A 67,990-nucleotide genomic window follows, 5' to 3' on the forward strand; every position below is an offset into this window, starting at 1 on the left:
TGGAGGGCAAGGGGGCAACCCTGAGGCCTTTACTGCAAGTCCAGGGAGAGAGGTGGACCCCTGGGTAGCTTGCTGGGGTCATCGGCCCCTAGGTTGAGGGCCAGGGGGCACCCTGGAGCATATACTGCAAGTCCAGGGAGAGAGTTGGACCCGTGGGTAGCTTGCTGGGGTCTGAGGCCCCTAGGTGGAGGGCCAGGGGGCACCTTATAACCTATAGTGCAAGTCCAGAGAGAGAGGTGGACCGCTGGGTAGCTTTCTGGGGTCAGTGGCCCTTAGGTGGAGGGCTAGGGGCACCCTGGGGCCTATACTGCTAGCCAAAGTAGAGAGGTGGACCCCTGGGTAGCTTGCTGGAGTCAGCGGCCCCAAGGTGGAGGGCCAGAGGTCACCCTGGGGCCTATATTGCAAGTCCAGGGAGAGAGGTGGATCCCTGGGTAGCTTGCTGCTGTCAAAGGCCCCTAGGTGGAAGGCCAGGGGGCACCTTGGGGTCTATACTGAAAGTCCAGGGAGAGAGGTGGACCCCTGGGTAGCTTGCTCGGGTCAGTGGCCCTTAGGTGGAGGGCTAGGGGCACCCTGGGGCCTATACTGCTAGTCCAAGTAGAGAGCTGGACACCTGGGTAGCTTGCTGGAGTCAGCGGCCCCTAGGTGGAGGGCCAGAGGGCACCTTGGGGCCTATACTGCAAGTCCAGGGAGAGAGGTGGATCCTTTGGTAGCTTGCTGCGGTCAAAGGCCCCTAGGTGGAAGGCCAGGGGGCACCCTGGGGAATATATTGCAAGTCCAGGGAGAGAGGTGGACCCCTGGGTAGCTTGCTGCGGTCAAAGACCCCTAGGTGGAAGGCCAGGGGGCACCTTGGGGTCTATTCTGCAAGTCCAGGGAGAGAGGTGGACACCTGGGTATCTTGCTGGGGTCAGAGGCCCCTAGGTGGAGGGCCATGGGGCACCCTGGGGCCTATATTGCAAGTCCAGGGAGAGAGGTGGACCCCTGGGTAGCTTGCTGGGGTGTTAGGCTTCTACATGGGGGGCCAGGGGGCACCCTGTGGCCTATACTGCAAGTCCAGGGAGTGAGGTGGACCCCTGGGTAGCTTGCTGGGGTCAGAGGCCCCTAGGTGGAGGGCAACAGGGGAACCCTGGGGCCTATAGTGCAAGTCCAGGCAGAGTGGTGGACCCCTGGGTAGCTTGCTGGGGTCAGAGGCCCTTAGGTGGAGGGCTGGGGGCACTCTGGAGCCTATACTGCAAGTCCACAAAGAGAGGTGGACCCCTGGATAGCTTGCTGGTGTCAAAGGCCCCTAGGTGCAGGGCCTGAAGGCACCCTGGGGCCTTAATTGCAAGTCCAGGGAGAGAGGTGGACCCCTGGGTAGCTTGCTGGGGTCAGAGACCCCTTGTTGGAGCGCAAGGGGAAACCCTTGGGCCTACACTGCAAGTCCAGGGAGAGAGGTGGACCCCTGGGTAGCTTGCTGGGGTCAGAGGCCCCTTGTTGGAAGGCCAGAAGGCACCCTGGGGCCTATACTGCAAGTCCACAAAGAGAGGTGGACCCCTGGGTAGCTTGCTGGGGTCAGAGGCCCCTAGGTTGAGGGCCAGGGTTCACCCTGCGGCCTCTTCTGCAAGTCCATGGAGAGAGGTGGACCCCTGGGTAGATTGCTGGGGTCAGAGGCCCCTAGGTGGAGGGCCAGGGGGCACTCTGGGGCCTATACTGCAAGTCCAGGGAGAGAGGTGGTCCCCTGGTTAGCTTTCTGGGGTCAGAGGTGCCTGGGATGAGGGCCAGGGGGCACCCTGGGGCCTATACTGCAAATCCAGGGAGAGAGGTGGACCCCTGGGTAGCTTGCTAGGGTCAGAGGCCCCTAGGTGGAGGGCCGGGGGGCACCCTGGGGCCTATACTGCAAGTCCAGGGAGAGAGGTGGTCCCCTGGGTAGCTTGCTGGGGTCAGAGGCCCCTAGGTTGAGGGCCAGAGGGCACCCTGGAGCCTATACTGCAAGTCCAGGGAGAGAGGTGGATCCCTTGGTAGCTTGCTGCGGTCAAAGGCCCCTAGGTGGAAGGCCAGGGGGCACCCTGGGGAATATATTGCAAGTCCAGGGAGAGAGGTGGTCCCCTGGTTAGCTTTCTGGGGTCAGAGGTGCCTGGGTTGAGGGCCAGGGGGCACCCTGGGGCCTATACTGCAAATCCAGGGTGAGAGGTGGACCCCTGGGTAGCTTGCTGGGGTCAGAGATCCCTAGGTGGAGGGCAAGGGGGCAACCCTGGGGCCTATACTGCAAATCCAGGGAGAGAGGTGGACCCCTGGGTAGCTTGCTGTGGTCAGAGACCACTAGGTGGAGGGCCAGTGGCACCCAGGGGCCTATACTGCAAGTCCAGGGAGAGAGGTGGTCCCCTGGTTAGCTTGCTGGGGTCAGAGGTGCCTGGGTTGAGGGCCAGGGGGCACCCTGGGGCCTATACTGCAAATCCAGGGAGAGAGGTGGACCCCTGGGTAGCTTGCTGGGGTCAGAGGTGCCTGGGTTGAGGGCCAGGGAAACCCTGGGGCCTATACTGCAAATCCAGGGAGAGAGGTGGACCCCTGGGTAGCTTGCTGGGGTCAGAGGCCCCTAGGTTGAGGGCCAGGGTGCACCCTGGGGCCTATTCTGCAAGTCCATGGAGAGAGGTGGACCCCTGGGTAGATTGCTGGGGTCAGAGGCCCCTAGGTGGAGGGCCAGGGGGCACTCTGGGGCCTATACTGCAAGTCCAGGGAGAGAGGTGGACCCCTGGGTAGCTTGCTGGGGTCAGAGGCCCCTTGTTGGAAGGCCAGAAGGCACCTTGGGGCCTATACTGCAAGTCCACAAAGAGAGGTGGACCCCTGGGTAGCTTGCTGGGGTCAGAGGCCCGTTGGTGGAGAACCAGGGGGCACTCTGGGGCCTATACTACAAGTCCAGGGAGAGAGGTGGAACCCTGGGTCGCTTGCTGGGGTCAGAAGCCACTAGGTGGAGGGAAAGGGGGCACCCTGGGGCCTATACTGCAAATCCAGGGAGAGAGGTGGACCCCTGGGTAGCTTGCTGGAGTCAGAGGCCCCTAGGTGGAGGGCTAGGGAGCACCCTGGGTTCTATACTGCAAGTCCAGGTAGAGAGGTGGACCCCTGCGTGGCTTTCTTGGGTCAGAGGCCCCTAGGTTGAGGGCCAGGGGGCACCCTGGGGCATATACTGCAAGTCCAGGGAGAGAGATGGACCCCTGGGTTGCTTGCTGGGGTCAGAGGCCCCTAGGTGGAGGGCCAGGGGGCACCCTGGGGCCTATACTGCAAGTCCAGGGACAGACGTGGTCCCCTGGGTAGCTTGCTGGGGTCAGAGGCCCCTAGGTTGAGGGCCAGGGGGCACCCTGGAGCATATACTGCAAGTCCAGGGAGAGAGTTGGACCCGTTGGTAGCTTGCTGGGGTCAGCGGCCCCTAGGTGGAGGGCAAGAGGGCACCCTATAACCTATAGTGCAAGTCCAGGGAGAGAGGTGGACCCATGGGTAGCTTTCTGGGGTCAGTGGCCCTTAGGTGGAGGGCATTGGCACCCTGGGGCCTATACTGCTAGTCCATGTAGAGAGGTGGACCCCTGGGTAGCTTGCTGGAGTCAGCGGCCCCTAGGTGGAGGGCCAGAGGGCACCCTGGGGCCTATACTGCAAGTCCAGGGAGAGAGGTGGGGTCAGAGGCCCCTAGGTGGAGGGCCAGGGTGCACCCTGGGGCCTATTCTGCAAGTCCATGGAGAGAGGTGGACCCCTGGGTAGATTGCTGGGGTCAGAGGCTCCTAGGTGGAGGGCCAGGGGGCACTCTGGGGCCTATACTGCAAGTCCAGGGAGAGAGGTGGTCCCCTGGTTAGCTTTCTGGGGTCAGAGGTGCCTGGGTTGAGGGCCAGGGGGCACCCTGGGGCCTATACTGCAAATCCAGGGAGAGAAGTGGACCCCTGGGTAGCTTGCTGGGGTCAGAGGCCCCTAGGTGGAGGGCCGGGGGGCACCCTGGGGCCTATACTGCAAGTCCAGGGAGAGAGGTGGTCCCCTGGGTAGCTTGCTGGGGTCAGAGGCCCCTAGGTTGAGGGCCAGGGTGCACCCTGGGGCCTATTCTGCAAGTCCATGGAGAGAGGTGGACCCCTGGGTAGATTGCTGGGGTCAGAGGCCCCTAGGTGGAGGGCCAGGGGGCACTCTGGGGCCTATACTGCAAGTCCATGGAGAGAGGTGGTCCCCTGGTTAGCTTTCTGGGGTCAGAGGTGCCTGGGTTGAGGGCCAGGGGGCACCCTGGGGCCTATACTGCAAATCCAGGGTGAGAGGTGGACCCCTGGGTAGCTTGCTGGGGTCAGAGATCCCTAGGTGGAGGGCAAGGGGGCAATCCTGGGGCCTATACTGCAAATCCAGGGAGAGAGGTGGACCCCTGGGTAGCTTGCTGGGGTCAGAGACCACTAGGTGGAGGGCCAGTGGCACCCAGGGGCCTATACTGCAAGTCCAGGGAGAGAGGTGGTCCCCTGGTTAGCTTGCTGGGGTCAGAGGTGCCTGGGTTGAGGGCCAGAGGGCACCCTGGGGCCTATACTGCAAGTCCAGGGAGAGAGGTGGGGTCAGAGGCCCCTAGGTTGAGGGCCAGGGTGCACCCTGGGGCCTATTCTGCAAGTCCATGGAGAGAGGTGGACCCCTGGGTAGATTGCTGGGGTCAGAGGCCCCTAGGTGGAGGGCCAGGGGGCACTCTGGGGCCTATACTGCAAGTCCAGGGAGAGAGGTGGACCCCTGGGTAGCTTGCTGGGGTCAGAGATCCCTAGGTGGAGGGCAAGGGGGCAACCCTGGGGCCTATACTGCAAATCCAGGGAGAGAGGTGTACCCCTGGGTAGCTTGCTGGGGTCAGAGACCACTAGGTGGAGGGCCAGTGGCACCCAGGGGCCTATACTGCAAGTCCAGGGAGAGAGGTGGGGTCAGAGGCCCCTAGGTTGAGGGCCAGGGTGCACCCTGGGGCCTATTCTGCAAGTCCATGGAGAGAGGTGGACCCCTGGGTAGATTGCTGGGGTCAGAGGCCCCTAGGTGGAGGGCCAGGGGGCACTCTGGGGCCTATACTGCAAGTCCAGGGAGAGAGGTGGACCCCTGGGTAGCTTGCTGGGGTCAGAGATCCCTAGGTGGAGGGCAAGGGGGCAACCCTGGGGCCTATACTGCAAATCCAGGGAGAGAGGTGTACCCCTGGGTAGCTTGCTGGGGTCAGAGACCACTAGGTGGAGGGCCAGTGGCACCCAGGGGCCTATACTGCAAGTCCAGGGAGAGAGGTGGTCCCCTGGTTAGCTTGCTGGGGTCAGAGGTGCCTGGGTTGAGGGCCAGGGGGCACCCTGGGGCCTATACTGCAAATCCAGGGAGAGAGGTGGACCCCTGGGTAGCTTGCTGGGGTCAGAGGCCCCTAGGTTGAGGGCCAGGGTGCACCCTGGGGCCTATTCTGCAAGTCCATGGAGAGAGGTGGACCCCTGGGTAGATTGCTGGGGTCAGAGGCTCCTAGGTGGAGGGCCAAGGGGCACTCTGGGGCCTATACTGCAAGTCCAGGGAGAGAGGTGGACCCCTGGGTAGCTTGCTGGGGTCAAAGGCCCCTTGTTGAAAGGCCAGAAGGCACCCTGGGGCCTATACTGCAAGTCCACAAAGAGAGGTGGACCCCTGGGTAGCTTGCTGGGGTCAGAGGCCCGTTGGTGGAGAACCAGGGGGCACTCTGGGGCCTATACTACAAGTCCAGGGAGAGAGGTGGAACCCTGGGTCGCTTGCTGGGGTCAGAAGCCACTAGGTGGAGGGAAAGGGGGCACCCTGGGGCCTATACTGCAAATCCAGGGAGAGAGGTGGACCCCTGGGTAGCTTGCTGGAGTCAGAGGCCCCTAGGTGGAGGGCTAGGGAGCACCCTGGGTTCTATACTGCAAGTCCAGGTAGAGAGGTGGACCCCTGCGTGGCTTTCTTGGGTCAGAGGCCCCTAGGTTGAGGGCCAGGGGGCACCCTGGGGCCTATACTGCAAGTCCAGGGAGAGAGATGGACCCCTGGGTTGCTTGCTGGGGTCAGAGGCCCCTAGGTGGAGGGCCAGGGGGCACCCTGGGGCCTATACTGCAAGTCCAGGGACAGACGTGGTCCCCTGGGTAGCTTGCTGGGGTCAGAGGCCCCTAGGTTGAGGGCCAGGGGGCACCCTGGAGCATATACTGCAAGTCCAGGGAGAGAGTTGGACCCGTTGGTAGCTTGCTGGGGTCAGAGGCCCCTAGGTGGAGGGCAAGGGGGCACCCTATAACCTATAGTGCAAGTCCAGGGAGAGAGGTGGACCCCTGGGTAGCTTTCTGGGGTCAGTGGCCCTTAGGTGGAGGGCTAGGGGCACCCTGGGGCCTATACTGCTAGTCCATGTAGAGAGGTGGACCCCTGGGTAGCTTGCTGGAGTCAGCGGCCCCTAGGTGGAGGGCCAGAGGGCACCCTGGGGCCTATACTGCAAGTCCAGGGAGAGAGGTGGATCCCTGGGTAGCTTGCTGCGGTCAAAGGCCCCTAGGTGGAAGGCCAGAGGGCACCTTGGGGTCTATACTGAAAGTCCAGGGAGAGAGGTGGACCCCTGGGTAGCTTGCTCAGGTCAGTGGCCCTTGGGTGGAGGGCTAGGGGCACCCTGGGGCCTATACTGCTAGTCCAAGTAGAGAGGTGGACTTCTCGGTAGCTTGCTGGAGTCAGCGGCCCCTAGGTGGAGGGCCAGAGGGCACCCTGAGGCCTATACTGCAAGTCCAGGGAGAGAGGTGGTCCCCTGGTTAGCTTGCTGGGGTCAGAGGTGCCTGGGTTGAGGGCCAGGGGGCACCCTGGGGCCTATACTGCAAATCCAGGGAGAGAGGTGGACCCCTGGGTAGCTTGCTGGGGTCAGAGGCCCCTTGTTGTAAGGCCAGAAGGCACCCTGGGCCTATACTGCAAGTCCACAAAGAGAGGTGGACCCCTGGGTAGCTTGCTGGGGTCAGAGGCCCGTTGGTGGAGAACCAGGGGGCACTCTGGGGCCTATGCTACAAGTCCAGGGAGAGAGGTGGAACCCTGGGTCGCTTGCTGGGGTCAGAAGCCGCTAGGTGGAGGGAAAGGGGGCACCCTGGGGCCTATACTGCAAATCCAGGGAGAGAGGTGGACCCCTGGGTAGCTTGCTGGAGTCAGAGGCCCCTAGGTGGAGGGCTAGGGAGCACCCTGGGTTCTATACTGCAAGTCCAGGTAGAGAGGTGGACCCCTGCGTAGCTTGCTGGGGTCAGAGGCCCCTAAGATGAGGGCCATTGGGCACTCTGGGGCCTATACTGCAAGTCCAGGGAGAGAGGTGGAACCCTGGGTCGCTTGCTGGGGTCAAAAGCCCCTAGGTGGAGGGAAAGGGGGCACCCTGGGGCCTATATTGCAAGTCCACAAAGAGAGGTGGACAACTGGGTAGCTTGCTGGGGTCAGAGGTCACTAGGTGGAGGGCCAGGGGGAACCCTGGGGGCTAAACTTCAAGTCCAGGGAGAGAGGTGGACCCCTGGGTAGCTTGCTGGGGTCAAAGGCCCCCTGTTGGAATGCCAGAAGGCACCTTGGGGCCTATACTGCAAGTCCAGGGAGAGAGGTGGTCCCCTGGGTAGCTTGCTGGGGTCAGAGGCCCCTAAGATGAGGGCCAGGTGGCACTCTGGGGCCTATACTGCAAGTCCAGGGAGAGAGGTGGAATCCTGGGCAGCTTGCTGGGGTCAAAAGCCCCTAGGTGGAGGGCCAGGGAGCACCCTGGGTTCTAAACTGCAAGTCCAGGGAGAGAGGTGGACCCCTGGGTGGCTCGCTTGGGTCAGAGGCCCCTAGGTGGAGGTCCATGGGGCACCCTGCGGCCTAAATTGCAAGTCCAGGGAGAGAGGTGGACCCCTGGGTAGCTTGCTGGGGTACGAGGCCTCTAGGTGGAGGGCCAGGGGGCACCCTGGAGCCTATACTGCAAGTCCAGGGAGAGAGGTGGACCCTTGGGTAGCTTGCTGGGGTCAGAGACCCCTAGGTGGAAATAAAGGGGGCACCCTGGGGCCTATACTGCAAGTCCAGGGAGAGAGGTGGACCCCTGGGTAGCTTGCTGGTGTCAGAGACCCCTAGGTGGAGGGCAAGGGGGCAACCCTGGGGCCTTTACTGCAAGTCCAGGGAGAGAGGTGGACCTCTGGGTAGCTTGCTGGGGTCATAGGTCCCTAGGTTGAGGGCCAGGAGGCACCCTGGAGCATATACTGCAAGTCCAGGGAGAGAGTTGGACCCGTGGGTAGCTTGCTGGGGTCAGAGGCCCCTAGGTGGAGGGCCAGGGGGCACCCTATAACCTATAGTGCAAGTCCAGGGAGAGAGGTGGACCCCTGGGTAGCTTTCTGGGGTCAGTGGCCCTTAGGTGGAGGGCTAAGGGCACCCTGGGGCCTATACTGCTAGTCCATGTAGAGAGGTGGACCCCTGGGTAGCTTGCTGGAGTCAGCGGCCCCTAGGTGGAGGGCCAGAGGGCACCCTCGGGCCTATACTGCAAGTCCAGGGAGAGAGGTGGATCCCTGGGTAGCTTGCTGCGGTCAAAGGCCTCTAGGTGGAAGGCCAGGGGGCACCTTGGGGTCTATACTGAAAGTCCCGGGAGAGAGGTGGACCCCTGGGTAGCTTGCTCGGGCCAGTGGCCCTTAGGTGGAGGGCTAGGGGCACCCTGGGGTCTATACTGCTAGTCCAAGTAGAGAGGTGGACCCCTGGGTAGCTTGCTGGAGTCAGCGGCCCCTAGGTGGAGGGCCAGAGGGCACCCTGAGGCCTATACTGCAAGTCAAGGGAGAGAGGTGGATCCCTGGGTAGCATTCTGCGGTCAAAGGTCAATAGGTGGAAGGCCAGGGGGCACCTTGGGGTCTATACTGAAAGTCCAGGGAGAGAGGTGAACCCCTGGGTAGCTTGCTGGGGTCAGAGGCCCCTCGATGGAGGGCCAGGGGGCAACCTTGGGCCTATATTGCAAGTCCAGGAAGAGAGGTGGACCCCTGGGTAGCTTGCTGGGGTGATAGGCCTCTGCGTGGTGGGGGGGCAGGGGGCACCCTGTGGCCTATACTGCAAGTCCTGGGAGAGAGGTGGACCCCTGGGTAGCTTGCTGGGGTGAGCGGCCCCTAGGTGGAGGGCCAGGCGGCACCCTGGGGCCTACAGTGCAAGTCCAGGGATAGAGGTGGACCCCTGGGTAGCTTGCTGGGGTCAGAGGCCCCTAAGTGGAGGGCCAGGGGGCACCCTGGAACCTATACTGCAAGTCCAGGGAGAGAGGTGGAACAATGGGTAGCTTGCTGGGGTCAGTGTTCCCTAGGTGGAGGGCCATGGGGCAACCCTGGGGCCTTTACTGCAAACCAGGGAAAGAGGTGGACCCCTGGGTAGCTTGCTGGAGTCAAAGGCCCATAGGTGCAGGGCCAGGGGGCACCCTGGGGCCTATACTGCAAGTCTAGGGAGAGAGGTGGACCCCTGGGTTGCATGCTAAGGTCAGAGGCCCCTAGGTGGAGGGCCAGGGGGCACCCTGGGGCCTATACAGCAAGTCCAGGGACAGACAAGGTCCCCTGGGTAGCTTGCTGGGGTCCGAGGCCCCTAGGTTGAGGGCCAGGGGGCACCCTGGGGCCTATACAGCAAGTCCAGGGACAGACGTGGTCCCCTGGGTAGCTTGCTGGGGTCAGAGGCCCCTAGGTTGAGGGCCAGGGGGCATCCTGGGGCCTATACTGCAAGTCCAGGGAGAGAGGTGGAACCCTGGGTCGCTTGCTGGGGTCAAAAGCCCCTAGGTGGAGGGAAAGGGGGCACCCTGGGGCCTATATTGCAAGTCCACAAAGAGAGGTGGACCCCTGGGTAGCTTGCTGGGGTCAGAGGTCACTAGGTGGAGGGCCAGGGGGCACCCTGGGGGCTATACTGCAAGTCCAGGGAGAGAGGTGGACCCCTGGGTAGCTTGCTGGAGTCAGAGACCCCTAGTTGGAGGGCCAGGGAGCACCCTGGGTTCTAAACTGCAAGTCCAGGGAGAGAGGTGGACCCCTGGGTGGCTTGCTTGGGTCAGAGGCCCCTAGGTGGAGGTCCATGGGGCACCCTGCGGCCTAAATTGCAAGTCCAGGGAGAGAGGTGGACCCCTGGGTAGCTTGCTGGGGTACGAGGCCTCTAGGTGTAGGGCCAGGGGGCACCCTGGAGCCTATACTGCAAGTCCAGGGAGAGAGGTGGACCCTTGGGTAGCTTGCTGGGGTCAGAGACCCATAGGTGCAGGGCCAGGGGGCACCCTGGGGCCTATACTGCAAGTCTAGGGAGAGAGGTGGACCCCTGGGTTGCTTGCTAAGGTCAGAGGCCCCTATGTGGAGGGCCAGGGGGCATCCTGGGGCCTATACAGCAAGTCCAGGGACAGACGTGGTCCCCTGGGTAGCTTGCTGGGGTCAGAGGCCCCTAGGTTGAGGGCCAGGGGGCACCCTGGGGCCTATACAGCAAGTCCAGGGACAGACGTGGTCCCCTGGGTAGCTTGCTGGGGTCAGAGGCCCCTAGGTTGAGGGCCAGGGGGCATCCTGGGGCCTATACTGCAAGTCCAGGGAGAGAGGTGGAACCCTGGGTCTCTTGCTGGGGTCAAAAGCCCCTAGGTGGAGGGAAAGGAGGCACCCTGGGGCCTATATTGCAAGTCCACAAAGAGAGGTGGACCCCTGGGTAGCTTGCTGGGGTCAGAGGTCACTAGGTGGAGGGCCAGGGGGCACCCTGGGGGCTATACTGCAAGTCCAGGGAGAGAGGTGGACCCCTGGGTAGCTTGCTGGAGTAAGAGACCCCTAGTTGGAGGGCCAGGGAGCACCCTGAGTTCTAAACTGCAAGTCCAGGGAGAGAGGTGGACCCCTGGGTGGCTTGCTTGGGTCAGAGGCCCCTAGGTGGAGGTCCATGGGGCACCCTGCGGCCTAAATTGCAAGTCCAGGGAGAGATTTGGACCCCTGGGTAGCTTGCTGGGGTCAGAGGCCCGTAGGTGGAGAGCCAGGGGGCACCCTGGGGCCTATACTGCAAATCCAGGGAGAGAGGTTGAACCCTGGATAGCTTGCTGGGGTCAGAGGCCCCTAGGTGGAGGGTCATGGGGCACCCTGGGGACTATATTGCAAGTCCAGGGAGAGAGGTGGACCCCTTGGAAGCTTAATGGGGTATGAGGCCTCTAGGTGGAGGGCCAGGGGGCACCCTGGGTCCTACACTGCAAGTCTAGGGAGAGAGGTGGACCCGTGGGTAGCTTGCTAGAGTCAGACGCCCCTAGCTGGAGGGCAAGGGGGTACCCTTGGGCCTATACTGCAAGTCAAGGGAGAGAGGTGGACCCCTGGGTCACTAGCTGGGGTCAGAGGCCCCTAGGTGGAGGGAAAGGGTCACCCTTGGGCCTAAAATGCAAGTCCAGGAAGAGATGTGGACCCCTGGGTAGCTTGCTGGAGTCAGAGATCCCTAGGTGGAGGGCCAGGGGGCACCCTGGGGCCTATACTGCAAGACAAGGGAGAGATGTGAACCCCTGGGTAGCTTGCTGTGGTCAAAGGCCCCTAGGTGGAGGGCCAGGGGGCATCCTGGGGCCTATACAGCAAGTCCAGGGACAGACGTGGTCCCCTGGGTAGCTTGCTGGGGTCAGAGGCCCCTAGGTTGAGGGCCAGGGGGCACCCTGGGGCCTATACAGCAAGTCCAGGGACAGACGTGGTCCCCTGGGTAGCTTGCTGGGGTCAGAGGCCCCTAGGTTTAGGGCCAGGGGGCATCCTGGGGCCTATACTGCAAGTCCAGGGAGAGAGGTGGAACCCTGGGTCGCTTGCTGGGGTCAAAAGCCCCTAGGTGGAGGGAAAGGAGGCACCCTGGGGCCTATATTGCAAGTCCACAAAGAGAGGTGGACCCCTGGGTAGCTTGCTGGGGTCAGAGGTCACTAGGTGGAGGGCCAGGGGGCACCCTGGGGGCTATACTGCAAGTCCAGGGAGAGAGGTGGACCCCTGGGTAGCTTGCTGGAGTAAGAGACCCCTAGTTGGAGGGCCAGGGAGCACCCAGGGTTCTAAACTGCAAGTCCAGGGAGAGAGGTGGACCCCTGGGTGGCTTGCTTGGGTCAGAGGCCCCTAGGTGGAGGTCCATGGGGCACCCTGCGGCCTAAATTGCAAGTCCAGGGAGAGATTTGGACCCCTGGGTAGCTTGCTGGGGTCAGAGGCCCGTAGGTGGAGAGCCAGGGGGCACCCTGGGGCCTATACTGCAAATCCAGGGAGAGAGGTTGAACCCTGGATAGCTTGCTGGGGTCAGAGGCCCCTAGGTGGAGGGTCATGGGGCACCCTGGGGACTATATTGCAAGTCCAGGGAGAGAGGTGGACCCCTTGGAAGCTTAATGGGGTATGAGGCCTCTAGGTGGAGGGCCAGGGGGCACCCTGGGTCCTACACTGCAAGTCTAGGGAGAGAGGTGGACCCGTGGGTAGCTTGCTAGAGTCAGACGCCCCTAGCTGGAGGGCAAGGGGGTACCCTTGGGCCTATACTGCAAGTCAAGGGAGTGAGGTGGACCCCTGGGTCACTAGCTGGGGTCAGAGGCCCCTAGGTGGAGGGAAAGGGTCACCCTTGGGCCTAAAATGCAAGTCCAGGAAGAGATGTGGACCCCTGGGTAGCTTGCTGGAGTCAGAGATCCCTAGGTGGAGGGCCAGGGGGCACCCTGGGGCCTATACTGCAAGACCAGGGAGAGATGTGAACCCCTGGGTAGCTTGCTGGGGTCAAAGGCCCCTAGGTGGAGGGCCAGGGGGCAACCTGGGGTCTATAGTGCAAATCCAGGGAGAGAGGTGGTCCCCTGGGTAGCTTGCTGGGGTCAGAGGCCAATTGGTGGAGGGCCAGGGCGCACCCTGGGGCCTATACTGCAAGCCCAGGAAGAGAGGTGCACCCCTGGGTAGCTTGCTGGGGTTGGAGGCCCCTAGGTGCAGGGCCAGTGGGCACCCTGGGGCCTATACTGCAAGTCCAGGGAGAGAGGTGGACCCCTGGGTAGCTTGCTGGGGTCAAAGGCCCCCTGTTGGAAGGCCAGAAGGCTCCTTGGGGCCTATACTGCAAGTCCAGGGAGAGAGGTGGTCCCCTGGGTAGCTTGCAGGTGTCAGAAGCCCCTAGTTTGAGGGCCAGGGGGCACCCTGGGGCCTATACTGCAAGTCCACAGAGACAGGTGGAACACTGGGTCGCTTGCTGGGGTCAGAGGCCCCTAGGTGGAGGAAAAAGGGGCACCCTGGGGCCTTTACTGCAAGTCCAGGGAGAGAGGTGGACACCAGGGTAGATTGCTGGGGTCAGAGGCCCCTAGGTGGAGCCATGGGGCACCCTGGGGCCTATATTGCAAGTCCAGGGAGAGAGGTGGACCCCTGGGTAGCTTGCTGGGGTACGAGGCCTGTAAGTGGAGGGCCAGGGGGCACCCTGTGGCCTATACTGCAAGTCCAGGGAGAGAGGTGGACCAATGGGTAGTTTTCTGGGGTCAGAGGCCCCTAGCTGGAGGGCCAGGGGGCACCCTGGGGCCTATACTGCAAGTCCTGGGAGAGAGGTGGACACCTGGGTAGCTTGCTGGGGTCAAAAGCCCCTAGGTTGAGGGAAAGGGGGCACCCTGGGGCCTATATTGCAAGTCCACAAAGAGAGGTGGACCCCTGGGTAGCTTGCTGGGGTACGAGGCCTGTAAGTGGAGGGCCAGGGGGCATCCTGTGGCCTATACTGCAAGTCCAGGGAGAGAGGTGGACCAATGGGTAGTTTTCTGGGGTCAGAGGCCCCTAGCTGGAGGGCCAGGGGGCACCCTGGGGCCTATACTGCAAGTCCTGGGAGAGAGGTGGACACCTGGGTAGCTTGCTCGGGTCAGAGGGCCCTAGGTGGAGGGCAAGGGGGCACCCTGGAGCATATACTGCAAGTCCAGGGAGAGAGTTGGACCCATGGGTAGCTTGCTGGGGTCAGAGGCCCCTAGGTGGAGGGCCAGGGGGCACCCTATAACCTATTGTGCAAGTCCAGGGAGAGAAGTGGACCCCTGGGTAGCTTTCTGGGGTCAGTGGCCCTTAGGGGGAGGGCTAGGGGCACCCTGGGGCCTATACTGCTAGTCCAAGTAGAGAGGTGGACCCCTGGGTAGCTTGCTGGAGTCTGAGACCCCTATGTGCAGGGCTTGGGGGCACCCTGGGCCTATACTGCAAGTCCAGGGAGAGAGGTGGACCCCTGGGTAACTTGCTGGGGTCAGCGGCCCCTAGGTGGAAGGCCAGGGGGCACCCTGGGGCCTATACTGCAAGTCCAGGGAGAGAGGTGGTCCCCTTGTTAGCTTGCTGTGGTAAGAGATGCCTGGGTTGAGGCCCAGGGGGCACCCTGGGGCCTATACTGCAAGTCCAGGGAGAGAGGTGGACCCCTGGGTAGCTTGCTGGAGTCAGAGGCCCCTAGGTGGAGGGCCGGGGGGCACCCTGGGGGCTATACTGCAAGTCCAGGGAGAGAGGTGGACCCCTGGGTAGCTTGCTGGAGTCAGAGGCCAATAGGTGCAAGGGCCAAGGCGCACTCTGAGGCCTATACTGCAAGTCCAGGGTGAGAGGTGGACCCCTGGGTAGCTTTTTGGGGTCAAAGGCCCCTAGGTGGAGGGCAAGGGGGCACCCTGGGGCCTATACTGCAAGTCCAGGGAGAGAGGTGGACCCCTGGGTAGCTTGCTGGGGTCAGAGACACCTTGTTGGAGCGCAAGGGGGAATCTTTGGGCCTATACTGCAAGTCCTGGGAGATAGGTGGACCCCTGGGTAGCTTGCTGGAGTCAGAGGCCCATAGGTGCAGGGCCAGGGGGCACCTTGGGGCCTATACTGCAAGTCCAGGGAGAGAGGTGGACCCCTGGGTTGCTTGCTAAGGTCAGAGGCCCCTAGGTGGAGGGCCAGGGGGCACCCTGTGGCCTATACTGCAAGTCCAGGGACAGACGTGGTCCCCTGGGTAGCTTGCTGGGGTCAGAGGCCCCTAGGTTGAGGGCCAGGGTACATCCTGGGGCCTATACTAAAAGTCCATGGAGAGAGGTGGACCCCTGGGTAGCTTGCTGGGGTCAGAGGCCCCTAGGATGAGGGCCAGGTGGCACTCTGGGGCCTATACTGCAAGTCCAGGGAGAGAGGTGGAACCCTGGGTCGCTTGCTGGGGTCAGAAGCCCCTAGGTGGAGGGAAAGGGGGCACCCTGGGGCCTATATTGCAAGTCCACAAAGAGAGGAGGACCCCTGGGTAGCTTGCTGGGGTCAGAGGTCACTAGGTGGAGGGCCAGGGGGCACCCTGGGGGCTATACTGCAAGTCCAGGGAGAGAGGTGGACCCCTGGGTAGCTTGCTGGAGTCAGAGACCCCTAGGTGGAGGGCCAGGGAGCACCCTGGGTTCTAAACTGCAAGTCCAGGGAGAGAGGTGGACCCCTGGGTAGCTTGCTGGGGTACGAGGCCTCTAGGTGGAGGGCCAGGGGGCACCCTGGAGCCTATACTGCAAGTCCAGGGAGAGAGGTGGACCCTTGGGTAGCTTGCTGGTGTCAGAGACCCCTAGGTGGAGGGAAAGGGGGCACCCTGGGGCCTATACTGCAAGTCCATGGAGAGAGGTGGACCCTTGGGTAGCTTGCTGGGGTCAGAGACCCCTAGGTGGAGGGCAAGGGGGCAACCCTGGGGCCTTTACTGCAAGCCCAGGGAGAGAGGTGGACCCCTGGGTAGCTTGCTGGGGTCATAGGCCCCTAGGTTGAGGGCCAGGGGGCACCCTGGAGCATATACTGCAAGTCCAGGGAGAGAGTTGGACCCGTTGGTAGCTTGCTGGGGTCAGAGGCCCCTAGGTGGAGGGCAAGGGGGCACCCTATAACCTATAGTGCAAGTCCAGGGAGAGAGGTGGACCCCTGGGTAGCTTTCTGGGGTCAGTGGCCCTTAGGTGGAGGGCTAGGGGCACCCTGGGGCCTATACTGCTAGTCCATGTAGAGAGGTGGACCCCTGGGTAGCTTGCTGGAGTCAGCGGCCACTAGGTGGAGGGCCAGAGGGCACCCTGGGGCCTATACTGCAAGTCCAGGGAGAGAGGTGGGGTCAGAGGCCCCTAGGTTGAGGGCCAGGGTGCACCCTGGGGCCTATTCTGCAAGTCCATGGAGAGAGGTGGACCCCTGGGTAGATTGCTGGGGTCAGAGGCCCCTAGGTAGAGGGCCAGGGGGCACTCTGGGGCCTATACTGCAAGTCCAGGGAGAGAGGTGGTCCCCTGGTTAGCTTTCTGGGGTCAGAGGTTTCTGGGTTGAGGGCCAGGGGGCACCCTGGGGCCTATACTGCAAATCCAGGGAGAGAGGTGGACCCCTGGGTAGCTTGCTGGGGTCAGAGGCCCCTAGGTGGAGGGCCGGGGGGCACCCTGGGGCCTATACTGCAAGTCCAGGGAGAGAGGTGGTCCCCTGGGTAGCTTGCTGGGGTCAGAGGCCCCTAGGTTGAGGGCCAGGGTGCACCCTGGGGCCTATTCTGCAAGTCCATGGAGAGAGGTGGACCCCTGGGTAGATTGCTGGGGTCAGAGGCCCCTAGGTGGAGGGCCAGGGGGCACTCTGGGGCCTATACTGCAAGTCCAGGGAGAGAGGTGGTCCCCTGGTTAGCTTTCTGGGGTCAGAGGTGCCTGGGTTGAGTGCCAGGGGGCACCCTGGGGCCTATACTGCAAATCCAGGGTGAGAGGTGGACCCCTGGGTCGCTTGCTGGGGTCAGAGATCCCTAGGTGGAGGGCAAGGGGGCAACCCTGGGGCCTATACTGCAAATCCAGGGAGAGAGGTGGACCCCTGGGTAGCTTGCTGGGGTCAGAGACCACTAGGTGGAGGGCCAGTGGCACCCAGGGGCCTATACTGCAAGTCCAGGGAGAGAGGTGGTCTCCTGGTTAGCTTGCTGGGGTCAGAGGTGCCAGGGTTGAGGGCCAGGGAAACCCTGGGGCCTATACTGCAAATCCAGGGAAAGAGGTGGACCCCTGGGTAGCTTGCTGGGGTCAGAGGCCCCTAGGTTGAGGGCCAGGGTGCACCCTGGGGCCTATTCTGCAAGTCCATTGAGAGAGGTGGACCCCTGGGTAGCTTGCTGGGGTCAGAGGCCCCTTGTTGGAAGGCCAGAAGGCACCCTGGGGCCTATACTGCAAGTCCACAAAGAGAGGTGGACCCCTGGGTAGCTTGCTGGGGTCAGAGGCCCGTTGGTGGAGAACCACGGGGCACTCTGGGGCCTATACTACAAGTCCAGGGAGAGAGGTGGAACCCTGGGTCGCTTGCTGGGGTCAGAAGCCACTAGGTGGAGGGAAAGGGGGCACCCTGGGGCCTATACTGCAAATCCAGGGAGAGAGGTGGACCCCTGGGTAGCTTGATGGAGTCAGAGGCCCCTAGGTGGAGGGCTAGGGAGCACCCTGGGTTCTATACTGCAAGTCCAGGTAGAGAGGAGGACCCCTGCGTGGCTTTCTTGGGTCAGAGGCCCCTAGGTTGAGGGCCAGGGGGCACCCTGGGGCCTATACTGCAAGTCCAGGGAAAGAGATGGACCCCTGGGTTGCTTGCTGGGGTCAGAGGCCCCTAGGTGGAGGGCCAGGGGGCACCCTGGGGCCTATACTGCAAGTCCAGGGACAGACGTGGTCCCCTGGGTAGCTTGCTAGGGTCAGAGGCCCCTAGGTTGAGGGCCAGGGGGCACCCTGGAGCATATACTGCAAGTCCAGGGAGAGAGTTGGACCCGTTGGTAGCTTGCTGGGGTCAGCGGCCCCTAGGTGGAGGGCAAGGGGGCACCCTATAACCTATAGTGCAAGTCCAGGGAGAGAGGTGGACCCCTGGGTAGCTTTCTGGGGTCAGTGGCCCTTAGGTGGAGGGCATTGGCACCCTGGGGCCTATACTGCTAGTCCATGTAGAGAGGTGGACCCCTGGGTAGCTTGCTGGAGTCAGCGGCCCCTAGGTGGAGGGCCAGAGGGCACCCTGGGGCCTATACTGCAAGTCCAGGGAGAGAGGTGGGGTCAGAGGCCCCTAGGTTGAGGGCCAGGGTTCGCCCTGGGGCCTCTTCTGCAAGTCCATGGAGAGAGGTGGACCCCTGGGTAGATTGCTGGGGTCAGAGGCCCCTAGGTGGAGGGCCAGGGGGCACTCTGGGGCCTATACTGCAAGTCCAGGGAGAGAGGTGGTCCCCTGGTTAGCTTTCTGGGGTCAGAGGTGCCTGGGATGAGGGCCAGGGGGCACCCTGGGGCCTATACTGCAAATCCAGGGAGAGAGGTGGACCCCTGGGTAGCTTGCTGGGGTCAGAGGCCCCTAGGTGGAGGGCCGGGGGGCACCCTGGGGCCTATACTGCAAGTCCAGGGAGAGAGGTGGTCCCCTGGGTAGCTTGCTGGGGTCAGAGGCCCCTAGGTTGAGGGCCAGGGTGCACCCTGGGGCCTATTCTGCAAGTCCATGGAGAGAGGTGGACCCCTGGGTAGATTGCTGGGGTCAGAGGCCCCTAGGTGGAGGGCCAGGGGGCACTCTGGGGCCTATACTGCAAGTCCAGGGAGAGAGGTGGTCCCCTGGTTAGCTTTCTGGGGTCAGAGGTGCCTGGGTTGAGGGCCAGGGGGCACCCTGGGGCCTATACTGCAAATCCAGGGTGAGAGGTGGACCCCTGGGTAGCTTGCTGGGGTCAGAGATCCCTAGGTGGAGGGCAAGGGGGCAACCCTGGGGCCTATACTGCAAATCCAGGGAGAGAGGTGGACCCCTGGGTAGCTTGCTGTGGTCAGAGACCACTAGGTGGAGGGCCAGTGGCACCCAGGGGCCTATACTGCAAGTCCAGGGAGAGAGGTGGTCCCCTGGTTAGCTTGCTGGGGTCAGAGGTGCCTGGGTTGAGGGCCAGGGGGCACCCTGGGGCCTATACTGCAAATCCAGGGAGAGAGGTGGACCCCTGGGTAGCTTGCTGGGGTCAGAGGTGCCTGGGTTGAGGGCCAGGGAAACCCTGGGGCCTATACTGCAAATCCAGGGAGAGAGGTGGACCCCTGGGTAGCTTGCTGGGGTCAGAGGCCCCTAGGTTGAGGGCCAGGGTGCACCCTGGGGCCTATTCTGCAAGTCCATGGAGAGAGGTGGACCCCTGGGTAGATTGCTGGGGTCAGAGGCCCCTAGGTGGAGGGCCAGGGGGCACTCTGGGGCCTATACTGCAAGTCCAGGGAGAGAGGTGGACCCCTGGGTAGCTTGCTGGGGTCAGAGGCCCCTTGTTGGAAGGCCAGAAGGCACCTTGGTGCCTATACTGCAAGTCCACAAAGAGAGGTGGACCCCTGGGTAGCTTGCTGGGGTCAGAGGCCCGTTGGTGGAGAACCAGGGGGCACTCTGGGGCCTATACTACAAGTCCAGGGAGAGAGGTGGAACCCTGGGTCGCTTGCTGGGGTCAGAAGCCACTAGGTGGAGGGAAAGGGGGCACCCTGGGGCCTATACTGCAAATCCAGGGAGAGAGGTGGACCCCTGGGTAGCTTGCTGGAGTCAGAGGCCCCTAGGTGGAGGGCTAGGGAGCACCCTGGGTTCTATACTGCAAGTCCAGGTAGAGAGGTGGACCCCTGCGTGGCTTTCTTGGGTCAGAGGCCCCTAGGTTGAGGGCCAGGGGGCACCCTGGGGCCTATACTGCAAGTCCAGGGAGAGAGATGGACCCCTGGGTAGCTTGCTGGGGTCAGCGGCCCCTAGGTGGAGGGCAAGAGGGCACCCTATAACCTATAGTGCAAGTCCAGGGAGAGAGGTGGACCCATGGGTAGCTTTCTGGGGTCAGTGGCCCTTAGGTGGAGGGCATTGGCATCCTGGGGCCTATACTGCTAGTCCATGTAGAGAGGTGGACCCCTGGGTAGCTTGCTGGAGTCAGCGGCCCCTAGGTGGAGGGCCAGAGGGCACCCTGGGGCCTATACTGCAAGTCCAGGGAGAGAGGTGGGGTCAGAGGCCCCTAGGTTGAGGGCCAGGGTGCACCCTGGGGCCTATTCTGCAAGTCCATGGAGAGAGGTGGACCCCTGGGTAGATTGCTGGGGTCAGAGGCCCCTAGGTGGAGGGCCAGGGGGCAATCTGGGGCCTATACTGCAAATCCAGGGAGAGAAGTGGACCCCTGGGTAGCTTGCTGGGGTCAGAGGCCCCTAGGTGGAGGGCCGGGGGGCACCCTGGGGCCTATACTGCAAGTCCAGGGAGAGAGGTGGTCCCCTGGGTAGCTTGCTGGGGTCAGAGGCCCCTAGGTTGAGGGCCAGGGTGCACCCTGGGGCCTATTCTGCAAGTCCATGGAGAGAGGTGGACCCCTGGGTAGATTGCTGGGGTCAGAGGCCCCTAGGTGGAGGGCCAGGGGGCACTCTGGGGCCTATACTGCAAGTCCATGGAGAGAGGTGGTCCCCTGGTTAGCTTTCTGGGGTCAGAGGTGCCTGGGTTGAGGGCCAGGGGGCACCCTGGGGCCTATACTGCAAATCCAGGGTGAGAGGTGGACCCCTGGGTAGCTTGCTGGGGTCAGAGATCCCTAGGTGGAGGGCAAGGGGGCAACCCTGGGGCCTATACTGCAAATCCAGGGAGAGAGGTGGACCCCTGGGTAGCTTGCTGGGGTCAGAGACCACTAGGTGGAGGGCCAGTGGCACCCAGGGGCCTATACTGCAAGTCCAGGGAGAGAGGTGGTCCCCTGGTTAGCTTGCTGGGGTCAGAGGTGCCTGGGTTGAGGGCCAGAGGGCACCCTGGGGCCTATACTGCAAGTCCAGGGAGAGAGGTGGGGTCAGAGGCCCCTAGGTTGAGGGCCAGGGTGCACCCTGGGGCCTATTCTGCAAGTCCATGGAGAGAGGTGGACCCCTGGGTAGACTGCTGGGGTCAGAGGCCCCTAGGTGGAGGGCCAGGGGGCACTCTGGGGCCTATACTGCAAGTCCAGGGAGAGAGATGGTCCCCTGGTTAGCTTTCTGGGGTCAGAGGTGCCTGGGTTGAGGGCCAGGGGGCACCCTGGGGCCTATACTGCAAATCCAGGGAGAGAAGTGGACCCCTGGGTAGCTTGCTGGGGTCAGAGGCCCCTAGGTGGAGGGCCGGGGGGCACCCTGGGGCCTATACTGCAAGTCCAGGGAGAGAGGTGGTCCCCTGGGTAGCTTGCTGGGGTCAGAGGCCCCTAGGTTGAGGGCCAGGGTGCACCCTGGGGCCTATTCTGCAAGTCCATGGAGAGAGGTGGACCCCTGGGTAGATTGCTGGGGTCAGAGGCCCCTAGGTGGAGGGCCAGGGGGCACTCTGGGGCCTATACTGCAAGTCCATGGAGAGAGGTGGTCCCCTGGTTAGCTTTCTGGGGTCAGAGGTGCCTGGGTTGAGGGCCAGGGGGCACCCTGGGGCCTATACTGCAAATCCAGGGTGAGAGGTGGACCCCTGGGTAGCTTGCTGGGGTCAGAGATCCCTAGGTGGAGGGCAAGGGGGCAACCCTGGGGCCTATACTGCAAATCCAGGGAGAGAGGTGGACCCCTGGGTAGCTTGCTGGGGTCAGAGACCACTAGGTGGAGGGCCAGTGGCACCCAGGGGCCTATACTGCAAGTCCAGGGAGAGAGGTGGTCCCCTGGTTAGCTTGCTGGGGTCAGAGGTGCCTGGGTTGAGGGCCAGGGGGCACCCTGGGGCCTATACTGCAAATCCAGGGAGAGAGGTGGACCCCTGGGTAGCTTGCTGGGGTCAGAGGCCCCTAGGTTGAGGGCCAGGGTGCACCCTGGGGCCTATTCTGCAAGTCCATGGAGAGAGGTGGACCCCTGGGTAGATTGCTGGGGTCAGAGGCCCCTAGGTGGAGGGCCAGGGGGCACTCTGGGGCCTATACTGCAAGTCCAGGGAGAGAGGTGGACCCCTGGGTAGCTTGCTGGGGTCAAAGGCCCCTTGTTGAAAGGCCAGAAGGCACCCTGGGGCCTATACTGCAAGTCTACAAAGAGAGGTGGACCCCTGGGTAGCTTGCTGGGGTCAGAGGCCCGTTGGTGGAGAACCAGGGGGCACTCTGGGGCCTATACTACAAGTCCAGGGAGAGAGGTGGAACCCTGGGTCGCTTGCTGGGGTCAGAAGCCACTAGGTGGAGGGAAAGGGGGCACCCTGGGACCTATACTGCAAATCCAGGGAGAGAGGTGGACCCCTGGGTAGCTTGCTGGAGTCAGAGGCCCCTAGGTGGAGGGCTAGGGAGCACCCTGGGTTCTATACTGCAAGTCCAGGTAGAGAGGTGGACCCCTGCGTGGCTTTCTTGGGTCAGAGGCCCCTAGGTTGAGGGCCAGGGGGCACCCTGGGGCCTATACTGCAAGTCCAGGGAGAGAGATGGACCACTGGGTTGCTTGCTGGGGTCAGAGGCCCCTAGGTGGAGGGCCAGGGGGCACCCTGGGGCCTATACTGCAAGTCCAGGGACAGACGTGGTCCCCTGGGTAGCTTGCTGGGGTCAGAGGCCCCTAAGTTGAGGGCCAGGGGGCACCCTGGAGCATATACTGCAAGTCCAGGGAGAGAGTTGGACCCGTTGGTAGCTTGCTGGGGTCAGAGGCCCCTAGGTGGAGGGCAAGGGGGCACCCTATAACCTATAGTGCAAGTCCAGGGAGAGAGGTGGACCCCTGGGTAGCTTTCTGGGGTCAGTGGCCCTTAGGTGGAGGGCTAGGGGCACCCTGGGGCCTATACTGCTAGTCCATGTAGAGAGGTGGACCCCTGGGTAGCTTGCTGGAGTCAGCGGCCCCTAGGTGGAGGGCCAGAGGGCACCCTGGGGCCTATACTGCAAGTCCAGGGAGAGAGGTGGATCCCTGGGTAGCTTGCTGCGGTCAAAGGCCCCTAGGTGGAAGGCCAGGGGGCACCTTGGGGTCTATACTGAAAGTCCAGGGAGAGAGGTGGACCCCTGGGTAGCTTGCTCAGGTCAGTGGCCCTTAGGTGGAGGGCTAGGGGCACCCTGGGGCCTATACTGCTAGTCCAAGTAGAGAGGTGGACTTCTCGGTAGCTTGCTGGAGTCAGCGGCCCCTAGGTGGAGGGCCAGAGGGCACCCTGAGGCCTATACTGCAAGTCCAGGGAGAGAGGTGGATCCCCGGGTAGCATGCTGCGGTCAAAGGCCGCTAGGTGGAAGGCCAGGGGGCACCTTGGGGTCTATACTGAAAGTCCAGGGATAAAGGTGGACCCCTGGGTAGCTTGCTAGGGTCAGAGATCCCTAGGTGGAGGGCAAGGGGGCAACCCTGGGGCCTATACTGCAAATCCAGGGAGAGAGGTGGACCCCTGGGTAGCTTGCTGGGGTCAGAGACCACTAAGTGGAGGGCCAGGGGCACCCAGGGGCCTATACTGCAAGTCCAGGGAGAGAGGTGGTCCCCTGGTTAGCTTGTTGGGGTCAGAGGTGCCTTGGTTGAGGGCCAGGGGGCACCCTGGGGCCTATACTGCAAATCCAGGGAGAGAGGTGCACCCCTGGGTAGCTTGCTGGGGTCAGAGGCCCCTAGGTGGAGGGCCGGGGGGCACCCTGGGGCCTATACTGCAAGTCCAGGGAGAGAGGTGGTCCCCTGGGTAGCTTGCTGGGGTCAGAGGCCCCTAGGTTGAGGGCCAGGGTGCACCCTGGGGCCTATTCTGCAAGTCCATAGAGAGAGGTGGACCCCTGGGTAGATTGCTGGGGTCAGAGGCCCCTAGGTGGAGGGCCAGGGGGCACCCTGGGGCCTATACTGCAAATCCAGGGAGAGAGGTGGACCCCTGGGTAGCTTGCTGGGGTCAGAGATCCCTAGGTGGAGGGGAAGGGGGCAACCCTGGGGCCTATACTGCAAATCCAGGGAGAGAGGTGGACCCCTGGGTAGCTTGCTGGGGTCAGAGACCACTAGGTGGAGGGCCAGGGGCACCCAGGGGCCTATACTGCAAGTCCAGGGAGAGAGGTGGTCCCCTGGTTAGCTTGCTGGGGTCAGAGGTGCCTGGGTTGAGGGCCAGGGGGCACCCTGGGGCCTATACTGCAAATCCAGGGAGAGAGGTGGACCCCTGGGTAGCTTGCTGGGGTCAGAGGCCCCTAGGTTGAGGGCCAGGGTGCACCCTGGGGCCTATTCTGCAAGTCCATGGAGAGAGGTGGACCCCTGGGTAGATTGCTGGGGTCAGAGGCCCCTAGGTGGAGGGCCAGGGGGCACTCTGGGGCCTATACTGCAAGTCCAGGGAGAGAGGTGGACCCCTGGGTAGCTTGCTGGGGTCAGAGGCCCCTTGTTGTAAGGCCAGAAGGCACCCTGGGCCTATACTGCAAGTCCACAAAGAGAGGTGGACCCCTGGGTAGCTTGCTGGGGTCAGAGGCCCGTTGGTGGAGAACCAGGGGGCACTCTGGGGCCTATGCTACAAGTCCAGGGAGAGAGGTGGACCCCTGGGTAGCTTGCTGGGGTCAGAGACCCCTAGGTGGAGGGCAAGGGGGCAACCCTGGGGCCTTTACTGCAAGTCCAGGGAGAGAGGTGGACCTCTGGGTAGCTTGCTGGGGTCATAGGTCCCTAGGTTGAGGGCCAGGGGGCACCCTGGAGCATATACTGCAAGTCCAGGGAGAGAGTTGGACCCGTGGGTAGCTTGCTGGGGTCAGAGGCCCCTAGGTGGAGGGCCAGGGGGCACCCTATAACCTATAGTGCAAGTCCAGGGAGAGAGGTGGACCCCTGGGTAGCTTTCTGGGGTCAGTGGCCCTTAGGTGGAGGGCTAAGGGCACCCTGGGGCCTATACTGCTAGTCCATGTAGAGAGGTGGACCCCTGGGTAGCTTGCTGGAGTCAGCGGCCCCTAGGTGGAGGGCCAGAGGGCACCCTCGGGACTATACTGCAAGTCCAGGGAGAGAGGTGGATCCCTGGGTAGCTTGCTGCGGTCAAAGGCCCCTAGGTGGAAGGCCAGGGGGCACCCTGGGCCTATACTGCAAGTCCACAAAGAGAGGTGGACCCCTGGGTAGCTTGCTGGGGTCAGAGCCCCGTTGGTGGAGAACCAGGGGGCACTCTGGGGCCTATGCTACAAGTCCAGGGAGAGAGGTGGAACCCTGGGTCGCTTGCTGGGGTCAGAAGCCGCTAGGTGGAGGGAAAGGGGGCACCCTGGGGCCTATACTGCAAATCCAGGGAGAGAGGTGGACCCCTGGGTAGCTTGCTGGAGTCAGAGGCCCCTAGGTGGAGGGCTAGGGAGCACCCTGGGTTCTATACTGCAAGTCCAGGTAGAGAGGTGGACCCTTTCGTAGCTTGCTGGGGTCAGAGGCCCCTAAGATGAGGGCCAGGTGGCACTCTGGGGCCTATACTGCAAGTCCAGGGAGAGAGGTGGAACCCTGGGTCGCTTGCTGGGGTCAAAAGCCCCTAGGTGGAGGGAAAGGGGGCACCCTGGGGCCTATATTGCAAGTCCACAAAGAGAGGTGGACAACTGGGTAGCTTGCTGGGGTCAGAGGTCACTAGGTGGAGGGCCAGGGGGAACCCTGGGGGCTAAACTTCAAGTCCAGGGAGAGAGGTGGACCCCTGGGTAGCTTGCTGGGGTCAAAGGCCCCCTGTTGGAATGCCAGAAGGCACCTTGGGGCCTTTACTGCAAGTCCAGGGAGAGAGGTGGTCCCCTGGGTAGCTTGCTGGGGTCAGAGGCCCCTAAGATGAGGGCCAGGTGGCACTCTGGGGCCTATACTGCAAGTCCAGGGAGAGAGGTGGAACCCTGGGCAGCTTGCTGGGGTCAAAAGCCCCTAGGTGGAGGGCCAGGGAGCACCCTGGGTTCTAAACTGCAAGTCCAGGGAGAGAGGTGGACCCCTGGGTGGCTCGCTTGTGTCAGAGGCCCCTAGGTGGAGGTCCATGGGGCACCCTGCGGCCTAAATTGCAAGTCCAGGGAGAGAGGTGGACCCTTGGGTAGCTTGCTGGGGTACGAGGCCTCTAGGTGGAGGGCCAGGGGGCACCCTGGAGCCTATACTGCAAGTCCAGGGAGAGAGGTGGACCCTTGGGTAGCTTGCTGGGGTCAGAGACCCCTAGGTGGAAATAAAGGGGGCACCCTGGGGCCTATACTGCAAGTCCAGGGAGAGAGGTGGACCCCTGGGTAACTTGCTGGGGTCAGAGACCCCTAGGTGGAGGGCAAGGGGGCAACCCTGGGGCCTTTACTGCAAGTCCAGGGAGAGAGGTGGACCTCTGGGTAGCTTGCTGGGGTCATAGGTCCCTAGGTTGAGGGCCAGGGGGCACCCTGGAGCATATACTGCAAGTCCAGGGAGAGAGTTGGACCCGTGGGTAGCTTGCTGGGGTCAGAGGCCCCTAGGTGGAGGGCCAGGGGGCACCCTATAACCTATAGTGCAAGTCCAGGGAGAGAGGTGGACCCCTGGGTAGCTTACTGGGGTCAGTGGCCCTTAGGTGGAGGGCTAAGGGCACCCTGGGGCCTATACTGCTAGTCCATGTGGAGAGGTGGACCCCTGGGTAGCTTGCTGGAGTCAGCGGCCCCTAGGTGGAGGGCCAGAGGGCACCCTCGGGCCTATACTGCAAGTCCAGGGAGAGAGGTGGATCCCTGGGTAGCTTGCTGCGGTCAAAGGCCCCTAGGTGGAAGGCCAGGGGGCACCCTGGGCCTATACTGCAAGTCCACAAAGAGAGGTGGACCCCTGGGTAGCTTGCTGGGGTCAGAGGCCCGTTGGTGGAGAACCAGGGGGCACTCTGGGGCCTATGCTACAAGTCCAGGGAGAGAGGTGGAACCCTGGGTCGCTTGCTGGGGTCAGAAGCCGCTAGGTGGAGGGAAAGGGGGCACCCTGGGGCCTATACTGCAAATCCAGGGAGAGAGGTGGACCCCTGGGTAGCTTGCTGGAGTCAGAGGCCCCTAGGTGGAGGGCTAGGGAGCACCCTGGGTTCTATACTGCAAGTCCAGGTAGAGAGGTGGACCCCTGCGTAGCTTGCTGGGGTCAGAGGCCCCTAAGATGAGGGCCAGGTGGCACTCTGGGGCCTATACTGCAAGTCCAGGGAGAGAGGTGGAACCCTGGGTCGCTTGCTGGGGTCAAAAGCCCCTAGGTGGAGGGAAAGGGGGCACCCTGGGGCCTATATTGCAAGTCCACAAAGAGAGGTGGACAACTGGGTAGCTTGCTGGGGTCAGAGGTCACTAGGTGGAGGGCCAGGGGGAACCCTGGGGGCTAAACTTCAAGTCCAGGGAGAGAGGTGGACCCCTGGGTAGCTTGCTGGGGTCAAAGGCCCCCTGTTGGAATGCCAGAAGGCACCTTGGGGCCTATACTGCAAGTCCAGGGAGAGAGGTGGTCCCCTGGGTAGCTTGCTGGGGTCAGAGGCCCCTAAGATGAGGGCCAGGTGGCACTCTGGGGCCTATACTGCAAGTCCAGGGAGAGAGGTGGAACCCTGGGCAGCTTGCTGGGGTCAAAAGCCCCTAGGTGGAGGGCCAGGGAGCACCCTGGGTTCTAAACTGCAAGTCCAGGGAGAGAGGTGGACCCCTGGGTGGCTCGCTTGTGTCAGAGGCCCCTAGGTGGAGGTCCATGGGGCACCCTGCGGCCTAAATTGCAAGTCCAGGGAGAGAGGTGGACCCTTGGGTAGCTTGCTGGGGTACGAGGCCTCTAGGTGGAGGGCCAGGGGGCACCCTGGAGCCTATACTGCAAGTCCAGGGAGAGAGGTGGACCCTTGGGTAGCTTGCTGGGGTCAGAGACCCCTAGGTGGAAATAAAGGGGGCACCCTGGGGCCTATACTGCAAGTCCAGGGAGAGAGGTGGACCCCTGGGTAGCTTGCTGGGGTCAGAGACCCCTAGGTGGAGGGCAAGGGGGCAACCCTGGGGCCTTTACTGCAAGTCCAGGGAGAGAGGTGGACCTCTGGGTAGCTTGCTGGGGTCATAGGTCCCTAGGTTGAGGGCCAGGGGGCACCCTGGAGCATATACTGCAAGTCCAGGGAGAGAGTTGGACCCGTGGGTAGCTTGCTGGGGTCAGAGGCCCCTAGGTGGAGGGCCAGGGGGCACCCTATAACCTATAGTGCAAGTCCAGGGAGAGAGGTGGACCCCTGGGTAGCTTTCTGGGGTCAGTGGCCCTTAGGTGGAGGGCTAAGGGCACCCTGGGGCCTATACTGCTAGTCCATGTAGAGAGGTGGACCCCTGGGTAGCTTGCTGGAGTCAGCGGCCCCTAGGTGGAGGGCCAGAGGGCACCCTCGGGCCTATACTGCAAGTCCAGGGAGAGAGGTGGATCCCTGGGTAGCTTGCTGCGGTCAAAGGCCCCTAGGTGGAAGGCCAGGGGGCACCTTGGGGTCTATACTGAAAGTCCAGGGAGAGAGGTGGACCCCTGGGTAGCTTGCTCGGGCCAGTGGCCCTTAGGTGGAGGGCTAGGGGCACCCTGGGGTCTATACTGCTAGTCCAAGTAGAGAGGTGGACCCCTGGGTAGCTTGCTGGAGTCAGCGGCCCCTAGGTGGAGGGCCAGAGGGCACCCTGAGGCCTATACTGCAAGTCAAGGGAGAGAGGTGGATCCCTGGGTAGCATTTTGCGGTCAAAGGTCAATAGGTGGAAGGCCAGGGGGCACCTTGGGGTCTATACTGAAAGTCCAGGGAGAGAGGTGAACCCCTGGGTAGCTTGCTGGGGTCAGAGGCCCCTCGATAGAGGGCCAGGGGGCAACCTTGGGCCTATATTGCAAGTCCAGGAAGAGAGGTGGACCCCTGGGTAGCTTGCTGGGGTGATAGGCCTCTGCGTGGTGGGGGGGCAGGGGGCACCCTGTGGCCTATACTGCAAGTCCTGGGAGAGAGGTGGACCCCTGGGTAGCTTGCTGGGGTGAGCGGCCCCTAGGTGGAGGGCCAGGCGGCACCCTGGGGCCTACAGTGCAAGTCCAGGGATAGAGGTGGACCCCTGGGTAGCTTGCTGGGGTCAGAGGCCCCTAAGTGGAGGGCCAGGGGGCACCCTGGAACCTATACTGCAAGTCCAGGGAGAGAGGTGGAACAATGGGTAGCTTGCTGGGGTCAGTGTTCCCTAGGTGGAGGGCCATGGGGCAACCCTGGGGCCTTTACTGCAAACCAGGGAAAGAGGTGGACCCCTGGGTAGCTTGCTGGAGTCAAAGGCCCATAGGTGCAGGGCCAGGGGGCACCCTGGGGCCTATACTGCAAGTCTAGGGAGAGAGGTGGACCCCTGGGTTGCTTGCTAAGGCCAGAGGCCCCTAGGTGGAGGGCCAGGGGGCACCCTAGGGCCTATACAGCAAGTCCAGGGACAGACGTGGTCCCCTGGGTAGCTTGCTGGGGTCAGAGGCCCCTAGGTTGAGGGCCAGGGGGCATCCTGGGGCCTATACTGCAAGTCCAGGGAGAGAGGTGGAACCCTGGGTCGCTTGCTGGGGTCAAAAGCCCCTAGGTGGAGGGAAAGGGGGCACCCTGGGGCCTATATTGCAAGTCCACAAAGAGAGGTGGACCCCTGGGTAGCTTGCTGGGGTCAGAGGTCACTAGGTGGAGGGCCAGGGGGCACCCTGGGGGCTATACTGCAAGTCCAGGGAGAGAGGTGGACCCCTGGGTAGCTTGCTGGAGTCAGAGACCCCTAGTTGGAGGGCCAGGGAGCACCCTGGGTTCTAAACTGCAAGTCCAGGGAGAGAGGTGGACCCCTGGGTGGCTTGCTTGGGTCAGAGGCCCCTAGGTGGAGGTCCATGGGGCACCCTGCGGCCTAAATTGCAAGTCCAGGGAGAGAGGTGGACCCCTGGGTAGCTTGCTGGGGTACGAGGCCTCTAGGTGGAGGGCCAGGGGGCACCCTGGAGCCTATACTGCAAGTCCAGGGAGAGAGGTGGACCCTTGGGTAGCTTGCTGGGGTCAGAGACCCATAGGTGCAGGGCCAGGGGGCACCCTGGGGCCTATACTGCAAGTCTAGGGAGAGAGGTGGACCCCTGGGTTGCTTGCTAAGGTCAGAGGCCCCTATGTGGAGGGCCAGGGGGCATCCTGGGGCCTATACAGCAAGTCCAGGGACAGACGTGGTCCCCTGGGTAGCTTGCTGGGGTCAGAGGCCCCTAGGTTGAGGGCCAGGGGGCACCCTGGGGCCTATACAGCAAGTCCAGGGACAGACGTGGTCCCCTGGGTAGCTTGCTGGGGTCAGAGGCCCCTAGGTTGAGGGCCAGGGGGCATCCTGGGGCCTATACTGCAAGTCCAGGGAGAGAGGTGGAACCCTGGGTCTCTTGCTGGGGTCAAAAGCCCCTAGGTGGAGGGAAAGGAGGCACCCTGGGGCCTATATTGCAAGTCCACAAAGAGAGGTGGACCCCTGGGTAGCTTGCTGGGGTCAGAGGTCACTAGGTGGAGGGCCAGGGGGCACCCTGGGGGCTATACTGCAAGTCCAGGGAGAGAGGTGGACCCCTGGGTAGCTTGCTGGAGTAAGAGACCCCTAGTTGGAGGGCCAGGGAGCACCCTGAGTTCTAAACTGCAAGTCCAGGGAGAGAGGTGGACCCCTGGGTTGCTTGCTTGGGTCAGAGGCCCCTAGGTGGAGGTCCATGGGGCACCCTGCGGCCTAAATTGCAAGTCCAGGGAGAGATTTGGACCCCTGGGTAGCTTGCTGGGGTCAGAGGCCCGTAGGTGGAGAGCCAGGGGGCACCCTGGGGCCTATACTGCAAATCCAGGGAGAGAGGTTGAACCCTGGATAGCTTGCTGGGGTCAGAGGCCCCTAGGTGGAGGGTCATGGGGCACCCTGGGGACTATATTGCAAGTCCAGGGAGAGAGGTGGACCCCTTGGAAGCTTAATGGGGTATGAGGCCTCTAGGTGGAGGGCCAGGGGGCACCCTGGGTCCTACACTGCAAGTCTAGGGAGAGAGGTGGACCCGTGGGTAGCTTGCTAGAGTCAGACGCCCCTAGCTGGAGGGCAAGGGGGTACCCTTGGGCCTATACTGCAAGTCAAGGGAGAGAGGTGGACCCCTGGGTCACTAGCTGGGGTCAGAGGCCCCTAGGTGGAGGGAAAGGGTCACCCTTGGGCCTAAAATGCAAGTCCAGGAAGAGATGTGGACCCCTGGGTAGCTTGCTGGAGTCAGAGATCCCTAGGTGGAGGGCCAGGGGGCACCCTGGGGCCTATACTGCAAGACCAGGGAGAGTTGTGAACCCCTGGGTAGCTTGCTGGGGTCAAAGTCCCCTAGGTGGAGGGCCAGGGGGCAACCTGGGGTCTATAGTGCAAATCCAGGGAGAGAGGTGGTCCCCTGGGTAGCTTGCTGGGGTCAGAGGCCAATTGGTGGAGGGCCAGGGCGCACCCTGGGGCCTATATTGCAAGTCCAGGAAGAGAGGTGCACCCCTGGGTAGCTTGCTGGGGTTGGAGGCCCCTAGGTGCAGGGCCAGTGGGCACCCTGGGGCCTATACTGCAAGTCCAGGGAGAGAGGTGGACCCCTGGGTAGCTTGCTGGGGTCAAAGGCCCCCTGTTGGAAGGCCAGAAGGCTCCTTGGGGCCTATACTGCAAGTCCAGGGAGAGAGGTGGTCCCCTGGGTAGCTTGCAGGTGTCAGAAGCCCCTAGGTTGAGGGCCAGGGGGCACCCTGGGGCCTATACTGCAAGTCCACAGAGAGAGGTGGACCCCTGGGTAGCTTGCTGGGGTCAGAGGCCCCTAGGTGGAGGGCCAGGGGGCACTCTGGGGCCTATACTGCAAGTCCAGGGAGACAGGTGGAACACTGGGTCGCTTGCTGGGGTCAGAGGCCCCTAGGTGGAGGAAAAAGGGGCACCCTGGGGCCTTTACTGCAAGTCCAGGGAGAGAGGTGGACACCAGGGTAGATTGCTGGGGTCAGAGGCCCCTAGGTGGAGCCATGGGGCACCCTGGGGCCTATATTGCAAGTCCAGGGAGAGAGGTGGACCCCTGGGTAGCTTGCTGGGGTACGAGGCCTGTAAGTGGAGGGCAAGGGGGCACCCTGTGGCCTATACTGCAAGTCCAGGGAGAGAGGTGGACCAATGGGTAGTTTTCTGGGGTCAGAGGCCCCTAGCTGGAGGGCCAGGGGGCACCCTGGGGCCTATACTGCAAGTCCTGGGAGAGAGGTGGACACCTGGGTAGCTTGCTGGGGTCAAAAGCCCCTAGGTTGAGGGAAAGGGGGCACCCTGGGGCCTATATTGCAAGTCCACAAAGAGAGGCGGACCCCTGGGTAGCTTGCTGGGGTCAGAGGTCACTAGGTGGAGGGCCAGGGTGCACCCTGGGGGCTATACTGCAAGTCCAGGGAGAGAGGTGGACCCCTGGTTAGCTTGCTGGGGTCAGAGGCCCTTTGTTGGAAGGCCAGAAGGCACCCTGGGGCCTATACTGCAAGTCCAGGGAGAGAGGTGGTCCGTTGGGTAGCTTGCAGCGGTCAGAGGCCCCTATGTTGAGGGAAAGGGGGCACCCTGGGGCCTATACTGCAAGTCCACAAAGAGATTTGGACCCCTGGGTAGCTTGCTGGGGTCAGAGGCCCGTAGGTGGAGAGCCAGGGGGCACCCTGGGGCCTATACTGCAAATCCAGGGAGAGAGGTTGAACCCTGGGTAGCTTGCTGGGGTCAGAGGCCCCTAGGTGGAGGGTCATGGGGCACCCTGGGGACTATATTGCAAGTCCAGGGAGAGAGGTGGACCCCTTGGAAGCGTAATAGGGTATAAGGCCTCTAGGTGGAGGGCCAGGGGGCACCCTGGGTCCTACACTGCAAGTCTAGGGAGAGAGGTGGACCCGTGGGTAGCTTGCTAGAGTCAAACGCCCCTAGCTGGAGGGCAAGGGGGCACCCTTGGGCCTATACTGCAAGTCAAGGGAGAGAGGTGGACCCCTGGGTCACTAGCTGGGGTCAGAGGCCCCTAGGTGGAGGGAAAGGGGCACCCTTGGGCCTAAAATGCAAGTCCAGGAAGAGATGTGGACCCCTGGGTAGCTTGCTGGAGTCAGAGATCCCTAGGTGGAGGGCCAGGGGGCACCCTGGGGCCTATACTGCAAGACCAGGGAGAGATGTGAACCCCTGGGTAGCTTGCTGGGGTCAGAGGCCCCTAGGTGGAGGGCCAGGGGGCAACCTGGGGCCTGTAGTGCAAATCCAGGGAGAGAGGTGGTCCCCTGGGTAGCTTGCTGGGGTCAGAGGCCAATTGGTGGAGGGCCAGGGCGCACCCTGGGGCCTATATTGCAAGTCCAGGAAGAGAGGTGCACCCCTGGTTAGCTTGCTGGGGTTGGAGGCCCCTAGGTGCAGGGCCAGTGGGCACCCTGGGGCCTATACTGCAAGTCCAGGGAGAGAGGTGGACCCCTGGGTAGCTTGCTGGGGTCAAAGGCCCCCTGTTGGAAGGCCAGAAGGCTCCTTGGGGCCTATACTGCAAGTCCAGGGAGAGAGGTGGTCCCCTGGGTAGCTTGCAGGTGTCAGAAGCCCCTAGGTTGAGGGCCAGGGGGCACCCTGGGGCCTATACTGCAAGTCCACAGAGAGAGGTGGTCCCCTGGGTAGCTTGCTGGGGTCAGAGGCCCCTAGGTGGAGGGCCAGGGGGCACTCTGGGGCCTATACTGCAAGTCCAGGGAGACAGGTGGAACACTGGGTCGCTTGCTGGGGTCAGAGGCCCCTAGGTGGAGGGAAAGGGGGCACCCTGGGGCCTATACTGCAAGTCCAGGGAGAGAGGTGGACACCAGGGTAGCTTGCTGGGGTCAGAGGCCCCTAGGTGGAGCCATGGGGCACCCTGGGGCCTATATTGCAAGTCCAGGGAGAGAGGTGGACCCCTGGGTAGCTTGCTGGGGTACGAGGCCTGTAAGTGGAGGGCCAGGGGGCATCCTGTGGCCTATACTGCAAGTCCAGGGAGAGAGGTGGACCAATGGGTAGTTTTCTGGGGTCAGAGGCCCCTAGCTGGAGGGCCAGGGGGCACCCTGGGGCCTATACTGCAAGTCCTGGGAGAGAGGTGGACACCTGGGTAGCTTGCTCGGGTCAGAGGGCCCTAGGTGGAGGGCCAGGGGGCACCCTGGAGCATATACTGCAAGTCCAGGGAGAGAGTTGGACCCATGGGTAGCTTGCTGGGGTCAGAGGCCCCTAGGTGGAGGGCCAGGGGGCACCCTATAACCTATTGTGCAAGTCCAGGGAGAGAAGTGGACCCCTGGGTAGCTTTCTGGGGTCAGTGGCCCTTAGGGGGAGGGCTAGGGGCACCCTGGGGCCTATACTGCTAGTCCAAGTAGAGAGGTGGACCCCTGGGTAGCTTGCTGGAGTCTGAGACCCCTAGGTGCAGGGCTTGGGGGCACCCTGGGCCTATACTGCAAGTCCAGGGAGAGAGGTGGACCCCTGGGTAACTTGCTGGGGTCAGCGGCCCCTAGGTGGAGGGCCAGGGGGCACCCTGGGGCCTATACTGCAAGTCCAGGGAGAGAGGTGGAGCCCTGGTTAGCTTGCTGCGGTCAAAGACCCCTTGGTGGAAGGCCAGGGGGCACCTTGGGGTCTATACTAAAAGTCCATGGAGAGAGTTGGACCCGTGGGTAGCTTGCTGGGGTCAGAGGCCCCTTGGTGGAGGGCCAGGGGGCACCCTATAACCTATAGTGCAAGTCCCGGGAGAGAGGTAGAACACTGGGTAGCTTTCTGGGGTCTGTGGCCCTTAGGTGGAGGGCTAGGGGCACCCTGGGGCCTATACTGCTAGTCCAAGTAGAGAGGTGGACACCAGGGTAGCTTGCTGGGGTCAGAGGCCCCTAGGTGGAGCCATGGGGCACCCTGGGGCCTATATTGCAAGTCCAGGGAGAGAGGTGGACCCCTGGGTAGCTTGCTGGGGTACGAGGCCTGTAAGTGGAGGGCCAGGGGGCACCCTGTGGCCTATACTGCAAGTCCAGGGAGAGAGGTGGACCAATGGGTAGTTTTCTGGGGTCAGAGGCCCCTAGCTGGAGGGCCAGGGGGCACCCTGGGGCCTATACTGCAAGTCCTGGGAGAGAGGTGGACACCTGGGTAGCTTGCTGGGGTCAAAAGCCCCTAGGTTGAGGGAAAGGGGGCACCCTGGGGCCTATATTGCAAGTCCACAAAGAGAGGTGGACCCCTGGGTAGCTTGCTGGGGTCAGAGGTCACTAGGTGGACGGCCAGGGGGCACCCTGGGGGCTATACTGCAAGTCCAGGGAGAGAGGTGGACCCCTAGTTAGCTTGCTGGGGTCAGAGGCCCTTTGTTGGAAGGCCAGAAGGCACCCTGGGGCCTATACTGCAAGTCCAGGGAGAGAGGTGGTCCGTTGGGTAGCTTGCAGGGGTCAGAGGCCCCTATGTTGAGGGACAGGGGGCACCCTGGGGCCTATACTGCAAGTCCACAAAGAGATTTGGACCCCTGGGTAGCTTGCTGGGGTCAGAGGCCCGTAGGTGGAGAGCCAGGGGGCACCCTGGGGCCTATACTGCAAATCCAGGGAGAGAGGTTGAACCCTGGGTAGCTTGCTGGGGTCAGAGACCCCTAGGTGGAGGGTCATGGGGCACCCTGGGGACTATATTGCAAGTCCAGGGAGAGAGGTGGACCCCTTGGAAGCTTAATGGGGTATGAGGCCTCTAGGTGGAGGGCCAGGGGGCACCCTGGGTCCTACACTGCAAGTCTAGGGAGAGAGGTGGACCCGTGGGTAGCTTGCTAGAGTCAGACGCCCCTAGCTGGAGGGCAAGGGGGCACCCTTGGGCCTATACTGCAAGTCAAGGGAGAGAGGTGGACCCCTGGGTCCCTAGCTGGGGTCAGAGGCCCCTAGGTGGAGGGAAAGGGGCACCCTTGGGCCTAAAATGCAAGTCCAGGAAGAGATGTGGACCCCTGGGTAGCTTGCTGGAGTCAGAGATCCCTAGTTGGAGGGCCAGGGGGCACCCTGGGGCCTATACTGCAAGACCAGGGAGAGATGTGAACCCCTGGGTAGCTTGCTGGGGTCAGAGGCCCCTAGGTGGAGGGCCAGGGGGCAACCTGGGGCCTGTAGTGCAAATCCAGGGAGAGAGGTGGTCCCCTGGGTAGCTTGCTGGGGTCAGAGGCCAATTGGTGGAGGGCCAGGGCGCACCCTGGGACCTATATTGCAATTCCAGGAAGAGAGGTGCACCCCTGGGTAGCTTGCTGGGGTTGGAGGCCCCTAGGTGCAGGGCCAGTGGGCACCCTGGGGCCTATACTGCAAGTCCAGGGAGAGAGGTGGACCCTGGGTAGCTTGCTGGGGTCAAAGGCCCCCTGTTGGAAGGCCAGAAGGCTCCTTGGGGCCTATACTGCAAGTCCAGGGAGAGAGATGGTCCCCTGGGTAGCTTGCAGGTGTCAGAAGCCCCTAGGTTGAGGGCCAGGGGGCACCCTGGGGCCTATACTGCAAGTCCACAGAGAGAGGTGGACCCCTGGGTAGCTTGCTGGGGTCAGAGGCCCCTAGGTGGAGGGCCAGGGGGCACTCTGGGGCCTATACTGCAAGTCCAGGGAGAGAGGTGGACCCCTGGGTAGCTTGCTGGGGTCAGAGGCCCCTAGGTGGAGCCATGGGGCACCCTGGGGCCTATATTGCAAGTCCAGGGAGAGAGGTGGACCCCTGGGTAGCTTGCTGGGGTACGAGGCCTGTAAGTGGAGGGCCAGGTTGCACCCTGTGGCCTATACTGCAAGTCCAGGGAGAGAGGTGGACCAATGGGTAGTTTTCTGGGGTCAGAGGCCCCTAGCTGGAGGGCCAGGGGGCACCCTGGGGCCTATACTGCAAGTACTGGGAGAGAGGTGGACACCTGGGTAGCTTGCTGGGGTCAGAGGGCCGTAGGTGGAGGGCCAGGGATCACCCTGGAGCATATACTGCAAGTCCAGGGAGAGAGTTGGACCCATGGGTAGCTTGCTGGGGTCAGAGGCCCCTAGCTGGAGGGCCAGGGGGCACCCTGGGGCCTATACTGCAAGTCCAGGGAGAGAGGTGGACCAATGGGTAGTTTTCTGGGGTCAGAGGCCCCTAGCTGGAGGGCCAGGGGGCACCCTGGGGCCTATACTGCAAGTACTGGGAGAGAGGTGGACACCTGGGTAGCTTGCTGGGGTCAGAGGGCCCTAGGTGGAGGGCCAGGGGGCACCCTGGAGCATATACTGCAAGTCCAGGGAGAGAGTTGGACCCATGGGTAGCTTGCTGGGGTCAGAGGCCCCTAGGTGGAGGGCCAGGGGGCACCCTATAATCTATAGTGCAAGTCCAGGGAGAGAAGTGGACCCCTGGGTAGCTTTCTGGGGTCAGTGGCCCTTAGGGGGAGGGCTAGGGGCACCCTGGAGCCTATACTGCAAGTCCAGGGAGAGAGGTGGACCCCAGGGTAACTTGCTGGGGTCAGCAGCCCCTAGGTGGAGGGCCAGGGGGCACCCTGGGGCCTATACTGCAAGTCCAGGGAGAGAGGTGGACCCCTGGTTAGCTTGCTGTGGTCAAAGACCACTAGGTGGAAAGCCAGGGGGCACCTTGGGGTCTATACTAAAAGTCCATGGAGAGAGTTGGACCCGTGGGTAGCTTGCTGGGGTCAGAGGCCCCTTGGTGGAGGGCCAGGGGGCACCCTATAACCTATAGTGCAAGTGCAGGGAGAGAGGTGGACTCTGGGTAGCTTTCTGGGGTCAGTGGCCCTTAGGTGGAGGGCTAGGGGCACCCTGGGGCCTATACTGCTAGTCCAAGTAGAGAGGTGGACCCCTGGGTAGCTTGCTGGAGTCAGCGGCCCCTAGGTGGAGGGCCAGAGGGCACCCTGGGGCCTATACTGCAAGTCCAGGGAGAGAGGTGGATCCCAGGGTAGCTTGCTGCGGTCAAAGGCCCCTAGGTGGAAGGCCAGGGGGCACCTTGGGGTCTATACTGAAAGTCCAGGGAGAGAGGTGGACCCCTGGGTAGCTTGCTCGGGTCAGTGGCCCTTAGGTGGAGGGCTAGGAGCTCCCTGGGGCCTATACTGCTAGTCCAAGTAGAGAGGTGGACACCTGGGTAGCTTGCTGGAGTCAGCGGCCCCTAGGTGGAGGGCCAGAGGGCACCCTGGGGCCTATACTGCAAGTCCAGGGAGAGAGGTGGATCCCTTGGTAGCTTGCTGTGGTCAAAGGCCCCTAGGTGGAAGGCCAGGGGGCACCCTGGGGCCTATATTGCAAGTCCAGGGAGAAAGGTGGACCCCTGGGTAGCTTGCTGAGGTGATAGGCTTCTACATGGGGGGCTAGGGGGCACCCTGTGGCCTATACTGCAAGTCCAGGGAGAGAGGTGGACCCCTGGGTAGCTTGCTGGGGACAGAGGCCCCTAGGTGGAGGGCAAGGGGGCACCCTGGGGCCTATAGTGCAAGTCCAGGGAGAGAGGTGGACCCCTGGGTAGCTTGCTGGGGTCAGAGGCCCTTGGTTGGAGGGCTAGGAGCACTCTGGGGCCTATACTGCAAGTCCAGGGAGAGAGGTGGAACCCTGGGTCGCTTGCTGGGGTCAGAGGCCAATAGGTGCAGGGCCAAGGCGCACCCTGAGGCCTATACTGCAAGTCCAGGGTGAGAGGTGGACCCCTGGGTAGCTTTCTGGGGTCAGTGGCCCTTAGGTGGAGGGCTAGGGGTACCCAGGGGCCTATACTGCAAGTCCAGGGAGAGAGGTGGACCCCTGGGTAGCTTGCTGGGGTCAGAGACCACTAGGTAGAGGGCCAGGGGTACCCAGGGGCCTATACTGCAAGTCCAGGGAGAGAGGTGGTCCCCTGGTTAGCTTGCTGGGGTCAGAGGTGCCTGGGTTGGGGGCCAGGGGGCACCCTGGGGCCTATACTGCAAATCCAGGGAGAGAGGTGGACCGCTGGGTAGCTTGCTGGGGTCAGAGGCCCTTAGGTGGAGGGCCGGGGGGTACCCTGGGACATATACTGCAAGTTCAGGGAGAGAGGTGGTCCCCTGGGTAGCTTGCTGGGGTCAGAGGCCCCTAGGTTGAGGGCCAGGGGGCACCCTGGGGCCTATTCTGCAAGTCCATGGAGAGAGGTGGACCCCTGGGTAGATTGCTGGGGTCAGAGGCCCCTAGGTGGAGGGCCAGGGGGCACTCTGGGGCCTATACTGCAAGTCCAGGGAGAGAGGTGGAACCCTGGGTCGCTTGCTGGGGTCAGAGGCCCCTAGGTGGAGGGCCAGGAGGCACCCTGGGGCCCCATACTGCAAGTCCAGGGAGAGAGGTGGACCCCTGAGTAGCTTGTTGGGGTCAGCGGCCCCTTGGTGGAGAGCCAGGGGGCAACCTGTGGTCTATACTGCAAGTCCAGGGAGAGAGGTGGACCCCTGGGTAGCTTGCTGGGGTCAGAGGCCCCTAGGTGGAAGGCCAGGGGGCACCCTGGAGCATATACTGCAAGTCCAGGGAGAGAGTTGGACCCGTGGGTAGCTTGCTGGGGTTAGAGGCCCCTAGGTGGAGGGCCAGGGGGCACCCTGGAACATATAGTGCAAGACCAAGGAGAGTGGTGGACCACTGGGTAGCTTGCTGGAGTCAGAGGCCCCTAGGTGGAGGGCCTGGGGGCACCCTGGGGCCTATACTGCAAGTCCAGGGAGAGAGGTGGACCCCTGGGTTGCTTGCTGGGGTCAGAGGCCCCTAGATGGAGGGCCAGGGGGCACCCAGGGGCCTATACTGCAAGTCCAGGGACAGACGTGGTCCCCTGGGTAGCTTGCTGGGGTCAGAGGCCCCTAGGTGGAGGGCCAGGGGGCACCCTAAAACCTATAGTGCAAGTCCAGGGAGAGAAGTGGACCCCTGGGTAGCTTTCTGGGGTCAGTGGCCCTTAGGGGGAGGGCTAGGGGCACCCTGGGGCCTATACTGCTAGTCCAAGTAGAGAGGTGGACCCCTGGGTAGCTTGCTGGAGTCTGAGACCCCTAGGTGCAGGGCTTGGGGGCACCCTGGGGCCTATACTGCAAGTCCAGGGAGAGAGGTGGACCCCTGGGTAACTTGCTGGGGTCAGCGGCCCCTAGGTGGAGGGCCAGGGGGCACCCTGGGGCCTATACTGCAACTCCAGGGAGAGAGGTGGACCCCTGGTTAGCTTGCTGCGGTCAAAGACCCCTAGGTGGAAGGCCAGGGGGCACCTTGGGGTCTATACTAAAAGTCCATGGAGAGAGTTGGAATCGTGGGTAGCTTGCTGGGGTCAGAGGCCCCTTGGTGGAGGGCCAGGGGGCACCCTATAACCTATAGTGCAAGTCCAGGGAGAGAGGTGGACCCCTGGGTAGCTTTCTGGGGTCAGTGGCCCTTAGGTGGGGGGCTAGGGGCACCCTGGGGCCTATACTGCTAGTCCAAGTAGAGAGGTGGACCCCTGGGTAGCTTGCTGGAGTCAGCGGCCCCTAGGTGGAGGGCCAGAGGGCACCCTGGGGCCTATACTGCAAGTCCAGGGAGAGAGGTGGATCCCTGGGTAGCTTGCTGCGGTCAAAGGCCCCTAGGTGGAAGGCCAGGGGGCACCTTGGGGTCTATACTGAAAGTCCAGGGAGAGAGGTGGACCCCTGGGTAGCTTGCTCGGGTCAGTGGCCCTTAGGTGGAGGGCTAGGGGCTCCCTGGGGCCTATACTGCTAGTCCAAGTAGAGAGGTGGACACCTGGGTAGCTTGCTGGAGTCAGCGGCCCCTAGGTGGAGGGCCAGAGGGCACCCTGGGGCCTATACTGCAAGTCCAGGGAGAGAGGTGGATCCCTTGGTAGCTTGCTGTGGTCAAAGGCCCCTAGGTGGAAGGCCAGGGGGCACCCTGGGGCCTATATTGCAAGTCCAGGGAGAGAGGTGGACCCCTGGGTAGCTTGCTGAGGTGATAGGCTTCTACATGGGGGGCTAAGGGGCACCCTGTGGCCTATACTGCAAGTCCAGGGAGAGAGGTGGACCCCAGGGTAGCTTGCTGGGGACAGGGGCCCCTAGGTGGAGGGCAAGGGGGCACCCTGGGGCCTATAGTGCAAGTCCAGGGAGAGAGGTGGACCCCTGGGTAGCTTGCTGGGGTCAGAGGCCCTTAGGTGGAGGGCTAGGAGCACTCTGGGGCCTATACTGCAAGTCCAGGGAGAGAGGTGGATCCCTTGGTAGCTTGCTGCGGTCAAAGGCCCCTAGGTGGAAGGCCAGGGGGCACCCTGGGGCCTATATTGCAAGTCCAGGGAGAGAGGTGGACCCCTGGGTAGCTTGCTGAGGTGATAGGCTTCTACATGGGGGGCTAGGGGGCACCCTGTGGCCTATACTGCAAGTCCAGGGAGAGAGGTGGACCCCTGGGTAGCTTGCTGGGGACAGAGGCCCCTAGGTGGAGGGCAAGGGGGCACCCTGGGGCCTATAGTGCAAGTCCAGGGAGAGAGGTGGACCCCTGGGTAGCTTGCTGGGGTCAGAGGCCCTTAGGTGGAGGGCTAGGAGCACTCTGGGGCCTATACTGCAAGTCCAGGGAGAGAGGTGGAACCCTGGGTCGCTTGCTGGGGTCAAAATCCCCTAGGTGGAGGGAAAGGGGGCACCCTGGGGCCTATATTGCAAGTCCAGGGAGAGAGGTGGACCCCTGGGTAGCTTGCTGGGGTCAGAGATCACTAGGTGGAGGGCCAGGGGGCACCCTGGGGGCTATACTGCAAGTCCAGGGAGAGAGGTGGACCCCTGGGTAGCTTGTTGGAGTCAGAGGCCAATAGGTGCAGGGCCAAGGCGCACCCTGAGGCCTATACTGCAAGTCCAGGGTGAGAGGTGGACCCCTGGGTAGCTTTTTGGGGTCAAAGGCCCCTAGGTGGAGGGCAAGGGGGCACCCTGGGGCCTATACTGCAAGTCCAGGGAGAGAGGTGGACCCCTGGGTAGCTTGCTGGGGTCAGAGACCACTAGGTAGAGGGCCAGGGGTACCCAGGGGCCTATACTGCAAGTCCAGGGAGAGAGGTGGTCCCCTGGTTAGCTTGCTGGGGTCAGAGGTGCCTGGGTTGAGGGCCAGGGGGCACCCTGGGGCCTATACTGCAAATCCAGGGAGAGAGGTGGACCCCTGGGTAGCTTGCTGGGGTCAGAGGCCCTTAGGTGGAGGGCCGGGGGGTACCCTGGGGCATATACTGCAAGTCCAGGGAGAGAAGTGGTCCCCTGGGTAGCTTGTTGGGGTCAGAGGCCCCTAGGTTGAGGGCAAGGGGGCACCCTGGGGCCTATTCTGCAAGTCCATGGAGAGAGGTGGACCCCTGGGTAGATTGCTGGGGTCAGAGGCCCCTAGGTGGAGGGCCAGGGGGCACTCTGGGGCCTATACTGCAAGTCCAGGGAGAGAGGTGGAACCCTGGGTCGCTTGCTGGGGTCAGAGGCCCCTAGGTGGAGGGCCAGGAGGCACCCTGGGGCCCCATACTGCAAGTCCAGGGAGAGAGGTGGACCCCTGGGTAGCTTGTTGGGGTCAGCGGCACCTTGGTGGAGAGCCAGGGGGCAACCTGTGGTCTATACTGCAAGTCCAGGGAGAGAGGTGGACCCCTGGGTAGCTTGCTGGGGTCAGAGGCCCCTAGGTGGAAGGCCAGGGGGCACCCTGGAGCATATACTGCAAGTCCAGGGAGAGAGTTGGACCCGTGGGTAGCTTGCTGGGGTTAGAGGCCCCTAGGTGGAGGGCCAGGGGGCACCCTGGAACATATAGTGCAAGACCAAGGAGAGTGGTGGACCACTGGGTAGCTTGCTGGAGTCAGAGGCCCCTAGGTGGAGGGCCTGGGGGCACCCTGGGGCCTATACTCTAAGTCCAGGGAGAGAGGTGGACCCCTGGGTTGCTTGCTGGGGTCAGAGGCCCCTAGATGGAGGGCCAGGGGGCACCCAGGGGCCTATACTGCAAGTCCAGGGACAGACGTGGTCCCCTGGGTAGCTTGCTGGGGTCAGAGGCCCCTAGGTGGAGGGCCAGGGGGCACCGTAAAACCTAAAATGCAAGTCCAGGGAGAGAAGTGGACCCCTGGGTAGCTTTCCGGGGTCAGTGGCCCTAAGGAGGAGGGCTAGGGGCACCCTGGGGCCTATACTGCTAGTCCAAGTAGAGAGGTGGACCCCTGGGTAGCTTGCTGGAGTCTGAGACCCCTAGGTGCAGGGCTTGGGGGCACCCTGGGGCCTATACTGCAAGTCCAGGGAGAGAGGTGGACCCCTGGGTAACTTTCTGGGGTCAGCGGCCCCTAGGTGGAGGGCCAGGGGGCACCCTGGGGCCTATACTGCTTGTCCAGGTAGAGAGGTGGACCCCTGGTTAGCTTGCTGCGGTCAAAGACCCCTATGTGGAAGGCCAGGGGGCACCTTGGGGTCTATACTAAAAGTCCATGGAGAGAGTTGGACCCGTGGGTAGCTTGCTGGGGTCAGAGGCCCCTTGGTGGAGGGCCAGGGGGCACCCTATAACCTATAGTGCAAGTCCAGGGAGAGAGGTGGATCCCTGGGTAGCTTTCTGGGGTCAGTGGCCCTTAGGTGGAGGGCTAGGGGCACCCTGGGGCCTATACTGCTAGTCCAAGTAGAGAGGTGGACCCCTGGGTAGCTTGCTGGAGTCAGCGGCCCCTAGGTGGAGGGCCAGAGGGCACCATGGGGCCTATACTGCAAGTCCAGGGAGAGAGGTGGATCCCTGGGTAGCTTGCTGCGGTCAAAGGCCCCTAGGTGGAAGGCCAGGGGGCACCTTGGGGTCTATACTGAAAGTCCAGGGAGAGAGGTGGACCCCTGGGTAGCTTGCTCGGGTCAGTGGCCCTTAGGTGGAGGGCCAGAGGGCACTCTGGGGCCTATACTGCAAGTCCAGGGAGAGAGGTGGAACCCTGGGTTGCTTGCTGGGGTCAAAAGCCCCTAGGTGGAGGGCAAGGGGGCACCCTGGGGCCTATACTGCAAGTCCAGGGAGAGAGGTGGACCCCTGGGTAGCTTGCTGGGGTCAGAGACCACTAGGTAGAGGGCCAGGGGCACCCAGGGGCTTATACTGCAAGTCCAGGGAGAGAGGTGGTCCTCTGGTTAGCTTGCTGGGGTCAGAGGTGCCTGGGTTGAGGGCCAGGGGGCACCCTGGGGCCTATACTGCAAGTCCAGGGAGAGAGGTGGACCCCTGGGTAGCTTGCTGGGGTCAGAGGCCCCTAGGTGGAGGGCCGGGGGGCACCCTGGGGCATATACTGCAAGTCCAGGGAGAGAGGTGGTCCCCTGGGTAGCTTGCTGGGGTCAGAGGCCCCTAGGTTGAGGGCCAGGGGGCACCCTGGGGCCTATTCTGCAAGTCCATGGAGAGAGGTGGACCCCTGGGTAGATTGCTGGGGTCAGAGGCCCCTAGGTGGAAGGCCAGGGGGCACTCTGGGGCCTATACTGCAAGTCCAGGGAGAGAGGTGGACCCCTGGGTAGCTTGCTGGGGTCAGAGGCCCCTAGGTGGAAGGCCAGGGGGCACCCTGGAGCATATACTGCAAGTCTAGGGAGAGAGTTGGACCCGTGGGTAGCTTGCTGGGGTTAGAGGCCCCTAGGTGGAGGGCCAGGGGGCACCCTGGAACATATAGTGCAAGACCAAGGAGAGTGGTGGACCACTGGGTAGCTTGCTGGAGTCAGAGGCCCCTAGGTGGAGGGCCTGGGGGCAGCCTGGGGCCTATACTGCAAGTCCAGGGAGAGAGGTGGACCCCTGGGTAGCTTTTTGGGGTCAAAGGCCTCTAGGTGGAGGGCAAGGGGGCACCCTGGGGCCTGTACTGCAAGTCCAGGGAGAGAGGTGGACCCCTGGGTAGCTTGCTGGGGTCAGAGACCCCTTGTTGGAGCGCAAGGGGGAACCCTTGGGCCTATACCGCAAGTCCAGGGAGAGAGGTGGACCCCTGGGTAGCTTGCTGGAGTCAGAGGCCCATAGGTGCAAGGCCAGGGGGCACCCTGGGGCCTATACTGCAAGTCCAGGGAGAGAGGTGGACCCCTGGGTTGCTTGCTGGGGTCAGAGGCCCCTAGATGGAGGGCCAGGGGGCACCCAGGGGCCTATACTGCAAGTCCAGGGACAGACGTGGTCCCCTGGGTAGCTTGCTGGGGTCAGAGGCCCCTAGGTGGAGGGCCAGGGGGCACCCTATAACCTATAGTGCAAGTCCAGGGAGAGAAGTGGACCCCTGGGTAGCTTTCTGGGGTCAGTGGCCCTTAGGGGGAGGGCTAGGGGCACCCTGGGGCCTATACTGCTAGTCCAAGTAGAGAGGTGGACCCCTGGGTAGCTTGCTGGAGTCTGAGACCCCTAGGTGCAGGGCTTGGGGGCACCCTGGAGCCTATACTGCAAGTCCAGGGAGAGAGGTGGACCCCTGGGTTGCTTGCTAAGGTCAGAGGCCCCTAGGTGGAGGGCCAGGGGGCACCCTGGGGCCTATACAGCAAGTCCAGGGACAGACTTGGTCCCCTGGGTAGCTTGCTGGGGTCAGAGGCCCCTAGGTTGAGGGCCAGGGGGCATCCTGGGGCCTATACTAAAAGTCCATGGAGAGAGGTGGACCCCAGGCTAGCTTGCTGGGATCAGAGGCCCCTAGGATGAGGGCCAGGTGGCACTCTGGGGCCTATACTGCAAGTCCAGGGAGAGAGGTGGAACCCTGGGTCGCTTGCTGGGGTCAAAAGCCCCTAGGTGGAGGGAAAGGGGGCACCCTGGGGCCTATATTGCAAGTCCACAAAGAGAGGTGGACCCCTGGGTAGCTTGCTGGGGTCAGAGGTCACTAGGTGGAGGGCCAGGGGACACCCTGGGGGCTATACTGCAAGTCAAGGGAGAGAGGTGGATCCCTGGGTAGCTTGCTGGAGTCAGAGACCCCTAGGTGGAGGGCCAGGTAGCACCCTGGGTACTAAACTGCAAGTCCAGGGAGAGAGGTGGACCCCTGGGTAGCTTGCTCGGGTCAGTGGCCCTTAGGTGGAGGGCTAGGGGCTCCCTGGGGCCTATACTGCTAGTCCAAGTAGAGAGGTGGACACCTGGGTAGCTTGCTGGAGTCAGCGGCCCCTAGGTGGAGGGCCAGAGGGCACCCTGGGGCCTATACTGCAAGTCCATGGAGAGAGGTGGATCCCTTGGTAGCTTGCTGTGGTCAAAGGCCCCTAGGTGGAAGGCCAGGGGGCACCCTGGGGCCTATATTGCAAGTCCAGGGAGAGAGGTGGACCCCTGGATAGCTTGCTGAGGTGATAGGCTTCTACATGGGGGGCTAGGGGGCACCCTGTGGCCTATACTGCAAGTCCAGGGAGAGAGGTGGACCCCTGGGTAGCTTGCTGGGGACAGAGGCCCCTAGGTGGAGGGCAAGGGGGCACCCTGGGGCCTATAGTGCAAGTCCAGGGAGACAGGTGGACCCCTGGGTAGCTTGCTGGGGTCAGAGGCCCTTAGGTGGAGGGCTAGGAGCACTCTGGGGCCTATACTGCAAGTCCAGGGAGAGAGGTGGAACCCTGGGTCGTTTGCTGGGGTCAAAAGCCCCTAGGTGGAGGGCAAAGGGGCACCCTGGGGCCTATACTGCAAGTCCAGGGAGAGAGGTGGACCCCTGGGTAGCTTGCTGGGGTCAGAGACCATTAGGTAGAGGGCCAGGGGCACCCAGGGGCCTATACTGCAAGTCCAGGGAGAGAGGTGGTCCCCTGGTTAGCTTGCTGGGGTCAGAGGTGCCTGGGTTGAGGGCCAGGGGGCACCCTGGGGCCTATACTGCAAGTCCAGGGAGAGAGGTGGACCCCTGGGTAGCTTGCTGGGGTCAGAGGCCCCTAGGTGGAGGGCCGGGGGGCACCCTGGGGCTTATACTGCAAGTCCAGGGAGAGAGGTGGTCCCCTGGGTAGCTTGCTGGGGTCAGAGGCCCATAGGTTGAGGGCCAGGGGGCACCCTGGGGCCTATTCTGCAAGTCCATGGAGAGAGGTGGACCCCTGGGTAGATTGCTGGGGTCAGAGGCCCCTAGGTGGAGGGCCAGGGGGCACTCTGGGGCCTATACTGCAAGTCCAGGGAGAGAGGTGGACCCCTGGGTAGCTTGCTGGGGTCAGAGGCCCCTAGGTGGAAGGCCAGGGGGCACCCTGGAGCATATACTGCAAGTCCAGGGAGAGAGTTGGACCCGTGGGTAGCTTGCTGGGGTTAGAGGCCCCTAGGTGGAGGGCCAGGGGGCACCCTGGAACATATAGTGCAAGACCAAGGAGAGTGGTGGACCACTGGGTAGCTTGCTGGAGTCAGAGGCCCCTAGGTGGAGGGCCAGGGGGCAGCCTGGGGCCTATACTGCAAGTCCAGGGAGAGAGGTGGACCCCTGGGTAGCTTTTTGGGGTCAAAGGCCTCTAGGTGGAGGGCAAGGGGGCACCCTGGGGCCTGTACTGCAAGTCCAGGGAGAGAGGTGGACCCCTGGGTAGCTTGCTGGGGTCAGAGACCCCTTGTTGGAGCGCAAGGGGGAACCCTTGGGCCTATACTGCAAGTCCAGGGAGAGAGGTGGACCCCTGGGTAGCTTGCTGGAGTCAGAGGCCCATAGGTGCAGGGCCAGGGGGCACCCTGGGGCCTATACTGCAAGTCCAGGGAGAGAGGTGGACCCCTGGGTTGCTTGCTGGGGTCAGAGGCCCCTAGATGGAGGGCCAGGGGGCACCCAGGGGCCTATACTGCAAGTCCAGGGACAGACGTGGTCCCCTGGGTAGCTTGCCCGGGTCAGTGGCCCTTAGGTGGAGGGCTAGGGGCTCCCTGGGGCCTATACTGCTAGTCCAAGTAGAGAGGTGGACACCTGGGTAGCTTGCTGGAGTCAGCGGCCCCTAGGTGGAGGGCCAGAGGGCACCCTGGGGCCTATACTGCAAGTCCATGGAGAGAGGTGGATCCCTTGGTAGCTTGCTGTGGTCAAAGGCCCCTAGGTGGAAGGCCAGGGGGCACCCTGGGGCCTATATTGCAAGTCCAGGGAGAGAGGTGGACCCCTGGATAGCTTGCTGAGGTGATAGGCTTCTACATGGGGGGCTAGGGGGCACCCTGTGGCCTATACTGCAAGTCCAGGGAGAGAGGTGGACCCCTGGGTAGCTTGCTGGGGACAGAGGCCCCTAGGTGGAGGGCAAGGGGGCACCCTGGGGCCTATAGTGCAAGTCCAGGGAGACAGGTGGACCCCTGGGTAGCTTGCTGGGGTCAGAGGCCCTTAGGTGGAGGGCTAGGAGCACTCTGGGGCCTATACTGCAAGTCCAGGGAGAGAGGTGGAACCCTGGGTCGTTTGCTGGGGTCAAAAGCCCCTAGGTGGAGGGCAAGGGGGCACCCTGGGGCCTATACTGCAAGTCCAGGGAGAGAGGTGGACCCCTGGGTAGCTTGCTGGGGTCAGAGACCACTAGGTAGAGGGCCAGGGGCACCCAGGGGCCTATACTGCAAGTCCAGGGAGAGAGGTGGTTCCCTTGGTTAGCTTGCTGGGGTCAGAGGTGCCTGGGTTGAGGGCCAGGGGGCACCCTGGGGCCTATACTGCAAGTCCAGGGAGAGAGGTGGACCCCTGGGTAGCTTGCTGGGGTCAGAGGCCCCTAGGTGGAGGGCCGGGGGGCACCCTGGGGCTTATACTGCAAGTCCAGGGAGAGAGGTGGTCCCCTGGGTAGCTTGCTGGGGTCAGAGGCCCATAGGTTGAGGGCCAGGGGGCACCCTGGGGCCTATTCTGCAAGTCCATGGAGAGAGGTGGACCCCTGGGTAGATTGCTGGGGTCAGAGGCCCCTAGGTGGAGGGCCAGGGGGCACTCTGGGGCCTATACTGCAAGTCCAGGGAGAGAGGTGGACCCCTGGGTAGCTTGCTGGGGTCAGAGGCCCCTAGGTGGAAGGCCAGGGGGCACCCTGGAGCATATACTGCAAGTCCAGGGAGAGAGTTGGACCCGTGGGTAGCTTGCTGGGGTTAGAGGCCCCTAGGTGGAGGGCCAGGGGGCACCCTGGAACATATAGTGCAAGACCAAGGAGAGTGGTGGACCACTGGGTAGCTTGCTGGAGTCAGAGGCCCCTAGGTGGAGGGCCAGGGGGCAGCCTGGGGCCTATACTGCAAGTCCAGGGAGAGAGGTGGACCCCTGGGTAGCTTTTTGGGGTCAAAGGCCTCTAGGTGGAGGGCAAGGGGGCACCCTGGGGCCTGTACTGCAAGTCCAGGGAGAGAGGTGGACCCCTGGGTAGCTTGCTGGGGTCAGAGACCCCTTGTTGGAGCGCAAGGGGGAACCCTTGGGCCTATACTGCAAGTCCAGGGAGAGAGGTGGACCCCTGGGTAGCTTGCTGGAGTCAGAGGCCCATAGGTGCAGTGCCAGGGGGCACCCTGGGGCCTATACTGCAAGTCCAGGGAGAGAGGTGGACCCCTGGGTTGCTTGCTGGGGTCAGAGGCCCCTAGATGGAGGGCCAGGGGGCACCCAGGGGCCTATACTGCAAGTCCAGGGACAGACGTGGTCCCCTGGGTAGCTTGCTGGGGTCAGAGGCCCCTAGGTGGAGGGCCAGGGGGCACCCTATAACCTATAGTGCAAGTCCAGGGAGAGAAGTGGACCCCTGGGTAGCTTTCTGGGGTCAGTGGCCCTTAGGGGGAGGGCTAGGGGCACCCTGGGGCCTATACTGCTAGTCCAAGTAGAGAGGTGGACCCCTGGGTAGCTTGCTGGAGTCTGAGACCCCTAGGTGCAGGGCTTGGGGGCACCCTGGGGCCTATACTGCAAGTCCAGGGAGAGAGGTGGACCCCTGGGTTGCTTGCTAAGGTCAGAGGCCCCTAGGTGGAGGGCCAGGGGGCACCCTGGGGCCTATACAGCAAGTCCAGGGACAGACTTGGTCCCCTGGGTAGCTTGCTGGGGTCAGAGGCCCCTAGGTTGAGGGCCAGGGGGCATCCTGGGGCCTATACTAAAAGTCCATGGAGAGAGGTGGACCCCTGGGTAGCTTGCTGGGATCAGAGGCCCCTAGGATGAAGGCCAGGTGGCACTCTGGGGCCTATACTGCAAGTCCAGGGAGAGAGGTGGAACCCTGGGTCGCTTGCTGGGGTCAAAAGCCCCTAGGTGGAGGGAAAGGGGGCACCCTGGGGCCTATATTGCAAGTCCACAAAGAGAGGTGGACCCCTGGGTAGCTTGCTGGGGTCAGAGGTCACTAGGTGGAGGGCCAGGGGACACCCTGGGGGCTATACTGCAAGTCCAGGGAGAGAGGTGGACCCCTGGGTAGCTTGCTGGAGTCAGAGACCCCTAGGTGGAGGGCCAGGTAGCACCCTGGGTACTAAACTGCAAGTCCAGGGAGAGAGGTGGACCCCTGGGTGGCTTGCTTGGGTCAGAGGCCCCTAGGTGGAGGTCCATGGGGCACCCTGCGGCCTAAATTGCAAGTCCAGGGAGAGAGGTGGACCCATGGGGAGCTTGCTGGGGTACGAGGCCTCTAGGTGGAGGGCCAGGGGGCACCCTGGAGCCTATACTGCAAGTCCAGGGAGAGAGGTGGACCCTTGGGTAGCTTGCTGGGGTCAGAGACCCCTAGGTGGAGGGAAAGGGGGCACCCTGGGGCCTATACTGCAAGTCCAGGGAGAGAGGTGGACCCCTGGGTAGCTTGCTGGGGTCAGAGACCCCTAGGTGGAGGGCAAAGGGGCAACCCTGGGGCCTTTACTGCAAGTCCAGGGAGAGAGGTGGACCCCTGGGTAGCTTGCTGGGGTGATGGGCCCCTAGGTTGAGGGCCAGGGGGCACCCTGGAGCATATACTGCAAGTCCAGGGAGAGATTTGGACCCGTTGGTAGCTTGCTGGGGTCCGAGGCCCCTAGGTGGAGGGCAAGGGGGCACGCTATAACCTATAGTGCAAGTCCAGGGAGAGAGGTGGACTCCTGGGTAGCTTGCTGGGGTTAGAGGCTCCTAGGTTGAGGGCCAGGGGGCACCCTGGAGCATATACTGCAAGTCCAGGGAGAGAGTTGGACCCGTTGGTAGCTTGCTGGGGTCCGAGGCCCCTAGGTGGAGGGCAAGGGGGCACGCTATAACCTATAGTGAAAGTCCAGGGAGAGAGGTGGACTCCTGGGTAGCTTGCTGGAGTCAGAGGCCCCTAGGTGGAGGGCCTGGGGGCAGCCTAGGGCCTATACTGCAAGTCCAGGGAGAGAGGTGGACCCCTGGGTAGCTTTTTGGGGTCAAAGGCCTCTAGGTGGAGGGCAAGGGGGCACCCTGGGGCCTGTACTGCAAGTCCAGGGAGAGAGGTGGACCCCTGGGTAGCTTGCTGGGGTCAGAGACCCCTTGTTGGAGCGCAAGGGGGAACCCTTGGGCCTATACTGCAAGTCCAGGGAGAGAGGTGGACCCCTGGGTAGCTTGCTGGGGTCAGAGGCCCTTAGGTGGAGGGCCGGGGGGTACCCTGGGGCATATACTGCAAGTCCAGGGAGAGAGGTGGTCCCCTGGGTAGCTTGCTGGGGTCAGAGGCCCCTAGGTTGAGGGCCAGGGGGCACCCTGGGGCCTATTCTGCAAGTCCATGGAGAGAGGTGGACCCCTGGGTAGATTGCTGGGGTCAGAGGCCCCTAGGTGGAGGGCCAGGGGGCACTCTGGGGCCTATACTGCAAGTCCAGGGAGAGAGGTGGAACCCTGGGTCGCTTGCTGGGGTCAGAGGCCCCTAGGTGGAGGGCCAGGAGGCACCCTGGGGCCCCATACTGCAAGTCCAGGGAGAGAGGTGGACCCCTGGGTAGCTTGTTGGGGTCAGCGGCACCTTGGTGGAGAGCCAGGGGGCAACCTGTGGTCTATACTGCAAGTCCAGGGAGAGAGGTGGACCCCTGGGTAGCTTGCTGGGGTCAGAGGCCCCTAGGTGGAAGGCCAGGGGGCACCCTGGAGCATATACTGCAAGTCCAGGGAGAGAGTTGGACCCGTGGGTAGCTTGCTGGGGTTAGAGGCCCCTAGGTGGAGGGCCAGGGGGCACCCTGGAACATATAGTGCAAGACCAAGGAGAGTGGGGGACCACTGGGTAGCTTGCTGGAGTCAGAGGCCCCTAGGTGGAGGGCCTGGGGGCACCCTGGGGCCTATACTCTAAGTCCAGGGAGAGAGGTGGACCCCTGGGTTGCTTGCTGGGGTCAGAGGCCCCTAGATGGAGGGCCAGGGGGCACCCAGGGGCCTATACTGCAAGTCCAGGGACAGACGTGGTCCCCTGGGTAGCTTGCTGGGGTCAGAGGCCCCTAGGTGGAGGGCCAGGGGGCACCGTAAAACCTATAGTGCAAGTCCAGGGAGAGAAGTGGACCCCTGGGTAGCTTTCTGGGGTCAGTGGCCCTAAGGGGGAGGGCTAGGGGCACCCTGGGGCCTATACTGCTAGTCCAAGTAGAGAGGTGGACCCCTGGGTAGCTTGCTGGAGTCTGAGACCCCTAGGTGCAGGGCTTGGGGGCACCCTGGGGCCTATACTGCAAGTCCAGGGAGAGAGGTGGACCCCTGGGTAACTTGCTGGGGTCAGCGGCCCCTAGGTGGAGGGCCAGGGGGCACCCTGGGGCCTATACTGCAAGTCCAGGGAGAGAGGTGGACCCCTGGTTAGCTTGCTGCGGTCAAAGACCCCTAGGTGGAAGGCCAGGGGGCACCTTGGGGTCTATACTAAAAGTCCATGGAGAGAGTTGGACCCCTGGGTAGCTTGCTGGGGTCAGAGGCCCCTTGGTGGAGGGCCAGGGGGCACTCTGGGGCCTATACTGCAAGTCCAGGGAGAGAGGTGGAACCCTGGGTCGCTTGCTGGGGTCAGAGGCCCCTAGGTGGAGGGCCAGGAGGCACCCTGGGGCCCCATACTGCAAGTCCAGGGAGAGAGGTGGACCCCTGGGTAGCTTGTTGGGGTCAGCGGCACCTTGGTGGAGAGCCAGGGGGCAACCTGTGGTCTATACTGCAAGTCCAGGGAGAGAGGTGGACCCCTGGGTAGCTTGCTGGGGTCAGAGGCCCCTAGGTGGAAGGCCAGGGGGCACCCTGGAGCATATACTGCAAGTCCAGGGAGAGAGTTGGACCCGTGGGTAGCTTGCTGGGGTTAGAGGCCCCTAGGTGGAGGGCCAGGGGGCACCCTGGAACATATAGTGCAAGACCAAGGAGAGTGGTGGAACCCTGGGTCGCTTGCTGGGGTCAGAGGCCCCTAGGTGGAGGGCCAGGAGGCACCCTGGGGCCCCATACTGCAAGTCCAGGGAGAGAGGTGGACCCCTGGGTAGCTTGTTGGGGTCAGCGGCACCTTGGTGGAGAGCCAGGGGGCAACCTGTGGTCTATACTGCAAGTCCAGGGAGAGAGGTGGACCCCTGGGTAGCTTGCTGGGGTCAGAGGCCCCTAGGTGGAAGGCCAGGGGGCACCCTGGAGCATATACTGCAAGTCCAGGGAGAGAGTTGGACCCGTGGGTAGCTTGCTGGGGTTAGAGGCCCCTAGGTGGAGGGCCAGGGGGCACCCTGGAACATATAGTGCAAGACCAAGGAGAGTGGTGGACCACTGGGTAGCTTGCTGGAGTCAGAGGCCCCTAGGTGGAGGGCCTGGGGGCACCCTGGGGCCTATACTCTAAGTCCAGGGAGAGAGGTGGACCCCTGGGTTGCTTGCTGGGGTCAGAGGCCCCTAGATGGAGGGCCAGGGGGCACCCAGGGGCCTATACTGCAAGTCCAGGGACAGACGTGGTCCCCTGGGTAGCTTGCTGGGGTCAGAGGCCCCTAGGTGGAGGGCCAGGGGGCACCGTAAAACCTATAGTGCAAGTCCAGGGAGAGAAGTGGACCCCTGGGTAGCTTTCTGGGGTCAGTGGCCCTAAGGGGGAGGGCTAGGGGCACCCTGGGGCCTATACTGCTAGTCCAAGTAGAGAGGTGGACCCCTGGGTAGCTTGCTGGAGTCTGAGACCCCTAGGTGCAGGGCTTGGGGGCACCCTGGGGCCTATACTGCAAGTCCAGGGAGAGAGGTGGATCCCTGGGTAACTTGCTGGGGTCAGCGGCCCCTAGGTGGAGGGCCAGGGGGCACCTTGGGGTCTATACTAAAAGTCCATGGAGAGAGTTGGACCCGTGGGTAGCTTGCTGGGGTCAGAGGCCCCTTGGTGGAGGGCCAGGGGGCACCCTATAACCTATAGTGCAAGTCCAGGGAGAGAGGTGGACCCCTGGGTAGCTTTCTGGGGTCAGTGGCCCTTAGGTGGAGGGCTAGGGGCACCCTGGGGCCTATACTGCTAGTCCAAGTAGAGAGGTGGACCCCTGGGTAGCTTGCTGGAGTCAGCGGCCCCTAGGTGGAGGGCCAGAGGGCACCCTGGGGCCTATACTGCAAGTCCAGGGAGAGAGGTGGATCCCTGGGTAGCTTGCTGCGGTCAAAGGCCCCTAGGTGGAAGGCCAGGGGGCACCTAGGGGTCTATACTGAAAGTCCAGGGAGAGAGGTGGACCCCTGGGTAGCTTGCTCGGGTCAGTGGCCCTTAGGTGGAGGGCTAGGGGCTCCCTGGGGCTTATACTGCTAGTCCAAGTAGAGAGGTGGACACCTGGGTAGCTTGCTGGAGTCAGCGGCCCCTAGGTGGAGGGCCAGAGGGCACCCTGGGGCCTATACTGCAAGTCCAGGGAGAGAGGTGGATCCCTTGGGTAGCTTGCTCGGGTCAGTGGCCCTTAGGTGGAGGGCTAGGGGCTCCCTGGGGCCTATACTGCTAGTCCAAGTAGAGAGGTGGACCACTGGGTAGCTTGCTGGAGTCAGAGGCCCCTAGGTGGAGGGCCTGGTGGCACCCTTGGGCCTATATTGCAAGTCCAGGGAGAGAGGTGGACCCCTGGGTAGCTTGCTGGGGTGATAGGCCTCTGCGTGGTGGGGGGGCAGGGGGCACCCTGTGGCCTATACTGCAAGTCTAGGGAGAGAGGTGGACCCCTGGGTAGCTTGCTGGGGTCAACGGCCCCTAGGTGGAGGGCCAGGCGGCACCCTGGGGCCTAAAGTGCAAGTCCAGGGAGAGAGGTAGAACCCTGGGTAGCTTGCTGAGGTTAGAGGCCCCTAGGTGGAGGGCCAGGGGGCACCCTGGAGCCTATAATGCAAGTCCAGGGAGAGAGGTGGAAGAATGGGTAGCTTGCTGGGGTCAGTGTTCCCTAGGTGGAGGGCCATGGGGCAACCCTGGGGCCTTTACTGCAAATCCAGGGAGAGAGGTGGACCCCTGGGTAGCTTGCTGGAGTCAGAGGCCAATAGGTGCAGGGCCAAGGCGCACCCTGGGGCCTATACTGCAAGTCCAGGGAGAGAGGTGGACCCCTGGGTAGCTTGCTGGGGTCAGAGACCCCTTGTTGGAGCGCAAGGGGGCACCCTTGGGCCTATACTGCAAGTCCAGGGAGAGAGGTGGACCCCTGGGTAGCTTGCTGGGGTCAGAGACCCCTTGTTGGAGCGCAAGGGGGCACCCTTGGGCCTATACTGCAAGTCAAGGAAGAGAGGTGGACCCCTGGGTCGCTTGCAGGGGTCAGAGGCCCCTAGGTTGAGGGACAGGGGGCACCCTGGGGCCTATACTGCAAGTCCACAAAGAGATTTGGACCCCTGGGTAGCTTGCTGGGGTCAGAGGCCCGTAGGTGGAGAGCCAGGGAGCACCCTGGGGAATTTACTGCAAATGCAGGGAGAGAGGTTGAATCCTGGGTAGCTTGCTGGGGTCAGAGGCCCCTAGGTGGAGGGTCATGGGGCACCCTGGGGACTATATTGCAAGTCCAGGGAGAGAGGTGGACCCCTTGGAAGCTTAATGGGGTACGAGGCCTCTGAGTGGAGGGCCAGGGGGCACCCTGGGTCCTATACTGCAAGTCCAGGGAGAGAGGTGGACCCGTGGGTAGCTTGCTAGGGTCAGAGGCCCCTAGCTGGAGGGCAAGGGGGCACCCTTGGGCCTATACTGCAAGTCAAGGGAGAGAGGTGGACCCCTGGGTCGCTTGCTGGGGTCAGAGGCCAATAGGTGGAGGGAAAGGGGGCACCCTTGGGCCTAAAATGCAAGTCCAGGAAGAGATGTGGACCCCTGGGTAGCTTAATGGGGTACGAGGCCTCTGAGTGGAGGGCCAGGGGGCACCCTGGGGCCTATACTGCAAGTCCAGGGTGAGAGGTGGTCCCCTGGTTAGCTTGCTGTGGTAAGAGGTGCCTGGGTTGAGGGCCAGGGGGCACCCTGGGGCCTATACTGCAAATTCAGGGAGAGAGGTGGACCCCTGGGTAGCTTGCTGGAGTCAGAGGCCCCTAGGTGGAGGGCCGGGGGGCACCCTGGGGCCTATACTGCAAGTCCAGGGAGAGAGGTGGTCCCCTGGGTAGCTTGCTGGGGTCAGAGGCCCCTAGGTTGAGGGCCAGGGAGCACCCTGGGGCCTATTCTGCAAGTCCAAGGAGAGAGGTGGAATCCTGGGTAGCTTGCTGGGGTCAGAGGCCCCTAGGTGGAGGGCCCTGGGGCACTATGGGGCCTATACTGCAAGTCCACAAAGAGATTTGGACCCCTGGGTAGCTTGCTGGGGTCAGAGGCCCGTAGGTGGAGAGCCAGGGAGCACCCTGGGGAATTTACTGCAAATCCAGGGAGAGAGGTTGAATCCTGGGTAGCTTGCTGGGGTCAGAGGCCCCTAGGTGGAGGGTCATGGGGCACCCTGGGGACTAGATTGCAAGTCCAGGGAGAGAGGTGGACCCCTTGGAAGCTTAATGGGGTACGAGGCCTCTGAGTGGAGGGCCAGGGGGCACCCTGGGTCCTATACTGCAAGTCCAGGGAGAGAGGTGGACCCGTGGGTAGCTTGCTAGGGTCAGAGGCCCCTAGCTGGAGGGCAAGGGGGCACCCTTGGGCCTATACTGCAAGTCAAGGGAGAGAGGTGGACCCCTGGGTCGCTTGCTGGGGTCAGAGGCCAATAGGTGGAGGGAAAGGGGGCACCCTTGGGCCTAAAATGCAAGTCCAGGAAGAAATGTGGACCCCTGGGTAGCTTAATGGGGTACGAGGCCTCTGAGTGGAGGGCCAGGGGGCACCCTGGGGCCTATACTGCAAGTCCAGGGTGAGAGGTGGTCCCCTGGTTAGCTTGCTGTGGTAAGAGGTGCCTGGGTTGAGGGCCAGGGGGCACCCTGGGGCCTATACTGCAAATTCAGGGAGAGAGGTGGACCCCTGGGTAGCTTGCTGGAGTCAGAGGCCCCTAGGTGGAGGGCCGGGGGGCACCCTGGGGCCTATACTGCAAGTCCAGGGAGAGAGGTGGTCCCCTGGGTAGCTTGCTGGGGTCAAAGGCCCCCTGTTGGAAGGCCAGAAGGCACCTTGGGGCCTATACTGCAAGTCCAGGGAGAGAGGTGGTCCCCTGGGTAGCTTGCAGGTGTCAGAAGCCCCTAGGTTGAGGGCCAGGGGGCACCCTGGGGCCTATACTGCAAGTCCACAGAGAGAGGTGGACCCCTGGGTAGCTTGCTGGGGTCAGAGGCCCCTAGGTGGTGGGCCAGGGGGCACTCTGGGGCCTATACTGCAAGTCCAGGGAGAGAGGTGGAACACTGGGTCGCTTGCTGGGGTCAGAGGCCCCAAGGTGGAGGGAAAGGGGGCACCCTGGGGCCTATACTGCAAGTCCAAGGAGAGAGGTGGACACCAGGGTGGCTTGCTGGGGTCAGAGGCCCCTAGGTGGAGGTCCATGGGGCACCCTGGGGCCTATATTGCAAGTCCAGGGAGAGAGGTGGACCCCTGGGTAGCTTACTGGGGTACGAGGCATGTAAGTGGAGGGCCAGGGGGCACCCTGGGGCCTATACTGCAAGTCCAGGGAGAGAGGTGGACCCCTGGGTAGTTTTCCGGGGACAGAGGCCCCTAGCTGGAGGGCCAGGGGGCACCCTGGGGCCTATACTGCAAGTCCAGGGTGAGAGGTGGTCCCCTGGTTAGCTTGCTGTGGTAAGAGGTGCCTGGGTTGAGGGCCAGGGGGCACCCTGGGGCCTATACTGCAATTTCAGGGAGAGAGGTAGACCCCTGGGTAGCTTGCTGAAGTCAGAGGCCCCTAGGTGGAGGGCCGGGGGGCACCCTGGGGCCTATACTGCAAGTCCAGGGAGAGAGGTGGTCCCCTGGGTAGCTTGCTGGGGTCAGAGGCCCCTAGGTTGAGGGCCAGGGAGCACCGTGGGGCCTATTCTGCAAGTCCAAGGAGAGAGGTGGAATCCTGGGTAGCTTGCTGGGGTCAGAGGCCCCTAGGTGGAGGGCCCTGGGGCACTATGGGGCCTATACTGCAAGTCCAGGGAGAGAGGTGGAACCCTGGGTCGCTTGCTGGGGTCAGAGGCGCCTAGGTGGAGGGCCAGGAGGCACCCTGGGGCCTATACTGCAAGTCCAGGGAGAGAGGTGGACCCCTGGGTAGCTTGCTGGGGTCAGAGACCCCTAGGTGGAAGGCCAGGGGGCACTATGGGGCCTATACTGCAAGTCCAGGGAGAGAGGTGGAACCCTGGGTCGCTTGCTGGGGTCAGAGGCGCCTAGGTGGAGGGCCAGGAGGCACCCTGGGGCCCTATACTGCAAGTCCAGGGAGAGAGGTGGACCCCTGGGTAGCTTGTTGGGGTCAGCGGCCCCTTGGTGGAGAGCCAGGGGGCACCCTGTGGTCTATACTGCAAGTCCAGGGAGAGAGGTGGACCCCTGGGTAGCTTGCTGGGGTCAGAGGCCCCTAGGTGGAGGGCCAAGGGTCACCCTGGAGCATATACTGCAAGTCCAGGGAGAGAGTTGGACCTGTGGGTAGCTTGCTGGGGTTAGAGGCCCCTAGGTGGAGGGCCAGGGGGCACCCTGGAACATATAGTGCAAGTCCAAGGAGAGTGGTGGACCACTGGGTAGCTTGCTGGAGTCAGAGGCCCCTAGGTGGAGGGCCTGGTGGCACCCTTGGGCCTATATTGCAAGTCCAGGGACAGAGGTGGACCCCTGGGTAGCTTGCTGGGGTGATAGGCCTCTGCGTGGTGGGGGGGCAGGGGGCACCCTGTGGCCTATACTGCAAGTCTAGGGAGAGAGGTGGACCCCTGGGTAGCTTGCTGGGGTCAGCGGCCCCTAGGTGGAGGGCCAGGCGGCACCTTGGGGTCTATACTGCAAGTCCAGGGAGAGAGGTGGACCCCTGGGTAGCTTGCTGGGGTCAGAGGCCCGTTGGTGGAGAGCCAGGGGGCACTCTGGGGCCTATACTACATGTCCAGGGAGAGAGGTGGAACCCTGGGTCGCTTGCTGGGGTCAGAAGCCCCTAGGTGGAGGGAAAGGGGGCACCCTGGGGCCTATACTGCAAATCCAGGGAGAGAAGTGGACCCCTGGGTAGCTTGCTGAAGTCAGAGGCCCCTAGGTGGAGGGCTAGGGAGCACCCTGGGTTCTATACTGCAAGTCCAGGTAGAGAGGTGGACCCCTGCGAGGCTTTCTTGGGTCAGAGGCCCCTAGGTTGAGGGCCAGAGGGCAACCTGGGGCCTATACTGCAAATCCAGGGAGAGAGGTGGAGCTTGCTGGAGTCAGAGGACCCTAGTTGGATTGCCAGGGGGCACCTTGGGGCCTATTCTGCAAGTCCAGGGAGAGAGGTGGACCCCTGGGTAGCTTATTGGGGTCAGAGGCCCCTAGGTGGAGGCAAGGGGGCAACCTTCGGGCCTTTACTGCAAGTCCAGGGAGAGAGGTGGACCCCTGGTTAGCTTGCTGGGGTCAGAGGCCCTTAGGTTGAGGAAAAAGGGTCACCATGGGACCTATACTGCAAGTCCACGGAGAGAGGTGGACCCCTGGGTTGCTTGCTGGGGTCAGAGGCCCTTAGGTGGAGGCAAAGGGGCACTCTTGGGCCTACACTGCAAGTCCAGGGAGAGAGGTGAACCGCTGGGTAGCTTGCTGGGGTCAGAGGCCCCTAGGTGGAGGGCCAGGGGGCACCTTATCGTCTATACTGTAAATCCAGGGAGAGAGGTGGACCCCTGAGTAGCTTGCAGGGGTAAGAGATCCCTAGGTGGAGGGCAATGGGGCAACCCTTTGGCCTATACTGCAAGTCCAGGGAGAGAGGTGGACCCTTGGGTATCTTGCTGGGCTCAGAGGCCCCTAGGTGGAGGGACATGGGGCACACTTTGGCCTATATTGCAAGTCCAGGGAGAGAGGTGGACCCCTGGGTAGCTTGCTGGGGTCAGCGGCCCCTAGGTGGAGGGCAAGGCGGCACCCTGGGGCCTATAGTGCAAGTCCAGGGAGAGAGGTGGACCCCTGGGTAGCTTGCTGGTGTCAGAGGCCCCTAGGTGGAGGGCCAGGGGGCACCCTGGAGCCTATACTGCAAGTCCAGGGAGAGAGGTGGAACAATGGGTAGCTTGCTGGGGTCAGTGTTCCCTAGGTGGAGGGCCATGGGGCAACCCTGTGGCCTTTACTGCAAATCCAGGGAGAGAGGTGGACCCCTGGGTAGCTAGCTGGAGTCAGAGGCCAATAGGTGCAGGGCCAAGGCGCACCCTGGGGCCTATGCTGCAAGTCCAGGGTGAGAGGTGGACCCCTGGGTAGCTTTTTGGGGTCAAAGGCCCCTATGTGGAGGGCAAGGGGGCACCCTGGGGCCTTTACTGCAAGTCCAGGGAGAGAGGTAGACCCCTGGGTAGCTTGCTGCGGTCAGAGGCCCTTTGTTGGAAGGCCAGAAGGCACCCTGGGGCCTATACTGCAAGTCCAGGGAGAGAGGTGGTCCGTTGGGTAGCTTGCAGGGGTCAGAGAACCCTATGTTGAGGGACAGGGGGCACCCTGGGGCCTATACTGCAAGTCCACAAAGAGATTTGGACCCCTGGGTAGCTTGCTGGGGTCAGAGGCCCGTAGGTGGAGAGCCAGGGGAAACCCTGGGGCCTATACTGCAAATCCAGGGAGAGAGGTTGAACCCTGGGTAGCTTGCTGGGGTCAGAGGCCCCTAGGAGGAGGGTCATGGGGCACCCTGGGGACTATATTGCAAATACAGGGAGAGAGGTGGACCCCTTGGAAGCTTAATGGGGTACGAGGCCTCTAGGTGGAGGGCCAGGGGGCACCCTGGGTCCTACACTGCAAGTCCAGGGAGAGAGGTGGACCCGTGGGTAGCTTGCTAGAGTCAGAGGCTCCTAGCTGGAGGGCAAGGGGGCACCCTTGGGCCTATACTGCAAGTCAAGGGAGAGAGGTTGACCCCTGGGTCGCTTGCTGGGGTCAGAGGCCAATAGGTGGAGGGAAAGGGGGCACCCTTGGGCCTAAAATGCAAGTCCAGGAAGAAATGTGGACCCCTGGGTAGCTTGCTGGAGTCAGAGATCCCTAGGTGGAGGGCCGGGGGTCACCCTGGGGCCTATACTGCTAGACCAGGGAGAGATGTGAACCCCTGGGTAGCTTGCTCGGGTCAGAGGCCCCTAGGTGGAGGGCCAGGGGGCAACCTGGGGCCTATAGTGCAAGTCCAGGGAGAGAGGTGGACCCCTGGGTAGCTTAATGGGGTCAGAGGCCAATTAGTGGATGGCCAGGGCGCACCCTGGGGCCAATATTGCAAGTCCAGGAAGAGAGGTGCACCCCTGGGTAGCTTGCTGGGGTTGGAGGCCCCTAGGTGCAGGGCCAGTGGGCACCCTGGGGCCTATACTGCAAGTCCAGGGAGAGAGGTGGACCCCTGGGTAGCTTGCTGGAGTCAAAGGCCCCCTGTTGGAAGGCCAGAAGGCACCTTGGGGCCTATACTGCAAGTCCAGGGAGAGAGGTGGTCCCCTGGGTAGCTTGCAGGTGTCAGAAGCCCCTAGGTTGAGGGCCAGGGGGCACCCTGGGGCCTATACTGCAAGTCCACAGAGGGAGGTGGACCCCTGGGTAGCTTGCTGGGGTCAGAGGCCCCTAGGTGGAGGGCCAGGGGGCACTCTGGGGCCTATACTGCAAGTCCAGGGAGAGAGGTGGAACACTGGGTCGCTTGCTGGGGTCAGAGGCCCCTAGGTGGAGGGAAAGGGGGCACCCTGGGGCCTATACTGCAAGTCCAGGGAGAGAGGTGGACACCAGGGTAGCTTGCTGGGGTCAGAGGCCCCTAGGTGGAGGTCCATGGGGCACCCTGGGGCCTATATTGCAAGTCCAGGGAGAGAGGTAGACACCTGGGTAGCTTGCTGGGGTCAGAGGGCCCTAGGTGGAGGGCCAGGGGGCACCCTGGAGCATATACTGCAAGTCCAGGGAGAGAGTTGGACCCATGGGTAGCTTGCTGGGGTCAGAGGCCCCTAGGTGGAGGGCCAGGGGGCACCCTATAACCTATAGTGCAAGTCCAGGGAGAGAAGTGGACCCCTGGGTAGCTTTCTGGGGTCAGTGGCCCTTAGGGGGAGGGCTAGGGGCACCCTGGGGCCTATACTGCTAGTCCAAGTAGAGAGGTGGACCCCTGGGTAGCTTGCTGGAGTCTGAGACCCCTAGGTGCAGGGCTTGGGGGCACCCTGGGGCCTATACTGCAAGTCCAGGGAGAGAGGTGGACCCCTGGGTAACTTGCTGGGGTCAGCGGCCCCTAGGTGGAGGGCCAGGGGGCACCCTGGGGCCTATACTGCAAGTCCAGGGAGAGAGGTGGACCCCTGGTTAGCTTGCTGCGGTCAAAGACCCCTAGGTGGAAGGCCAGGGGGCACCTTGGGGTCTATACTGCAAGTCCAGGGAGAGAGGTGGACACCTGGGTATCTTGCTGGGGTCAGAGGCCCATAGGTGGAGGGCCATGGGGCACCCTGGGGCCTATATTGCAAGTCCAGGGAGAGAGGTGGACCCCTGGGTAGCTTGCTGGGGTGATAGGCTTCTACATGGGGGGCCAGGGGGCACCCTGTGGCCTATACTGCAAGTCCAGGGAGAGAGGTGGACCCCTGGGTAGCTTGCTGGGGTCAGAGGCCCCTAGGTGGAGGGCAACAGGGGAACCCTGGGGCCTATATTGCAAGTCCACAGAGAGAGGTGGACCCCTGGGTAGCTTGCTGGGGTCAAAGGCCCTTAGGTGGAGGGCTGGGGGCACTCTGGAGCCTATACTGCAAGTCCAAGGAGAGAGGTGGACCCCTGGATAGCTTGCTGGTGTCAAAGGCCCCTAGGTGCAGGGCCTGAGGGCACCCTGGGGCCTTAATTGCAAGTCCAGGGAGAGAGGTGGACCCCTGGGTAGCTTGCTGGGGTCAGAGACCCCTTGTTGGAGCGCAAGGGGAAACCCTTGGGCCTACACTGCAAGTCCAGGGAGAGAGGTGGACCCCTGGGTAGCTTGCTGGGGTCAGAGGCCCCTTGTTGGAAGGCCAGAAGGCAACCTGGGGCCTATACTGCAAGTCCACAAAGAGAGGTGGACCCCTGGGTAGCTTGCTGGGGTCAGAGGCCCGTTGGTGGAGAGCGAGGTGGCACTCTGGGGCCTATACTGCAAGTCCAGGGAGAGAGGTGGAACCCTGGGTCGCTTGCTGGGGTCAGAAGCCCCTAGGTGGAGGGAAAGGGGGCACCCTGGGGCCTATATTGCAAGTCCACAAAGAGAGGTGGACCCCTGGGTAGCTTGCTGGGGTCAGAGACCCCTAGGTGGAGGGCCAAGGAGCACCCTGGGTTCTAAACTGCAAGTCCAGGGAGAGAGGTGGACCCCTGGGTGGCTTGCTTGGGTCAGAGTCCTCTAGGTGGAGGGCCAGGGGGCACCCTGGGGCCTCTACTGCAAGTCCAGGGAGAGAGGTGGACGCGTGGGTAGCTTGCTGGGGACAGAGACCCCTAGGTGGAGGGAAAGGGGGTACCCTGGGGCCTATACTGCAAGTCCAGGGTGAGAGGTGGACCCCTGGGTAGCTTTTTGGGGTCAAAGGCCCCTATGTGGAGGGCAAGGGGGCACCCTGGGGCCTTTACTGCAAGTCCAGGGAGAGAGGTAGACCCCTCGGTAGCTTGCTGGGGTCAGAGACCCCTTGTTGGAGCGCAAGGGGGCACCCTTGGGCCTATACTGCAAGTCCAGGGAGAGAAGTGGACCCCTGGGTAGCTTGCTGGGGTCAGAGGCCCTTTGTTGGAAGGCCAGAAGGCACCCTGGGGCCTATACTGCAAGTCCAGGGAGAGAGGTGGTCCGTTGGGTAGCTTGCAGGGGTCAGAGAACCCTATGTTGAGGGACAGGGGGCACCCTGGGGCCTACACTGAAAGTCCACAAAGAGATTTGGACCCCTGGGTAGCTTGCTGGGGTCAGAGGCCCGTACGTGGAGAGCCAGGGGAAACCCTGGGGCCTATACTGCAAATCCAGGGAGAGAGGTTGAACCCTGGGTAGCTTGCTGGGGTCAGAGGCCCCTAGGAGGAGGGTCATGGGGCACCCTGGGGACTATATTGCAAATACAGGGAGAGAGGTGGACCCCTTGGAAGCTTAATGGGGTACGAGGCCTCTAGGTGGAGGGCCAGGGGGCACCCTGGGTCCTACACTGCAAGTCCAGGGAGAGAGGTGGACCCGTGGGTAGCTTGCTAGAGTCAGAGGCTCCTAGCTGGAGGGCAAGGGGGCACCCTTGGGCCTATACTGCAAGTCAAGGGAGAGAGGTTAACCCCTGGGTCGCTTGCTGGGGTCAGAGGCCAATAGGTGGAGGGAAAGGGGGCACCCTTGGGCCTAAAATGCAAGTCCAGGAAGAAATGTGGACCCCTGGGTAGCTTGCTGGAGTCAGAGATCCCTAGGTGGAGGGCCGGGGGTCACCCTGGGGCCTATACTGCTAGACCAGGGAGAGATGTGAACCCCTGGGTAGCTTGCTGGGGTCAGAGGCCCCTAGGTGGAGGGCCAGGGGGCAACCTGGGGCCTATAGTGCAAGTCCAGGGAGAGAGGTGGACCCCTGGGTAGCTTAATGGGGTCAGAGGCCAATTAGTGGAGGGCCAGGGCGCACCCTGGGGCCTATATTGCAAGTCCAGGAAGAGAGGTGCACCCCTGGGTAGCTTGCTGGGGTTGGAGGCCCCTAGGTGCAGGGCCAGTGGGCACCCTGGGGCCTATACTGCAAGTCCAGGGAGAGAGGTGGACCCCTGGGTAGCTTGCTGGGGTCAAAGGCCCCCTGTTGGAAGGCCAGAAGGCACCTTGGGGCCTATACTGCAAGTCCATGGAGAGAGGTGGTCCCCTGGGTAGCTTGCAGGTGTCAGAAGCCCCTAGGTTGAGGGCCAGGGGGCACCCTGGGGCCTATACTGCAAGTCCAGAGAGGGAGGTGGACCCCTGGGTAGCTTGCTGGGGTCAGAGGCCCCTAGGTGGAGGGCCAGGGGGCACTCTGGGGCCTATACTGCAAGTCCAGGGAGAGAGGTGGAACACTGGGTCGCTTGCTGGGGTCAGAGGCCCCTAGGTGGAGGGAAAGGGGGCACCCTGGGGCCTATACTGCAAGTCCATGAAGAGAGGTGGACACCAGGGTAGCTTGCTGGGGTCAGAGGCCCCTAGGTGGAGGTCCATGGGGCACCCTGGGGCCTATAATGCAAGTCCAGGGAGAGAGGTGGACACCTGGGTACTTGCTGGGGTCAGAGGGCCCTAGGTGGAGGGCCAGGGGGCACCTTGGGGTCTATACTGCAAGTCCAGGGAGAGAGGTGGACACCTGGGTATCATGCTGGGGTCAGAGGCCCCTAGGTGGAGGGCCATGGGGCACCCTGGGGCCTATATTGCAAGTCCAGGGAGAGAGGTGGACCCCTGGGTAGCTTGCTGGGGTGATAGGCTTCTACATGGGGGGCCAGGGGGAAGCCTGTGGCCTATACTGCAAGTCCAGGGAGAGAGGTGGACCCCTGGGTAGCTTGCTGGGGTCAGAGGCCCCTAGGTGGAGGGCAACAGGGGAACCCTGGGGCCTATAGTGCAAGTCCAGGGAGAGAGGTGGACCCCTGGGTAGCTTGCTGGGGTCAGAGGCCCTTAGGTGGAGGGCTGGGGGCACTCTGGAGCCTATACTGCAAGTCCAAGGAGAGAGGTGGACCCCTGGATAGCTTGCTGGTGTCAAAGGCCCCTAGGTGCAGGGCCTGAGGGCACCCTGGGGCCTTAATTGCAAGTCCAGGGAGAGAGGTGGACCCCTGGGTAGCTTGCTAGGGTCAGAGACCCCTTGTTGGAGCGCAAGGGGAAACCCTTGGGCCTACACTGCAAGTCCAGGGAGAGAGGTGGACCCCTGGGTAGCTTGCTGGGGTCAGAGGCCCCTTGTTGGAAGGCCAGAAGGCACCCTGGGGCCTATACTGCAAGTCCACAAAGAGAGGTGGACCCCTGGGTAGCTTGCTGGGGTCAGAGGCCCGTTGGTGGAGGGAAAGGGGGCACCCTGGGGCCTATATTGCAAGTCCACAAAGAGAGATGGACCCCTGGGTAGCTTGCTGGGGTCAGAGGTCACTAGGTGGAGGGCCAGGGAGCACCCTGGGGGCTATACTGCAAATCCAGGCAGAGAGGTGGACCCCTGGGTAGCTTGCTGGAGTCGGAGACCCCTAGTTGGAGGGCCAGGGAGCACCCTGGGTTCTAAACTGCAAGTCCAGGGAGAGAGGTGGACCCCTGGGTGGCTTGCTTGGGTCAGAGGCCTCTAGGTGGAGGGCCAGGGGGCACCCTGGGGCCTCTACTGCAAGTCCAGGGAGAGAGGTGGACCCGTGGGTAGCTTGCTGGGGTCAGAGACCCCTAGGTGGAGGGAAAGGGGGCACCCTGGGGCCTATACTGCAAGTCCAGGGAGAGAGGTGGACCCCTGGGTAGCTTGCTGGGGTCAGAGACCCCTAGTTGGAGGGCAAGGGGGCAACCCTGAGGCCTTTACTGCAAGTCCAGGGAGAGAGGTGGACCCCTGGGTAGCTTGCTGGGGTCATAGGCCCCTAGGTTGAGGGCCAGGGGGCACCCTGGAGCATATACTGCAAGTCCAGGGAGAGAGTTGGACCCGTGGGTAGCTTGCTGGGGTCTGAGGCCCCTAGGTGGAGGGCCAGGGGGCACCATATAACCTATAGTGCAAGTCCAGGGAGAGAGGTGGACCGCTGGGTAGCTTTCTGGGGTCAGTGGCCCTTAGGTGGAGGGCTAGGGGCACCCTGGGGCCTATACTGCTAGTCAAAGTAGAGAGGTGGACCCCTGGGTAGCTTGCTGGAGTCAGCGTCCCCTAGGTGGAGGGCCAGAGGGCACCCTGGGGCCTATATTGCAAGTCCAGGGAGAGAGGTGGATCCCTGGGTAGCTTGCTGCGGTCAAAGGCCCCTAGGTGGAAGGCCAGGGGGCACCTTGGGGTCTATACTAAAAGTCCAGGGAGAGAGGTGGACCCCTGGGTAGCTTGCTCGGGTCAGTGGCCCTTAGGTGGAGGGCTAGGGGCACCCTGGGGCCTATACTGCTAGTCCAAGTAGAGAGGTGGACACCTGGGTAGCTTGCTGGAGTCAGCGGCCCCTAGGTGGAGGGCCAGAGGGCACCCTGGGGCCTATACTGCAAGTCCAGGGAGAGAGGTGGATCCCTTGGTAGCTTGCTGCGGTCAAAGGCCCCTAGGTGGAAGGCCAGGGGGCACCCTGGGGAATATATTGCAAGTCCAGGGAGAGAGGTGGACCCCTGGGTAGCTTGCTGAGGTGATAGGCTTCTACATGGGGGGCCAGGGGGCACCCTGTGGCCTATACTGCAAGTCCAGGAAGAGAGGTGGACCCCTGGGTAGCTTGCTGGGGACAGAGGCCCCTAGGTGGAGGGCAAGGGGGCACGCTGGGGCCTATAGTGCAAGTCCAGGGAGAGAGGTGGACCCCTGGGTAGCTTGCTGGGGACAGAGGCCCCTAGGTGGAGGGCAAGGGGGCACCCTATAACCTATAGTGCAAGTCCAGGGAGAGAGGTGGAACCCTGGGTCGATTGCTGGGGTTAAATGCCCCTAGGTGGAGGGAAAGGGGGCACCCTGGGTCCTATATTGCAAGTCCAGGGAGGGAGGTGGACCCCTGGGTAGCTTGCTGGGGTCAGAGGTCACTAGGAGGAGGGCCAGGGGGCACCCTGGGGGCAATACTGCAAGTCCAGGGAGAGAGGTGGACCCCTGGGTAGCTTGCTGGAGTCAGAGGCCAATAGGTGCAGTGCCAAGGCGCACCCTGAGGCCTATACTGCAAGTCCAGGGTGAGAGGTGGACCCCTGGGTAGCTTTTTGGGGTCAAAGGCCCCTAGGTGGAGGGCAAGGGGGCACCCTGGGGCCTATACTGCAAGTCCAGGGAGAGAGGTGGAACACTGGGTCGCTTGCTGGGGTCAGAGGCCCCTAGGTGGAGGGAAAGGGGGCACCCTGGGGCCTATACTGCAAGTCCAGGGAGAGAGGTGGACACCAGGGTAGCTTGCTGGGGTCAGAGGCCCCTAGGTGGAGGTCCATGGGGCACCCTGGGGCCTATAATGCAAGTCCAGGGAGAGAGGTGGACACCTGGGTACTTGCTGGGGTCAGAGGGCCCTAGGTGGAGGGCCAGGGGGCACCTTGGGGTCTATACTGCAAGTCCAGGGAGAGAGGTGGACACCTGGGTATCATGCTGGGGTCAGAGGCCCCTAGGTGGAGGGCCATGGGGCACCCTGGGGCCTATATTGCAAGTCCAGGGAGAGAGGTGGACCCCTGGGTAGCTTGCTGGGGTGATAGGCTTCTACATGGGGGGCCAGGGGGAAGCCTGTGGCCTATACTGCAAGTCCAGGGAGAGAGGTGGACCCCTGGGTAGCTTGCTGGGGTCAGAGGCCCCTAGGTGGAGGGCAACAGGGGAACCCTGGGGCCTATAGTGCAAGTCCAGGGAGAGAGGTGGACCCCTGGGTAGCTTGCTGGGGTCAGAGGCCCTTAGGTGGAGGGCTGGGGGCACTCTGGAGCCTATACTGCAAGTCCAAGGAGAGAGGTGGACCCCTGGATAGCTTGCTGGTGTCAAAGGCCCCTAGGTGCAGGGCCTGAGGGCACCCTGGGGCCTTAATTGCAAGTCCAGGGAGAGAGGTGGACCCCTGGGTAGCTTGCTAGGGTCAGAGACCCCTTGTTGGAGCGCAAGGGGAAACCCTTGGGCCTACACTGCAAGTCCAGGGAGAGAGGTGGACCCCTGGGTAGCTTGCTGGGGTCAGAGGCCCCTTGTTGGAAGGCCAGAAGGCACCCTGGGGCCTATACTGCAAGTCCACAAAGAGAGGTGGACCCCTGGGTAGCTTGCTGGGGTCAGAGGCCCGTTGGTGGAGGGAAAGGGGGCAC

Source organism: Danio rerio, chromosome 13 (assembly GCF_049306965.1).
Source record: "Danio rerio strain Tuebingen ecotype United States chromosome 13, GRCz12tu, whole genome shotgun sequence".
Lineage (NCBI taxonomy): Eukaryota > Metazoa > Chordata > Actinopteri > Cypriniformes > Danionidae > Danio > Danio rerio.